General features: G+C 41.2%; 1 protein-coding gene across 2 annotated transcripts; it reads right to left on the reverse strand.

Moving 5' to 3' along the window:
• Nucleotides 1-4,939: 4,939 nt before the first annotated feature.
• On the reverse strand, nt 4,940-53,453 carry LOC149440944 (UAP56-interacting factor-like). 2 transcript variants are annotated; one of them, XM_089657978.1, is made up of 9 exons: nt 53,296-53,453; nt 28,535-28,666; nt 26,244-26,392; nt 17,800-17,897; nt 15,236-15,314; nt 12,487-12,539; nt 10,817-10,891; nt 8,177-8,297; nt 4,940-5,291 (listed from the first exon to the last, which is right to left on the reverse strand). In XM_089657978.1, exons 1-9 carry the CDS (start codon nt 53,372-53,374, stop codon nt 5,196-5,198), a joined length of 882 nt encoding a protein of 293 aa, XP_089514104.1. In that variant the 5' UTR covers nt 53,375-53,453; the 3' UTR covers nt 4,940-5,195. The 2 variants fall into 2 exon arrangements, with proteins under 2 accessions (XP_089514104.1, XP_089514103.1); XM_089657977.1 differs by having other exon boundaries at nt 15,236-15,317.
• Nucleotides 53,454-60,948: the final 7,495 nt, after the last annotated feature.

Below are 60,948 nucleotides of genomic sequence, written 5' to 3' on the forward strand. Positions count from 1 at the left end.
TTTACTTGGTGCCTAATCAACAGGTCTGGTTTATTTGTGTCAGACAGAATACTGTGTTTGTATTTACTTATTAGATTCTGACCTTGGCCTGTATGTTGGTTTGCACTTTTGTCTGCAACCTGCCTTGACCACCTAGCCTGTTTTACCATACTTTGGTCTGTCATCTGCTTTGACCTCTTGCCTGTCTAACAACACTTCTGCCTTTCAGTTTGGCACAATGCCTGGATGTCTGCTGTTACTCTTCCCATCTCGCTCTATCACTGATCCTATCTGTTGCCTCAGCAATGTAATTAGACTTCTGAACCTCAAGGCTATATTTGGTCCTTCAGTGCATGGAATGGCTGTTCCTTACGCTGTACCTGGACAGGTAAAAGTATTTGGAGGATATCTCATTTAATGTTAGGCTTGGGGGAACCAGCAAACCTTTAAGTCATCTTTCAAATAATAAGTGGAACTAGCTTTTGTAAAGAGAAAAAACAGATAGTGGCCAAAAGGCATGGTTTCTTTTCTAATAGGCATGGCTTCATAGGATGTTTTTTTTTTTTTTTGAGACACTGCCATCATAGAAATGCTATCCTGCTACAGATACAGATACAGATTACGCAGAATTAAGACCTTAAAATATTATGCAATGCATAATTGCACTGAAAGAACCCTGATCCTATCCCAACCAACCTATCCTATCCTGATCCTATCCCAACCCAACCTAGAAAAATAAGCCAATGGACCTCCTATGGACAGACACTAGATTTCCCTAATAATGACAGACTAATGTCCCTGGCCACAGGAGCCCTTGCCAAGTGATGGGCGAAGCAATGAGTGTGCATCTTACTCTGCAGAACTCTCCACCTCACTAAATGTAACAACCATAACTACTGTTCACATATTCTGTAGCCATTATTGCTGCAACTCCTATGTTGCTGACAGTTTGAGCTCATACTTGGCACATCAAACTGCCACATAATACTGGAGCTTGTATTCACTATAGCTTGTTATATAAGGATAACAGACTTCAGAGAGGTGGCCTATGAGAAAATAGCCACTGTCCAGTAAATAATTACTAATTTAGATAAACAGTGTATAAATATGCCACAGACAACACCATACTAGGCTTTAGTAAACTAGAACGAGGGGTGAAAAAAACAGACAGGCAGCAACTCTAATACTATTACATGCTTAAATCTATATCATAAAAATGTGAGTAAATGTATACTTCCATAAAAATGGACATGTGTGTAGATTAGAACAAGCTTTATGGTTGGTATATACATTTTTAATATTATGTGTCCCTTAACTACATTTCCTGTTTCAGTTTCTTATCAGACAAACCATGTCAAATAATGCTATAGACTGTACAGATCACTAACTAGAGCAATAGATGCAGAATCTCAAATTCTATAAAGCACTTAGGCTGACCGTGTAGGCAGCACTCCATCAACCCTGCAGGGTTCTCTTTGATTTATTTCAGCAGTATGAACTGGCAGCATAAAAGCTAAGAGCTGTTTATTTCTTGCGCTGAACTTTACGCAACGCTTGTGACCTGGCTGTGAGACTCATTTGGCTAATGCAAGCTTATAGCACACTTTAGAACTATGCAGTGTTCCCTGAGCAATGTATTACCATATCCTTTTACTGCCACCTTCTGGTAATCATTGTTATATAGTGGAAAACAAACATCCTCAGCATATTACACCAGTGTTTCTCAACCTTTTTTCAGTCAAGGCACCCTTTACAATTATGGATAATCTCAAGGCACCAGGGGCGGACTGACCATTTGGAAACTCGGGCGCTGCCCAAGGGACCAGGGTCAGTAGGGGGCCCCATGAGATGCCCCTGGTACCTTTTTCATTGGCTTTTTTGAGTTTGGGCAAGGACACAGGGGCCCCATGATCCCCTATTGCCTGGGGGCCCCATGAGTTGTCAGTCTGCACAATCAAGGCACCCTAATCCAAAATGTAAAAAACTATTCTACACACATCCAGTACACCCAACATCAGAGGTAATTTATTCTTCCAAAGCAAAAATACCTTTGCACACTGATACCGACTAGTATTCCAGTGTGTCTCATTTTCTCTCCCTGCTAATGTGGCTCTAGTGCTGATGGATAGGAGCAGGGAAGGGCCAAACAAGGATGATGTGCATGCGCCCGACATCCTCCCTATCATTGTTGATGTCATTGGTTGTTAAGATGCTGGCAGCTAGAAGGTCATAAAAGGTGCACAATGGAAACCTGTGGCTTTGTGTACTAAAAGGCAGGACTGATTCACCTTCTGGCTTGTACAATTTTGGGGCATTTTGCCAAGGCACCCCTGAAGAAGCCTTAAGGCACCCAAGGGTGCCTGGGCACCCTGGCTGAGAAAGTCTGTATTAGACATCATCTACAGTATGAAAAAACAAGCACATTTACAAAAGTCAGCTGAAAATAAATACAATATGTGTAGTGCATTAGTATTTTACACCCTATGTAGAATATTTTATGGGTTCTGGAATAAATATCTTACACTTGCTACATCAGAAATAATAGCTGGATCAGTGTCAGCATGGGATGCATAACATTTTCTCATAATTTAGATGTTTAGTCTTCCAGGCAATGGAGAGACATTGGTTGGCTGAAGTACCCACTGGCCAGCTGTGCGATCTACAAAGGAGTTTCATTCTGCTACCAACATATAGCTAGGTGTTCCTGCTAAGTTCTCTATATTGTAACATAACTGAAGCATCAACCAGTTAGAGAAAGCCCCATAGATAGTGGCAGTTGTATAGAGCAGGAAGAGGCCTTGGCACTGGGTTCCCCAGTTGATAAAATAAACTTTTGGTTGTGTAAACCTGCAGACAAAAAAACTAAAACATAAATCTGGATGGTTCTGACTGGACTACCCCTGACTGGAAAGGATTTCATCATAAGTTTCATATTCATTTTAAAGCTGAAATCTTACCAAAACACTATTTTGAGCCACTTGCTCTGTAAAAAGAACTGCCATAATCTTCTCCAATCACAGAACGCTTCGTGTTCACTCAAAAGAATACAAGGCGATTATGGACGAGCTACAAAGTGAGCGGCCCACTGTGATCTGTGTACTCCAGCCGGAACTATAAGTTTCGGCATTGAACATTCAGTGCTAATTGTGCTGTATGGGGGAACACAGCAGCAGCTGCACATTGCACACACTTCATTAGTGGTCATTTATTTTTACCATGTTCAGATTTAAATATATTACAAATTATAAGCATAAAACATTTTTCTGAACAAGAACATGACATCCTTTGTGTGGCCAAGATAGCTAGAACTTATTTAATATGTATATATATATATAATTTAAAGTGTATATGAAACACTTTTGTGCATAAAATATGAAATTTTATATATAATGACTTTAAATAAAGGAGATATATAAAATGTTGAAAAAACTCAATAGAATTTTGGATAGCTCCATTGCAATCATTTGAAACTTTTTTAGCCTCTGTCAAATTCTTACAAAGCCTGGTATTAAAGTGTCTCTGTGCTAGAGAAGCAATGTTTTTGACTTTGTCCTATAAAATATATTACTTTCCTTAGATCCTGTAGGTTCATGCAACATTTTCAAATTGTTATTGTGCATGCAGTGGAGGTAGTGGCAACTGTCTAGGGTGCCTAGGTTACATAGTATAGTGTGTTCCTTCACTTCAGGTTTTGCCTTTCAAATGACAAAAACAATTTTTTTTATGGGTAACAGCTTCAGTTTTGGTTTAATTTTCCTTGATCTAGAGTATGCGCTTCCTGCCATTATTGTGACTGATGTGCAGTGTGGAAAATGAGAATAAAAAGGAACCTGTTACCCATAGAAGCCTGAAGCAGACAAAGAACCTCCTGCACTTGAAAGTGGTGCTCAAATGCTACAGGCTCTTAATTCCTTGTTCCAATCTTGACTTGATGGAAATGCCTCGCTTTGCTGCCCTCTTAAGACTAGGGTAGTCTAGACAAACTGAGGATAATGCACTAGGCTGGTGTACCCTCTGTTTTATGGCTGCAGGTTACCCATATAAGCCTATAAGTTGCTTTAGGCATTTAAAAGGTAAAGTATGATTGGTTTCAATAGCATATAGTGCTTTAGTTTTGTTCTTCCGCCCTAATCTTAGCACAGGATGGAACCACATCTTATATCTTTATTGCCACTAAACTTCCACAGCCTAGACCACGGGTGTCAAACTGGCGGCCCTCCAACTGTTACCAAACTACAAGTCCCATGAGGCATAGCAAGATTGACAGTTACAAGCATGACTCCCAAAGTCAGAGGCATGATGGGACTTGTAGTTTTGCAACAGCTGGAGGGCCACCAGTTTGACACCCCTGGCTTAGATCCAAGTAAAGTGAAAACTCAACCATCTTCCAGAGCTAAAATGTTAAGAAAAGTTCATAGTTATCACCAGTTTCTTAGCTTTCTAACTTGGTCATGAAGGTCTATTCAATGATATTGTTAAAGATGGAAATGTCTCTTCTTTTTAATATTACTCCCAATAAAATTCTTGTTTTTTTATTGTCTTTTCAGATGGCATTCTCAGCATCAATTTAAGCATACTGCTTTAGCAGCAGAATTTAACTCAACTGGGATTTCTAGGGTTTGGGGTTTGTGTGGGACCAGAAATTGGGTAATACTGTCAGTTCCATACCACATTTCTTACTAAAGTGTAAAGTCCTGCTTCAAGATATGTCCAAGCTCTATTGTCTAGGACATAACATAATGTAATCAGGTGGCATTTGTGGAAAGAAACCATATAGACCAGACAAAAGCAAAATCAGTATTTTTGTGAAAACTTTAGCAGACAAATAGCATTGACTATACCCATATATGTGCATCCCCTTTAAGGGGCACAATAAACCGACAAGCTTTTCTTAGGATAACATAAAACAGCACACCAAAATCCAGGACTTGTAATCATGAATAATATCAGTCCAACACAGTAAGTTTAAAAGTATTTGTAATCGTAGTTTACTCAATATTCTACACAGTAAATACTTTATTGATACATGGCAAAATTAACTGAATCTTGATACACTGTCAGCACAAAAACAAATCTGAACATAACTAAGTTCTATAGCACAGGTCTACAATGCATTGCATTGAATGTGACTTGTCCAGTCCATCCGGAAGTACATGTCCTGGAGCAGAAGTTGAAGTTTAGCTGTGTTCCTCTCTTCTTGGGAAATAAAATTGATGTTAAGCAAGAGTGACTGTCCGAACTCCTCTTCTGGTGGGTGTAAACTGTCCTTTAATCTTGAGGGTGGAAAACCGTTCATTCAGTGTGACATTAGTCTGTAGAATACATAGGACTGGATTATTACTTTTCTTTGAAACACTGTTCATGCTCCCTAACATAACAATCCTTGACATGTATCATAAAAGTACAACAATTAGGTCAACTGTGATAATTGAATAACCACTGAACATGAATTAAAACACTATTAGTGTTACAGAATAAAATACAAGTTTACCTTTATATCATTTTCTACCTGTGACTAATGATGAGCCAAATATACATGGGTTTGGTTTGTGGTATGTACAGTGAACTCTATCAAAGTTCAGATGCCAAATTGGAAGTCCACTGCAATCAATGGGAGCTGAAGTAATGGTAATTTTCTAGGCTAATATTCAAGGGATTAATAAAAAAAAAAGGCGAAGGAAGCTAAGCAGCGGCCCAGGGGTTGGGTATCAAAGAAAAAAAAAAAAATACCATTTTATGGGGAGCAGCTCCTTTAAGATTGCTTGAAAGGTGACTTAAAGCTGTGTACTCACTTATTCACAAATAAATAAAAGCACACGTTTTTACAAGTTTGATATTTAATGATAAAAAAATCTAAAGAAAAAAAAAAACCACACCATATAAATCCATCATCGTTTGATCCAGTTACTGCACTTCACCAAATGACAGATTCCCCATCGCCAGCTGAAATGTAAACAAATGGGTGGGGGATGGTGGCTGATGTTTTTGACCAAATATTGTCATGTTCATATGTGGCAAGTGATGACATCCATTCCTGTTTTCATTCAGTTGTCAGCCAGGACAGCTAACAATAGAGAAAACATTGGTGCTGGAGAAGTAAAGGAATTAGCCTAAAGTCCAAATGTTTGGTTAAAAGTCCAACTGTATGTGGAGGGGAGGGAGTGGGGAACGGGCTGTAAAGAGTTCCAATAGGTAATGGACAACAGACAGCAGCATCAGTGGCAGCACCCTTAGAGTAAATCTGGACTCTGTAGACGAGGTAAGAGAAGAGAGGGGCGCTAGACTAGGTGCAGCATTAAACAGTAAGTTTTATTTCTAGGTAAAACAAAGGCAACTCACTAGAAGTGAAATAGGATCAGGCATGTCACCAAGGACGTCATCCTGTATGGGTCCCGGGAGCAAGAGAATAGGCTGGTTTTCCCTCCAACGGCTGGCCGCATTAAGCACTGAGCATCCAGGAGACTCAGTTTTCTGCTGCAACTCCTGCATTACACACTCCTGCCCACTCTCCCGGGACCCATACAGGTTGACGTCCGTGGTGACATGCCTGATCCTATTTAACTTATAGTGAGTTGCCATTGTTTTACCTTGCAATATAACTTACTGTTTAATGCTGCACTTAGTCTGGCGCCCCTCTTTCCTAGCCATGGCAGCTGACAACTGAATAGGAGGGGAAAATAATTCTGGTTGTTAGGACACTGATGGACTCATAAAAACATGGTATCCTACAAAATCTGTCATATTTAGTAGTGATACCATGTCTTTCTAGCATCACCCACACTTTCAATTCTATTCATAGTCATGTATTTGCACTGAAGTACATATGCAAACAGGGTCCTGATTGTAATGCCAGATAGACATGAGTTGAATATCAACCAGATCAACAGAAACCGACCAACATTTGACCTGTGTGTACAGCAGTCTGTCCAACAGAAGCCAGCCAAACATCCAGCTTCTACAGAACATGCATTCAAATAAAACATCTGTCGATTGGCATCCAATCAAGCCCCGTAGCCAATGGGCAGTGTGTTCTGGTGGGGGGCAGTCCCCCTATCAGAACATTATGGCTCAGTGGGCAGATCACTGTACTAACGTTGCATCATTAGTACAGAAACCTCCTCACAAGCTCCTCATGCATTTTCATAGTGTGCACCAGGCAGGTATTGTTTCGGAGAAACAATGTCAACACATTCTCCTGGTCCTAGAACAATGTATTACTGCAAAACATACAGTACAAAAAATACAGTATTCAGGTTAAGGCATACCTAAGCCCAAAAAATAAAAGTTTATTATATTTCAGTTTAGCAGACATTAGACGTAGTGGCTACATTAATTTACACTTTTCAAGATAATAACATTTTCAGCAAGCACAGAAAATACCTTTTGACCTAGCCAGAAATGCATTGTCATTATTACTTCCCATGAGCTGACTTGCACAAACAACCTTCTTTTTTGCATAAACTGATAGTCCCATCAATCCACTATGCAATGGAGATGAACAAATACAGAAAAGTACAGCCTGTGTGACAACTTTGGTTGGCCCCATTGATACAATTATTTATTTATTTATTTATTTCAGGTACTTATATAGCGCTGTCCATTTACACAGCGCTTTACATACATACTGTACATTCACATCAGTCCCTAACCCTCAAGGGTTGTACAATTTAAGGTCCCTAACTTACATTCATACATACACATAGTAGCGCCAATTTAGACAGGATCCAGTTAACCTACCAGCATGTCTTTGGAGGGTGGGAGGAAACCGGAGTACCCGGAGGAAACCCACGTAGTCACAGGGAGAACATGCAAACTCCAGGCAGGTGGTGTCGTGGCTGGGATTCAAACCAATGACCCTAGTACTGCCAGGTGGAAGTGATACAATGAAGAAAAAATATAGGCATGAAAGGACTGGAAATGTGTTATTTCCAGAATTATCAGGTAAAAATAAAGCAAAAAAGTCTAAAAATAAAAATAAAGAAAGAAAGAACTGATGCAACCACATTCAAAGACTGGCAAGCCACAATATATAACATTCTTTTTATTTTGGATTTGCATGTGTCGCTGCAGTGCTTCATAGTATGCTGCCCTTCTACTCACTTGCTGTTTGTTCATTATTACCACTACTACAACCACTGTTGCTATGTTAGGTATTATGTTACAGGATTGGGCAATTAATATAAAAAAAAGAACTCACGTGATTAGCCATAGCTCGGAAGTTGAATCTCAAAGGTACTCCTTTGGGAAGAGATCCCATTGGCCGAATTCCTGTAGTCCTAAATTTACCACCAGGTTGCTTCATTCCTGGTTTGACTGCTCTGTGACGTTGATTAAAATAGAGGAACATTAGATTTCTAGAAATTACATATAGTTTTATATTGTAAAGTGCTGAGCAAACTGTTGGCACTATATAAATCCTGTATAATAATAATAGTTTAGCCAGATTCACACAATAGAATCATAATATCATGCATCCCATTATCAGCACAGGAAGATGATTCAGTAATTCAAAATGGCAAACTAGCATTCAGTAAGAGGGTACAAATATCAAGTGCACAGTTATCCATAGCAAACCATTCAGATTTCAGCTGTAATTATTTTAGAGCAGTCACAACAATCAATGATTCTGTCAGTTTGCTTTGTGTTATGTCATGTTGCTCTTCATCATAATAAAGTGGAACTGAGATTCCATACTAGTTGCCCCCAACCCTCTCTTAGATCAGCACTCACCTTTTCCAGGTACCTGATCAATTTTGTGTATCTTTATTTACATGTGAATCCTAACCAGTTGGAGCACAGTGTTGTTTGTGCATCTGCTTTGTCTATAATCTCTGTTGGGCTACCCATAAATCTACTGATATATAGGCTGCCCATTACAGTCTCTAATGGGATGAGCACATGAACAGCACTACACAACCAAACATCGCAGTCCAGATGTAGGCAAAGCTTGAAAGCAACACAGGCTAACCATCTGGGAACAAGGTAAGGTAAAGACCTGAGATCTGTTGGTTTGCATTTATAGGTGTTAAGGAGAGCAGGGGGGTGCTTGGAACAAGTTAGTATGTCATTTTAGTTCCACTTTAAAATAAAACCAGATAATTAGAGATTGGCATTGTTTTTCTTTTATTGTCTTGATAAACTAAGAGTCTTTTGTATGCCTTGTTCATTTACTATAGTGAAACTCAAGTTAAAAAAAGACTATTTAATCTAATAAACACATCGTGTTTAGATATTTAAACTGTTTTGCACTAGAGCTTCCTTTTACATTTAGCAAAAATGGCATATATTGATCAAAATAGTCAAAATCCACCTACACTTTTTTAGTTTTAGTGGGAGTGGCATCTATCACATGGCCATTTGTAGGCATAAAATAAAGTTTGCAGCATTTTCCTGCCCATGGTGCTGCAGGTGGGGCATCCAACTGGCCATAGAAGTGAATGCCAGTACTCCCCTGTACTCATGTAAACTCTAATGCTTCTATGCATCAGTGTTTATTTGTGCATGCTCATACAATGTATTTTTCAAATGTGAATCTTCCATGTTCAGAAAATACATCATACGAGCATGCACAGGCAAATGCTGGGAATTTTAAACTAGTCATATTTTATGCCTGAAAACATCCGTGCATAGGGCCTAGGAGTTAAGTTTCAGGTCAGGTTTTTAATTCAATCTGTGACCACCCCCAACAGAGAGGTTTCCCCTCACCTCCTGTCCTTGTGGCACCCATACATGAAATGGAGGGAGTGGTTGCCACTGGGATAGGAAAGTGCAGAGAGCAATCTCTATTCCTTCTCTGTTCTTTCCCAGTTTTAAGACAAAATTTCTATTTGTGTGTCCTCTTTGGAGATACATTTCATGACCTGTAGCCTTGACAGAAATGAAGTGGAAAGCTCTCTAGTAGGAACACAGAAAGCAATAAAAAATAACTAAGAGAGGATTTAAACCTTCCTCATGCTATTCAAAGTACAATAACATGTTTTGACTGGAATTGGGCTTTAGTTGAAGGAATTCAGATTTTTTTTCTGACAGAGGAATAAATAAATGAGCATGCTGGTTTATTTCTATGCTGATACCCAGCATATCACCTTCAGAAATGTGCACAAGGTTCAAGCAACAAAGGACCAAACAACAGCATGGTTCTCCTTCCTTAAAATATCTGAAAAGTGCTGCAAGACAATAGCTTCTTTCACCACATCAGTGCCCCTAATTCAGGTTCAGACTCTGGGGTGGGTTATGTCAAGTGCTGAACCCTGTCCATGTCTATTTACTGTGACAAACACTTGCATTCACGCAATCGCATGCGTACACACGCACACACACGCACACACTGTATATATATAATCAGTGTTTCTTTATTAAATCTTATTACAAATAATGAGGAAATACCCACATTTAGCAATATTTACCTTTGGCTTGTGAACTCAGAATGCATGAGTTTCCTTGAGATTCACTACAATGTGGAGTTCAGAATTCTGGTAGATCAATACATAGTCTGTGATCTATTTATTTATAAAATTCAGTTATATGTGGTTCATAAACGCATCTAAGACCTCTTTTTCAGGTTACAGTGATGGCGATGAAGGATTTTATAAGGTGAAGGGACACTTTTATTTGCAGCCTCTTAAGGCACACAGCTCTCTTGTTTTGGTAATACTAACCCGTATGCCTGGTATACATGAAGGGACCAATATTTTTATTTCCATTTTAAAAAAAAAGTTAAAAAGCAACAAGTAGACTACCTGATATTTAAGGGTATCCACAATCCTCTCATTAGTCTGACTAATGTTACATCTGATACACATTTCTACTTACAATAATAATTATTCATCGTACTCACTGTGAGGTTCGATTTGCTTTAAGATTAGGGACAGAAACTGTTAGCGTTGTTCCAAAACTCTCATTGTTCTGCCACCTGTGAAAGAAAAATACATAAAAACAGTCCTCAAATTTAATTTGTTAAACTTGACAAATACATACATAAATTACAACCCCCACCATGCTTTTGTGAGTACTCAAAAAAGATAATTAGCATATTCCATTCAGCCCACTCTGCAGCTATGGTTCAGACAAACCAGCAAAGCAGTAGGATTAATAACCTCTTAAAGTAAAATATTATTACATTAAAACAAATAATCTATTTAAAAAAGTACCATGTGTATATTTATCCACTTATTAACGTATCACAAAAATACATATAAATAAATATATTATTTAAAATGATATCACTTCAAAATGAATAGCAATAGTAAATGAGTACATAAATCCCCAAAGAACTCAATGGTGTCCCAGAATGAGTTGAAACTGATACAAAGTGATACATTGTCCAAAAAAGAAACAAATGTAGCAAAGCCTCTTTTTTCACTCCTATGAACTGAGCTGCTTTCATCTTTCTGACATCTAAGTGCTATGGCCATATTTGTGAAAGCGTGGCAATATCTTTTGGTGCGTGCAGATTCACATGGGTTGAGGGCATCACATGGTGCTTCTTTTTGAATTTTAAGCATAGATATCTGGGCACACCTCATAGGACAGTAGAAAGTAGCTTTGCTACATTTGTTTCTCTTTTGTGTTTGGATACTGTATCACTTTGTATTATTTCAACTCATTCTGGGACACTGTTGAGTTCTTTGGGAATTTATGTACACATTTATTATTGCTGTTAATTTTGAAGTGATATAATTTTTCTTGTAAGTGAGTTTCCTTAAAGCAGAGATTAAGTGAATTTAAATGGTACTACACCATGTCGGGTCTCTATTCCCTTTCTCTCATATGATATGGAGAGTCATTACCAGAGATTGTAGATCTGGAGTGTTGGAGCCATTCTGGCAGAGTTACTGTGGAGAGTCAGTTACAGAGGCTATTGATTTGGAGTGTTGGTACGTTTCTGAGGAAAACTTGATGAAAATGAGTGAACATCCTTGTTTGGAGAAATATATGTTTATACTAAAAGCTATTTTTGCCAACCATGAGAGTGGGAGGCAAATAAAGTTGGTGAGTACACACGAAAAGGGGGAGCACAGCACTGTTTGGAAATTTATTTACAGTCACGTGGTGGTTTTATTTGAAATTCAACTCACATGGTGATTTCAAAAAGGACTTTATTGATGGACTTTTTGTTTATGATTATTTTTATATGATTTACAGAGCACTGCATATATATTTTGTTATTTCAAAATATTATTTATTTGTTACAATTTTTTGCTCACAGTAGAAAGTAGCGGCAATTTTTTATTATCATTATAATTCACATATTTATTATTTGGGGAGCAGTTTGTATTCAGAAAGGTAGAATATATATGTATTTGTATATATATTTTTTACCTGGAGATATACGGTGTGTTATATATATTTATTTATATGTATATTTTTTGTGACACATTAATAAAGGGATAATTATGCACGTAGCACTGTTCTGAACTAGATCATTTGTCCTGATGTATCTTTACATACATACATTACATACGGTAGATCCATACATGCTGTACATATAGAGATATAAACACAGACCTTCTGGTGTTCAGCTGCCTTTTACCACGATTCATCTTAAATTGTTGTGTTAGCTGGAAGCAGACAAGATAAAAAGGGTTATATTTCAGTAAGGTAACCAATGCTAGTTGTATCACTAATTCACTCTACTACTAATACTGTCCCCAGAAAGGTCTATGAATGACATAAAAAACATACATCATAAGATTGTATATCCACAAAAAAATAAGCATATTGTTTATCCTAAAACATATTTATCTGAAATACTTCACAGGAGTCTCTTTAGCTGTACAGAGTAGAGCATTGCTTACAGAGAAAAAAAAAGGATCCTGTGTAACAGTATTGACCAACACTGATAATCACTACATTTCATAGATCTCCTTCAAGTGTAGGTAAAGGGTTTTTTTTCTGCTATTAAAATGTTGGTCACATTGCAATATTTTCCTTTCTTGCATTCCCCTTTTTTAAGTTTTTATTTATTTCAGGTACTTGTATAGCACCGTCAATTTACGCAGCACTTTACATGTATATTGTACATTCACATCAGTCCCTAACCTTCAAGGGGTGTACAATCTAGGGTCCCTAACTTTCATTCATACATACACATACTAGGGCCAATTTAGACAGGAGCCAATAAACCTACCAGCATGTCTTGGAGCGTGGGAGGAAACTGGAGTACCCAGAGGAAACCCACACAAGCAAAGGGAGAACATGCAAACTCCACGCAGGTGGTGCTGTGTTTGGGATTCAAACCAGTGACCCTAGTACTGCCAGGTGGAAATGCTAACCTGGTTCTTGTTGCCCAGTGACACCTGAACTTTAACGGGAGCATGGTTGTCACCTTGGGGTGCACATCCCTGCTTCTAAACTACAAAGTGAGCATGGCTTACTTTCTCACATGATAGAAGATCTTCCGCTGTTGAAACTGAGAAAGGTGGGATAGCAGGAGTGTCCATCTAAAATGTCACACTCTCATTTAATTCCTGTGCCATAATGCTAAGGTGATATGATCACAGGAATATGTAGTCTGTGCTGTGAATTCATGTGAAGGATTTTGAACCTGCACCCAGGGCTCAACCTTGCGCAGAGAAAAACAGAAATGCATGCTATATTGTACACTGAGGTAAGGTTTTACATGTAAGTACTTGATATTTTAAAATTGATTACAGATTAATCTGTTAGGCAGTTCCACTATAGGGATAGTTTTATACTATAATCTTATTTTAAACAAGCATTTAGTTCTACTTTAAGTCTGGCTTCACACCTACATGTTGAGGGAGAGGCAGCACTAGAAGTCAATTATGTTTGCTGCAGGCACAAGAGATAAAAAAAAACATGCTGATAGGAGGAGAAAGCAATGTAATTATATATAGTAGGTGAACTGCTGCTGCTCCTTTACTGTTTAATCACATGCTGGAGGCAAGGAGGTGCCCAACTGTATTGCTCAACTGCAGCAGAAAAATGTCAGGTCACCAGGTTGGAGAGGATGTGCAAATCTTGGCTGGACGAACCAAAGTACTGTACAATTGAATCAAATACTTACTGGAGTTTTCCTTTTCCTGGTTTCTATCCATGGGGAGTTACTAGTGATTGAGCTTGGCCTCTATCTTCACCTACATGATCGTTAAAATATATAGAAGAGTGATATAGAGAAATGCCTAACTATATCAAGACTGAGTTTGGCTCCATATCATGCCATGGATAGACACCAAGGAGGCAAAATTACATTACTCGGTACACATTTTCTGATGCTCACATGGCAAAATACTAGTGATAAATAGCTAGATGACAGGGAGGGCAATGCTGAACAAATTAAATATTATTAGCATGAGACATGGAAGCCTCAGTTGATCTTTTACCAAAGTCACTTGTGGTGAGATCTTATCTATGTTGTAGTGTCTGAGGAAGGTGTGTTGGGATGACAAACTCACTGTTCTGCAGATAGTCTCTAAGGAGACCCTTGTGTGTGCTATCCTCCATGACAAGAAGGATCTTGTCGAATAAGCTCTCACTGGAGGCTCCCACCTAAATGTGTTGTAAGCCCTTTGGACAGTCTTGACAATCCAGGATGATAGAGGTCTTGAAGATGCTTTTTTCCTCTTGAATCTTCTCAATGGTAGAACAAACAGTCCGTCCAAAGTCTTGAACAAAGAAATTGCTTAACGGTATGCTTTAAGAGCTCCAGGCATGTTATGTTCATGAAGAATCAAACGTCCTCTGGAATCACCCACTCATTAGTCAGATAGAAGACCAAGACCACCTTGAGAATAAATTACTGAAATGGTCTGAGCACTACTTGGAGTTTGTAGATTTAGCACTCCCCTCATGAACTGCTCAATCAAATGGTCACTTGCCCAACTATTTCTGTGATTTCTGCATTACACGTTCTCTCTCTTACTCTTTAATAGATTTTAATTGGTGCCTCTAGGTGGGGATAGGGGCGAAGCTCTATCACTAGTATGTTGCCATGCAGGCGCTAGGAAATACATCTTTTGGCAGAAAAACTGCTTTGATATAAGTGCTGTAACTGTGTAGTTGTTTGCTTGTCATTCAGATATTTTGCATTTGGGATCATACATCAATTTCATCTTAGATTGTAAGCTCCAAGGAGCAGGGCTCTCCTATCCCTCTTGTATTGAACTGTATTGTTGCTGTATTGTCTCCTGTTATATTGTTATTGTAAAGTGCTGAGCAAACTGTTGACGCTATATAAATCCTGTATAATAATAATAATAATAATAATAAAAATAATAATATCAGTGCTACTTACTCTTCTGCTTTCATTAACTGCATTTCTTCTTTGTTGGCCTTGACCAGTTCTAAACTGTAGTGTTCTGTTTTGTAAGTTTCTGCTGTAATAAACATTATTATTATTACTCATTACACACAATTGGATATTATGGCAAGTTGTGCTAAATTAAAATGCACCACATTCTCACTATAACAGCCTTTACCATCAGATACACCAAAAGAACCAAAGCTTACCCACATACTGCGGTACCTGGATACTATGGCATGATTGTTTAAGTAATATTTATATATTATTTTGAACTTACAGTTTATAATAGGTGAAATGGGTTCTATCTAGATACAATTTGCGAAGCATAAAAAACCTGGTGCTTGGTTACTGGTCACTAAGGCACCCAGCACTGTCCATAGAGGGAGAGTCCTCAGCCCCGTGCATGCTTTATGACTAAAAAATCAAGTGCAGGAAATGGACACCAACATCAGAAATATTCCGCAGGTCAGTTGTGTACGTGAAGCAGCTTACATGCAAAAATGTACAAGGAAGTTGTCACAAAGCTACCATAGATATAAGTCTCAGAAACTTCCTATGTAATCAGCCATATTTTAAACAACTCTTTCTCTTTAAAGCTGCTGACTGTTATAAAGTGCAGGAATCTAGAGGGGCTTGTACATAGCTTTCAGTGCATCCTCTCTGTCTCAATGCCAGGCCACTCTCATCAGGCAAAGTTATTGCACTTACTGATGGCATCATAGCTTTCCAGTCTTTCCTGACTCCCACACATTCAACATAGCCATCGTTGTAATGGACCCATAGAAATGTATGGTGTGCCAAAGCAGCAGTGATCAGAATAACCAGTATTTGGTCACAGTGGGGGCACTATCAACAGCTGGTTTTCTTGTCGTAGGCAGTCAAAGTCCAGGGGTGTACTCCTGTAACTGCACACATGCTCACACAAGGGACGAGGTAGTAGGCCCAAATTGTATGTTCCACAGCTCAAGAAACCCATGCTCACGGGGCCTTAAAGTAAAAAGGTCACTTATATTCCCAACCCATATACTAGTGCTAGGGCAATTATATCACTTCAAAGTAAAAACAAGTAAAATAAGCTTTGGTGTCCCATAATATGCATGCAGCCAAGGAGACAGAAGGTGACAGGCAATGACTGCTTTCATAGGAGTGTTTATAGAGAGGTATAGCTTTGTGACAGGTTTCCTTTATGTTTGACTGAAGCATACCTTTAGGAGACTGTTCAAACCAGAATGCAGTGTGGGAAACACTTGGAAGTGCACTGCAAGAACACTGAAAGTGCAATTGCTCTAGATCTGAGCAGCACATTCAGGGAAAATAAAAAACAGCATTTTTGCTTGCACATGATTGAACGAAAGAAATCAGCAGAACTTCGCCTCATTTCAGAGCTTCTCTTCGGATCCAAAACAACTGCACTTGCAGGTGCACTTGTGGAGCACTTGCAGTGCACAGTATATTTACCTTTAGTAAATCAACCCCCCTGTGTATTAGTGTTAGAATATAACCATCTTCCAAAATTTGAATTTCGAAAAGAATAGAATAATACAGAATAGAATAACGTAGAACAGAAAGAAAAAAGAATAGAAAATAAAAAATAGAATAGAATATAGCCTTCTTTCATACAGCGTAGAATAGAATAGAATAGGAAAGAATAATGTAAAACAGAATAGAATAGAATAGAATAAAATAGAATAGATATTAAAGGAATATAATAAAAAATAGTAGATTAGAATAGAAAATAAAATAATAGAATACAAAATAATAGAACAGAAAAAAAATAGAATAGAATAAATCTATCCATCTTCCAAAACTCAAATTTCAAAAAGAATAGAATAGTGAAGAATAAGAGAGAAAAAAATAGAATAGAAAGAATATAATCGTCTCCCGAAATTCGAATTTTGAATAGAAAAGAGCCAGTTATTCTTCAAAATAAATTAAGATTGATTAGATATTTTCAATTCAAATTCAATCTGAATTTGATTCAAATACTTTGTTTCCATTGGAAAATGTTTAATCTGGTCGAAAACGAATGAATGAAATGAAACTAAACTAAACACAATTAATTTTGTTACGAATGAAACCAATATGTAACTTAACAAATCAATTCAAAACTAAGCAAACTTTTTCATTTTGCACGTCTACAGGAGACCAAAACATGAATAATACACAAAGAATTCCATAAAGCTCACACCGAAGATGTGTCATACACTGCTACCAATACCAAAAGGACATGTATGGCCTGCTAGGGATCGCCTTTATATCTGTGACTAGAAGGTGGTTCCTAACTAATTAGGTTGATTAAAGGCTATGATCCAATGAGGTGGTAAAAAAAATAATCAACCTAAATATGTATTTAGTTAATGGTGATATGCACTTGAAAGTTGCATGGGAGGTTTGCATTGTTTACTTGCCTGTGCAGTATGACAACTATGTGTAAATTGATATTTGTTGTTGATAGTTGTATGAATCCTTTTGAAGGTAAATGCATATACAAATATACATTTCAGCTGTGTTCTTAGCTGTGTGCTTCAAATTCCACTATCATTTTTTCCACTTACCTTCTGGTTATCATCTGTACCGGCACAGCTGATGATCTGTATTTGTTTGTGGTCCTCCTTGCCTTCTGTGATTGTGCTTGTCCCAAGTTCTGAGAACTCTGTCAACATTGTAAAGCAAACAGAGCAATTGTTGGGCATTAAACAAGTCACTTGGGGGCACAAAGATAATAGAGGTTCTGCAGCTGCCCTTTCTATTGTGAAACTACACTGCTTAAAAAAATTAAAGGAACACTTTTTAATCAGAGTATAGCATCAAGTCAATTAAACTCATGGGATATTGATCTGGTCAGTTAAGTAGCAGAGGGGGTTGTTAATCTGTTCTAGCTGCTTTGAAATGAAATTAACAACAGGTGCACTTGGTGGGCAACAATGAGACAACCTCCCAAAACAGGAATGGTTTTACAGGTTGAGGCTGTAGCAAACTTGCTCATCAGAGATGGACGCAGATTCCCCCTTTTTGTTAAAAGCATTCATTTATCCTTTATTCTCCTTTCCCCTCCCTTCCTGAGAGGCACAGTGACAGATGTGTGTGTGTTAAAAGTTGCTGGCAGGCTAGAGCAGCAGGGGGCCCAGAGCTACAAAGCCCCCCCAGAGAGACAGAGCCTGGCTGCCCAAGAACCTGTGTAATCTCTCACCTCATAACGGAGATAAGGCAGCTTTTCCCAGGAATTGAAAGAGATTGTAACCTCATAAAGCCTAGCAGCTAGGTAACAGAATTAAATGAACATTCCTCAAGTCAATTTGTCCGCTATGTGTCATATCATGGATTATGAAGATGTTGGTTCTAATTCAGAGTCCGCCCAACAATCCCTCCCTAAACAGAGTATTGGTCAGTTGCTCAGAGCCACCCCCCTGCTGGGGGACTTTAAAACACAGGCTAGCAGGCCTAAAAAGTTAAGTTGAAGACATCTCCCAATTGTAACATCTATATACCACCTGGGGAGACCCTTTGCTCTGAAACTTGGATCTGCTTACGGCTAAGTCTTAAATGACAAGTAACTTAACCATTTAATTCCTCTCTGATATCTCTTTGCTGTGCTATGGTTCTTTGTATGTATATTTATATATATATCTTAGTTACATCTTTTCCTGTAAATATTTTATTGCACCTGTTTGACTCTTTTAGTAATAAATCTTTCTTTCTGAAAGTGTTAAACTGTTTCTAAAGTGCTTAATTGCAATTTACGAATTCCTACCTCTAAAGAGACGCTACTGTGTTTGTTTAATCCTCTGCCCAATTGGCCTGTGGTGACTGTATTGGACAGACGACTTTTCAACCATTACAGTGTATATTTGATAAAGAGAGTTTCCCCTTTCTCTGTACAAAAAGGGGTGGTGGCAGTGAAGGGTTAGTTGCATAATTAACCCGACCCAGTAACAAGCGCATCCAGGCTGCCGGCACAGATTGAGACCCATTAGCTGGAAAATCGCTGTGCAGGGTGCAGTTGGGTGTGGCATTGTTACGCATGTCACATCATGGTCTGGATCGGCCAGTCCTTTGGTCATGAGTTTGGTGAGAAGGTCTAGGGTCTGACGACTCGATCGTGACATATTGGTGGTCGCGGTCGTGAGATTGTCACATGTTGGTGGCGGCGATCTTGCGATCGTGACAGAGGCCACTGACATTTTTTCCCTACTCATCTTTTCTGACTGTTTTTCACTAGTTTTGCATTTGAATAGGGTCAGTGTCACTACTGGTAGCATGAGGCGATACCTGGACCCTACAGAGGTTGCACAGGCAGTCCACCTCCTCCAGGATGACACATCAATACGTGCCATTGCCAGAAGGTTTGCTGTGTCTCCCAGCACAGTCTCAAGAGCATGGAGGAGATTCCAGGAGACTGGCAGTTACTCTAGGAAAGCTGGACAGGGCCATAGAAGGTCCTTGTCCCATCAGCAGAACTGGTATCTGTTCCTTTGTGCAAGGAGGAACAGGATAACCACTGCCACAGCCCTACAAAGTGACCTCCAGCAGGCCACTGGTGTGAATGTCTCTGACCAAACAATCAGAAACAGACTTCATGAGGGTGGCCTGAGGGTCCGAAATCCTCTAATGGGCCCTGTGCTCACTGTCTGGCACCATACAGCTTAATTGGCATTTGCAATTAAACACCAGAATTGGCAGGGCCGCCATTGGTGCCCTGCACTTATCACAGATGAAAACAGGTTCACCCTGAGCACATGTGACAGATGTGAAAGGGTCTGAAGAAGCCGTGGAGAACATTATACTGCCTGTAATATTGTTCAGCATGACTGTTCTGGTGGTGGGTCAGTGATGGTCTGGGGAGGCATATTGATGGAGGGACACACAGACCTCTACAGGCTAGACAATGGCACCTTGACTGCCATTAGGTATCGAGATGAAATCCTTGGACCCATTGCCGGACCCTACTCTAGTGCACTGATTCCTGGGTTCCTCCTGGTGAACTACAATACCTGGCCTCATGTATTAAGAATATGCAGGCAGTTCCTGGAGGATGAAGGAATTTATTTATTATTTGTAAATAATAACTTGATACCATTGAATGACCCCCATGCTTGCCTGACCTAAATCCAATAGAACACCTCTGGGATATCATGTTTCGGTCCATCTGATGCCGTCAGGTTGCACCTCAGACTGTCCATAAGCTCAGTGATGCCCTGGTCCAGATCTGGGAGGAAATACCCAAGGACACCATCAGTCATCTCATTAGGAGCATACACCGATGTTGTCAGGCATGCATACAAGCTACTGGGGGCCATACAAACTACTGAGTACCATTTTGAGTTGCTGTAATGAAATTTAAGCAAAATGGACTAGCCTACTGCATCATTTTTTCACTTTGAGTTTCGGGGTGTCTTTGAATTCAGTCCTCTGTAGGTTGACAATTTTCATTTTGATCAAACGATGGGGCATCCTTATGATCTTAACACATTACCCTGTCCATATCAGTATAGATATACAGTACAGCATGATATTTTTCCCCATTGGGATCTGATGTGTTTTCAAAGTGTTGCTTTATTTTTTTTAAGCAGTGTATATTTAGATTTAAGTTTAACTCCAGCTTTGCTATTACTTTAAATCATTTGTTTAGGTCAAGCTTGTACATAAGGCCTCAATCACAAGGACCCTTAGGAGTTCCTGTATTCTGAGACATAAAATCCCTGGTGCTTCCTTGGCACAAGTGAATGACTGTACTGTACCAGTCTCATGTAAATGCTGTTGGTTTCTGCATCTGCCTTAACCCATGCATGTGCATACAGCATTGCTTTGCATTTGGGAGAAGTGCCGTATGCACATGCATGGATAACTGTGGATGCAAAAGGCATCAGCGTTTACCTGAGCACCACCACACACATGACTGCTGAGGAGCATAGGCCTGAATCCCAGTTAATATTACCTTAACCTTGCCCCCATCTAAGAAAAACACACGTAGAACAATTTAGTTGGAAAAAAGGGCAAGGCCACAGCTTCATTTAAATTCAAACATGGACCAATTCAAATTAACCATTTTAACCAGTGCCAGTCACAGTTGTGCTATGAGCACATTTTAACATTAGGTTAAACAAGTCTAAAGGTGCCTGTCCTTATCATAAATTCCAGGCAGACATTAGACCAATTCCAACATTCCAATCAGAGACATTATAGCAACTTTATGGCTGGCAAGGTTCAAAATCCGCTGAAGAAGCTGTGACACACCAACAATAGGGCGGGCAGGAGGGCAACTCCTCCAAAATGAAGTTCTTCAAATGTCAAGATTTTACCTCAGAACAGCATTATAAATGAGTTCAGGCCCCCACCCTGTCACCTCAAGTCATCTGACCAATAGACTTCGGCCAATTTACACAGCACATGTAACCATGCCCAATTTCAAGCCATGCACCCATCAGCCAAGGCTCCCTTTCCCTATGAGGGTAAAGGAGACCTCATTAATTCACTTGTATTGGTGGCTGTGTGCAGCACGTGTGGCTCTCCAGGTGCCAATAAGGGGAGGCATCTTAAGTCTCAGCACAGATGCTAAGCATCCATGTATATGAGGCCTAAAATGACCATAAATTTGGGTTTATTTCCAAAAGAATAATATAAACAACAGTCAGTACCACTAAGCCTATGAAAAAATATTTTAAATGATTATTATAACATTCATATAGAGCCAACAGTTTGCGCAGTGATTTACAAAATAAGAGTAGACAGTACTGGTACATAACAGTTCAAGACAATAGGTTTAGGGGGCCTTGCTCAAGAAAGCTTAAAATCTAAAAATATATCTATATTTAAATTGTAGAGGGGAGGAAGATGCAAATAAATCACAGAGGAGACTGACTGTCTAATCTAGACCCAGCTTCTGTGTTAAAGTCCCTCGGTCCAGCGGTGTCCTCACCACAGCTGGTTTCACAGACATCTTCTCTCCCTGGCACCAGCATTTTTAGTGTGGACACCCAGCTGTGACAGCTTGTGGCTTCACAGCCGGGTGCCCACTGCGCATGCGCGAGAAGCGCTGCATTTTGTGAACAGCCCCATAGTCTTCTGGGACCTGTCATGTGTCCCAAAAGAATATGGGAGGGAGGACAACTTCCACTTCCGATCGCCTAGACAATCGCAGCAGAAGTGGGAGTGGGTACCTGTCAAATTCAGGTACCCATTAACCCCCCCCCACTCCCCAAGAGTACCAATCCTTAATGGGGAGCAGGGGAGAAAGCATTAAAGTGGAACTTCCCCTTTTGGGTGGAACTCCGCTTTAACACTAGTGACAGAATGCAGTATACAGTGAGGAACATAAGTATTTGAACACCCTGCGATTTTGCAAGCTCTCCCACTTAGAAATCATGGAGGGGTCTGAGATTCACATTGTAGGTGCATTCCCACTCTGAGAGACAGAATTTAAAAAAATTCAGGAAATCACATTGTATGATTTTTAAAGAATGTATTTGTCTTGCACTGCTGAACATAAGTATTTGAACACCTGAGAAAATCAGTGTTAATATTTGGTACAGAAGCCTTTGTTTGCAATTACAGAGATCAAACGTTTCCTGTAGTTCTTGACCAGGTTTGCACACACTGCAACAGGGATTTTGGCCCACTCCTCCACACAGATCTCTAGATCTGTCAGGTTTCGGGGGTGTCGCTGAGCAACACGGAGTTTCAGCTCCCTCCAAAAATGTTCTATTGAATTTATGTCTGGAGACTGGCTAGGCCACTCCAGAACCTTGATATGCTTCTTACGAAGCCACTCCTTGGTTATCCTGGCTGTGTGCTTCTGGTCGTTGTCATGTTAGAAGACCCAGCCACGACTCATCTTCAATGCTCTGACTGAGGGAAGGAGGTTGTTGCTCAAAATCTCACAATAAATGGCCCCATTCATCCTCTCCTTAATACAGTGCAGTCGTCCTGTCCCCCTCGCAGAAAAGCACCCCCAAAGCATGATGTTACCACCCCCATGCTTCACAGTAGGGATGGTCATCCTTTTTCCTCCAAACACGACGAGTGAAGTTTAGACCAAAAAGTTCTACTTTGTTCTCACCTGACCACATGACTTTCTCCCATGCCTCCTCTGGATCATCCAGATGGTCATTGGACATGTGATGACTTGAGCAGGGGAACCTTCTGTGCAATGCATGATTTGAAGCCATGACGGCGTAGTGTTCTACCGACAATGACCTTTGAAACTGTGGTCCCAGCTCTCTTCATGTCATTGACCAGCTCCTCCCTTGTAGTTCTGGGCTGATTCCTCACCTTTCTTATCATCAGTGATACCCCACGAGGTGATATCTTGCATGGAGCCCCAGTCTGAGGGAGACTGACAGTCGTCTTCAGCCTCTTCCATTTTCTAACAATTGCTCCAACAGTTGATCTATTTTCACCAAGCTGCTTGGCAATTGCCCCGTAGCCCTTTCCAGCCTTGTGGAGGTCCACAATTTTGTCTCTGGTGTCTTTTGTCAGCTATTTGGTCTTGCCCATGGTAGTAGTTGGCGCCTGACTGACTGTGGGGTGGACAGGTGTCTTTAAAGAGCTCAGACAGGTGCTACTAAGTTTTATTAATGAGTGGAGTAGAGGTGGACTTTTTAAAGGCACAGTAACAGGTCTTTGAGAGCCAGAATTCTTGCTGTTTCTTAGGTTTTCAAATACTTATGTTCAGCAGTGCAAGACAAATAAATTCTTTAAAAATCATACAATGTGATTTCCTGAAATTTTTTTTGAAATTCTGTCTCTCAGAGTGGGAATGCACCTACAATGTGAATTTCAGACCCCTCCATGATTTCTAAGTGAGGGAACGTGCAAAATCGCAGGGTGTTCAAATACTTTTGTTCCTCACTGTATATGCTATGATTCATTTTGCCCATAGTTTCACTTTCATTTAAAACGTGGTACTGCCATTAATCATGAGTAATATATATGGTTACCAAGAACTGCTGCTAAGCCTAGTACACACGATCAGAAAATAGTGCGAAAAATACTGTTTCAAAGCGATCGTACGATAATCTGATAATTAGTACACAGCTTTCGTCCGAAACTATTAGAAGGGACAAGCACGAAAATGTTTCTTGTACGATACCCCAGACCGTACAATTTTCATTTAATCAGTACAGTTTTCATTTGAAAATACAATACAAAAAACAATACATTACATAATTTTCTAATTTTTACTCTGTTGTACAAGCATTTTCCTAACTTAAGTAACCTCTTCACTTTCAATATGAGACTAGCATGCAAAAAACAAATGGACAATCATTCGGTCGATATTCTCATCATGTGTACTGGACTTTATTTTTCAACATGTTTACCTAGATACCCATAAAATGTGGTAAATGGTATCACAGGGTTGAATCAAAATGTGTACTCACAAAAAAGAAAAATTAAGTCACAAAGATACTTAAACAACAATTAACACAATAGTGTGAACTCACTGAGTCTGGAATGCAAATAATATTAAAGACAAACTAAACTACATTTTTTTTTAAATTCCAGTTTTATAAGGAATATTTAATGAAGTAAATCAGCTGCTTTAAAACCTTCTCTTTTGCCTTAAAGAGTATAAAGAGGATCTTCATCCTCCAATACACGATCACGCCTCTCCACCTCTCCTCCAGTCATCTCAGTCCTCGGCAGAATAGGGCATTTTTTTCTTAATGTACTGTTTTTTTAAATAAAATGTCCACCACTGCTCCCCGTGCACATCATTTGCCTAGGCCAGCCTTTTTCAACCAGGGGGCCTAGGCACCCTTGCGCGCCTTGAGGTTTCTTCAGGGATGCCTTAGCAAAACGTCTAGAAATTGCCCAAAATTTGTATACAAGCCAGTGGGTGGAACAGGCCTGCCTTTTAGTTACCCAAAGCCAGAAGTTTTCATTGTGCACCATTAAGACCTACTAGCCGCTGGCATCCTGACAACCAATGACATCATCAGCTGCTAAGGAGGTTGTCGTTTGCCTGCACAGCATCCTTGTTTGACCCTCCCCTGCCTTTCTCTGTCAGTGCTGGGTTCACATTAGCTGAGTGATTGAGAAAAACTGAGGGAGAAGAGAAACAGTAGAATACTAGTCGGTACCAGGGTGCAAAAGTGTATTTGCTTTGGAAGAATAAATCACCTCTAACATTGGGTGTCCTAAATGTGTGGATGTTGCTGCATTATATAAAACTATTAGATATTTATATCTATTTTTTATTTATATTTTTGAATGGGGTGCTTTGGGACTGCCCATAATTTTAAAGGGTGCCTTGAGACTGTCCATAATTTTAGAGGGTGAAAAAAGGTTGAGAAACACTGGCCTAGGTGAATGACATGCACTCTCCTCCCTTTTCCTTCTGGGATATGTGACGTGCATTCATTCATTCACCTAGGCCAGTGTTTCTCAACTTTTTTTCACCCTCTGAAATTATGGACAGGCATAGCCTTTCATTGAGAAAAGGAGGAGGGGGCGGACCTGAGAACACATCATTGGGAGGTGTATCAAATGAACTGGGAACAGCCGGCAGCCTATTGGTGATGTCACAGGAAAACATGACCAAGTGCTGCCAGAAGAGAAGAGGATCCCAGCTGGACAAAGCTAGATTCGCTGGGTAGGTGAGTATCAAAACTTAGCAGAAGTCACCCCCAGGTAAGTAGGGGTTTAAAAACAAGGGAGGGGGCTTGAAAATCCTCTTTAAATTCTCCTAAGAAGTAACAGTGCACTTTCATGGTTTACAAGGAGTCATCAGGGGCAGCACAGAGAAGACAGCTTAAAGTTGTGCCCCAATCCAAGATGGTTGCTACCAGAACAAGACACATACCAAAACGAGGGATAACAAATTTGACCTGTGCTAAAGATTTGCTATCGAGAGTGCCAGCAAATGTATATTAAGTTAACTTAGGTTAACTCCAACACCCTTTTTGTGTTAATTTTCATGAAAATTAATTTAAACCTTAAATTACTGAATATGAAACTCACTGATCTAGCTTTCCCAAAAACAAAAGAAGAACTAAATTACCGGTGTGTTTGTGTTTGGCCGGTGAAGTGGACTCACACCACTGAAGGTTACTGCGGCTCTTTGTCGTGTAACTGGTCCAAAGGATGCATTTCTTGTACTGACACGGGAAAATCTTTGTTGTTTAAAACCAGACTTTGGTCTGCCAGGCCCTAGGAAGTAAAGCACAGATTAAGCATTTATGGTTCTGTCAAAGTTAGAAATTAAAAGTCCATCAATATGCATACTGTAAGTTTTTTACAGATGGTCAGATTTTATTCTGAGAATGACAGACTGAATGATCAAAAGCAATGTCAAACTGGCCAAAACACTCAATTTCAGTGGGGGTTGAATAATTTTGGACACAACTGTAGCACTCATCAGGGATCAACTAATTGACTTGAGCAAAGCTGGAAGACTCAAGAAATCAAAGTATTTCTAAGCCACACATTTTGATTTTACCTGACTATATATGCAAATCTGTCTAAGCTGCAGACAACTGTGCAATCTGTAGATCCATGCAAAATCAAAAATTAACAATTTGTCAAAACTATTGCATTATTTTATTTAGAATACACATAATATGCAGTTATATTTAACTGCTCTGACATCCCCCAGGTGTTCTGTAGGGCGAAACACGTAAGGGCAGACATCATCATGCTTGCTCAGAAAAGCAGCGGTGGTCAGTTTTAATGCTTGAGTTTAATCCTTCTCTTGTGAGTAGTCTACTTTTTTAATAAATTGATCTGGAAACTGCTACACTATGTGGATTCTTCTTCTTTCTTTTCTGCATATAAGATCAGCTTCTAGTGTATGTAACCACTTATAAGCAGCTCAGGGGAAAGAGCCATCCATAAGAGAGGACATCATCACGCCAGCTCAGACAAGCAGCGATTGTCAGTTTTAATGTTTTAAGTTTAGTACTTCCCTTGTGAGTATTCTAATTTTTTATAACTTGATCTGGAAACTGCTACACTATGTGGATTCTTCTTCTTCTTTCTTCTTCTGCATATGAGATCAGCTTCTAGTGTATGTGGCCACTTATGAGCAGCTCAGGGTAAAGAGCCATCCATTTATCTGCGGACAGTATAAAGCCATATTAGACCCCCTGTGAATTGAGGTGTAATGTTCTTGGAAGCTTATTAATTTGGTGGTGGCCAGGAGTACTGGAATCGGTAAAGGTGGTAAAAGGAGTACAAATTTCACATTAAACTTTATCTTTTGGAATGTTTATCTATTGTGGCCTTTGTCTATACTTTACAGTGGAATTTCTGGAAAGATGTATTTCATTATTTCATGGATTTGTAACAGCGCAATGAATGTTTCATCAAAAATGACGGAGTAAATTATGTCATTTTTAATGAAACATGTTGGGTGAGGCTTAAAGCCATGATGTTACTACACGTGGCAAGGTTTTTGGGATGTGCCACTATTCAAGCCATTCGTTTGTGTTTTTAACCGATTTTAATAGATGCTGTTTTACACTATGGGAGATGTTATTTGCATTCCAATACATGTATGATGCTGATATATTGCTGATGAATATTGAGGGAGCAATTTGGAGGCGGTTGATTGTCCCATGTGCCATAGTTTGTAGGAACAGCCTGCTTAATACAAACATTGTTTATAACTTCTGTGGAGGTTGCATATGCTACTAAGCGTGGCGTGAGAGATTGGGATGTGAGCGATAACCCTATGTACCACAGTGCAGAGGAGCATCTTGCTTGACACAAAAAGCTGTTTGTGACTTCTCTTGTGGAGGTTGCACATGGTCTGGTAAGCCTCAGAGAGTTTTGTGTTTGTAGAGGTTAAACGTTGAGAGTGGAATTATCAAGATATCCTGCTTATACTGTTTTGAACTCATCCTTCAGAGGACTATAGCTTTGCATGGGGTTCACTTTTCAGAGCACCTTTTGTGCTGTTGAATATGGAGTTCATATTAATAGTGGTCACTGAGCTTGCTCTTTAGAGTGTTGGTTTCACCCTTCAGAGGGATATTAGTTATTGATTAACTATTGAGCTCGCTTTTCAGAGTGTCATTTCACCTTTCAGACGTTTTTGTTTTTCATATTTCCATTAGTTATTGTATTTGTATTCACAATGGTTATTGAGCTCACTCTTAAGAGTGTCACTTCACTTTTCAGAGGTGTGTGTGTGGGGGGGGGGGGGGGGGGTTCTTCACTCTAGTTTTGGTACTTAGAGCTGCACTTAATCAAATATTGAATTTTAGTGTATCCTAAACCTTGATGCCGGCTGCCTTGTTTCATTTTATTTTTTGCGCAACATATTACATTTTCCATATATTTAATACATACCTTGTTGATTTCTTGGTGGAGCTCTAAAAAATCTCTTGTTTCTAAAATTTCTTCTTGCCCTTACTTCCTGACCAGCCTGGTTTGAGGAGGGCTGAGCATCTGATTCTTCTTTTTGAAGCTTAATGATGTCATCTAGGTGACAAAACATACACAAGTTGTACAATTTTAAACCATACAGAAATTGTGAAACATTGAAATGGCACACTCAAAAAGGTTTATGTTTTTTTAAAGGTATATCCCTGAGAGCTGAGTCATGGGGAAATTAATTAGATTTTTCTGCATTCCACATAAGAGTTTTTAGTGTTTCCACTCACCTTTATGTGTTTCAGCTCTGGTGGGTACATTCATCTCCAGTGGGTACATTAAGCTCTGGTGGGTACATTCATCTCCGGTGGGTACATTCAACATATGACTGATTTCACATTTGTACATTATTATAATGCATGATTTACTGTGCATTACCCAAATGCAAATTATCACATGGACTATGGTGCAGTGTGTTACAGAAAAAATTATTTGGAATGTTGCCCTAATGCACCCTGATGAACCCTGCGTGAATAAATAAAACATTTTTTTTTACACATCTGGAGCTGTCTGGATTTGCACACAAGCAGCTTATGTTAGTGCATAGAGATGCAGCAGCTGTATACACCTGCACATCTAAGTTTGACAGATGTGCAGGGGCAAGATCATGGCCTTGAGGGCACATTGTCTGCTTTCAGGGCTGTGCAACTGTCCATGTGTACCTGTCAAACTGGGATGTGCAGGTTTGTCCGTACAGCCACTACGTCTCCATTCCAAAACATAGGCTGCCTGCACACAGCTCCAGGTGGCTCCAGATCTGTTAATAGATGCCTCATTATTACCCACTTCTAGCCAATTCTGACATTTGTCTCCTTCATGTAAAAAATTATTTTTTTGCTGGAAAACTACCCCCAAACTTTATATATATATATATATATATATATATATATATATATATATATATATATGATTTAAAAAAGAGACCCTAAAGAATAAAATGGCTGGTGTTGCATAGTTTTATGTCACACAACATTTGCACAGTGGTTTTTCAAACACTTTTTTTCTTTTTTTGGAAAAAATACACTTTGATGAATTTTAATGCATAAAAACACAATAAAATACCCAATATTTTGGTAAAATACAAAAGAGGATGTTACGCCAATTAAATGGATACCAAACGTGTCATGCTTTAAAACTGTGTATGTCCATGGAACAGCACCAAACTACGGTACCTTAAAATCTCCATAGGTGTCTCTTTAAAAGCCTTCACAAATTACCAGTTTAGAGCTACACAGGAGGTCTGGTGCTAGAATTATTGCTCTCACTCTGACATTTGCGGTGACACCTCCCATGTGTGGTGCGATTGCTGTTTACATATGCATGTAAGACCAACACATGCATACGCCTTTGCATGTGAGCATGATATTTTACTATTTATTTTGTCTTTTTTTGTTTTTACACTTTCCCTTTACATTTTTAATCACTTTTATTGCTATCACAAGGAATGTAAACATCCCTTGTGACAGCATGGGCCATGACATGGCTCTCCTCTGGCCTCCAAAGCATCAGATCACACCAAGATTGGTGTGATCTGATGCTTGTTCAAGCTGGCAATGGCTTGTTTACATCAGACCGAAACTGGAAGTGATAAAATCCTTGTTGCTTCCATTTTATGATTTCACACAGTGGGTGGAACGACATCTGTTCCTCCCACTGTGTCTCAGGAACAGGATGGCACTGGTGGCATCCTTACTGGGCTCCCTGATCGCATGTGAAAGCCTGGTAAAGGCTGCAGCAGAGGGAGGGGGGGCAGTGTGTAAAAGTAATCCAGTGACTTTTTAGCCGCTTGGATTACTTTTACAAGATGCATAATTGCTGGGGCTAACAAAGTGACATCTCTCTGCTGCTGCAGCAATGACCAAGATATTACCTTTTCAATCCAAGGAAATTCAGGTGCGTCCTATGCACGGGAAGTGGTTAATGCTCTAGGGGCCTCAATACTTGTGTGAATGGGGCCTAACATTTTCCATTAAAGACAAAACTGGCCAGCACAGTGTCTAAATGGTTATCACTTCTGCCTGGCAGTACTAGAGTCATTGGTTTGAATCCCAACCATGCTACCACCTGCCTGGAGTTTGCATGTTCTCCCTGTGCCTGTGTGGGTTTCCTCCCACACTCCAAAAACATGTTGGTAGGTTAATTGGCTCCTGTCCAAATTGGCCCTAGTATGTGTATGTAAGAATGTAAGTTAGGGACCTTATATTGCACAGGGACTTATATTGTTAGGGACTGATGTGAATGTACAATATATATATAAGTAAAGCACTGCATAAATTGAAAGCGCTATATAAGTACCTGAAATTAATAAATAAACCCACATATGTTAGATTTCTACTTGAAAAGCATTTTTATGCGGTACAATTCATGTGTTTTTGTCTAAGAAAACAGAGTAGTGTAAATAAGCCCTAAATGAAAATGTTTATGTGTTATTGGAGTATACAAATAAAGACCACCATACGATATACTGTATTCCAGTTTATTAAATGGCATTCTATAGCAAATACTCTTTATTTTATTTACTGAACACCATATTTATTGTATTCAGAAGTGCAGACAAATTATATGAATTTTGGTTGATGCTGTCATATTTGCAAAAATAACAGACACAACAAAAATTAATAATATACTAAATTTGTAGAAAATCGTGACTCTTCAAATGCACATCAATGTAGACAGGGGGAAGAATCTCAGTGAAGTGCTCTGTCATTTTTAATAATATGGTGGGCGAGGCAGCTCTTTAAGGCCCAGACTGCATAATGAATATGTGTCCTTGTTACCTCCTCCATCAAGTAGACAGAAGAGTAATTACTGTGCACATTGACAGGATTCTTCTGAGAATGGCCAGCCAGTGCAAGCTGAGGAAGATTCTCCTGCTAGCAACTGCTGCTGTCAGGCAAGGCCTGTGTCATCGGAGTGAGTGGGAGAACACAGCTGCCAATGGCGGTGGCCGGCTGCGTTGTATGCGATATGGTCCACAGCCGATTGAAATTACTTAATGTGGCAAGAGAAAGCTAATGTGATGAGTAAACAACTCCGGAAAGCTTTTTTTTCCATGTTAAAGGTCAACGCCATGTAAAATGTTTCTGTTGTGAGTTCACATTATTTGGTTGAATCACTTGCTGTTTAAATCTTTTAGGGCCAGTTCACACTACATGCGTTTAAGTTGCTTTTTTACTACATCCAAAATGCACAAAACGTAGGTTATATGGTTGTCAGGGTCACAGTTCACATCAGTGCTTGCAGTTCCAGTGTGTTCCAGTTGCAGAAAAAAAAGTAGAACATGCTGCATTTTTTTCTGCACAGAACTGTACTGGAACATGGTAAAACGCATCAAAAATGCACTGGAACGCACCGAAAATGCACTGCAAGGCATATGTCCCTATTTGAATTGAAGAAAAAGAGAGCGGAAATAATGAACTGGAATGCATAAAAAAAACACAGTGGAATGCATAAAAAATGCATCAAAAATGCACCGAAATGTTTGTGGCATGTGCTGAAATAGTACCAATAGTTGTGGTACACCAGAGAAAACTGAAGAGTTAAAATCAGTACAAAATATGGAGCTTACAGCGGCGCAAATAAAAAAAACGCCCATGTCAGTCGTGTCACTGGAAGGCAAAAAATGCCCCTGTGTTGGTGGTGTCACTGGAAGGAAAAATGTCACTGTGCCAGTGGTGTCGCTGGAAGGAAAAATGCCCATGTGTCAGTGGTGTCACTTGAAGGAAAAAATGCCTATGTCAGTGAGGTCACTAGAAGGATAAAATGTCCCTGTGTCAGTGGTGTAACTGGAAGGAAAAAATGCTCTTATGTTGGTGGTGTCACTGGAAGGATAACATGTCCCTGTGTCAGTGATGTAGCTAAAAGGAACAATGGTACTGCATTAGTGTCAGTGGGAAAAAACTGCCCCTGAATCACAGGTGTCAGTCTGAGGGGGACTATCAGTGGAATAAAGAAGAGAAGGGGAGGTGGGCTCTGGGGGGTGCACAGAACTAAAGGGATCTGGAAGGCTCTGACAAAGGAAGGGGGGCAAAAAGATTGCTGCCCCTCTGAAGAATGATCCATGGCATGGTTTGATAGGTGGTGAGAAGGGGATATTGTCACCTCCTTGCTGCCTGTTTTACCCCACTGACCAAATCACTGCAGGCAGTTGCAGCATGGCCCCTTTCCATATAATTTTTGCAACAAAGCAAAGCAAAGCATCAGGACATTTTATGTGTACAGCCCTGAGAAGCTGCATTTTTCTGTTCAGCTGACAGGTTGGGGGCATTAAAAACATGGCTTACACTTGTGTTTGGGGGAGGGGGTGCAGTAAAAAGAGGAGGTTGAACTGTGTTTTTTTCTGCCTTCCCACTGCCCCCTTGAGCTGCAAAGGCAGCTGTATGGGGGTATACACATGTGCTGCAAAAAAATTATCCCCGTTGACATCTGACAGGCAGTGCCACTTGCTGAATATTATTATTATTATTACTACGAGTTTATATAGCGCCAAAGGGTTTGCTCAGCGCTGTACAATAGGGGGGGACAATACATGGCACAGTACAACAAAGACAGACAGCGTACGAGGGGTAAGAGGGCCCTACTCTTACGAGCTTACAATCTAGGAGAATATAATGGGATTGAGCTGAAACAGCTTACCATGCATGCAGTTTTGGCACAGTGGCACTGATTTTAGGGGGATAATACAGGCAGTGAGGAGGTGACATGATGCGTCCTCACCGCCTGTCAAATGCTCTCTGACAAAAAAAATGAAAAGACCTTTTAAAGTGTAAACTAGCCTTAAGGCTTAGTAATAATAATAAGCAAACTTAAAATAAGTGAATACCCAAAAATATCCAACAATATAAAGTCCCATACACCTAAAGTCCAAAGTAAAGTTCAAGTATCCAAAATCTTTACAAGTGATCTCTCAATTAGTCTTTATCCCCGGATCAGATTGGTGATATACTCCAGAAAATCTTCAAATACCTCAAAAGAAAAAACTCAACATAGTATATTACCCCAAATATAAAAAATATATTGTGCCACACGTGTCACATGCAAAATACAAAACTAAAAGTGTCACAGCAATCGTGAGATCTCAAGGGTATTAATTGAGTTAGTAACTCCACTGCACACAATATAAGAAGTGCATAATTACCCCAATCATAGATAAAATCAGCATAGAATCCATACTATAGATGAAAGTGTCTCCACACATAGATCCATTATCTTCTCCAGCCTTTGCCCACAGACCTCATAAACAGACCAGGGATCAGTATATGTATTAAAAATTTAACAATTTTATTGTAGAAACTTACATTCAAGTTAGATGAGCGCAGCTTCCATGTACTGGGAACGTCCAAAAAGAACCCACTCCTTAGCGGTGACTACTTTACAGCCCCTTATTAATACAACAGAGAGAGCCAGGCAACCATGGGAGTCTCCAGGGTTGGAACAGCCGCGTGTTCCAGAATCCAAAATGGCCGCCCCGGCACTTCCGGAAAAACGTCAGTACGTCACAACGTCACGTGCCCCGGACGCGTTTCGTCACATCTGGACTTTTTCAACATGTGACGAAACGCGTCCGGGGCACGTGACGTTGTGACGTATTGACGTTTTTCCGGAAGTGCCGGGGCGGCCATTTTGGATTCTGGAACACGCGGCTGTTCAAACCCTGGAGACTCCCATGTTGCCTGGCTCTCTCTGTTGTATTAATAAGGGGCTGTAAAGTAGTCACCGCTAAGGAGTGGGTTCTTTTTGGACGTTCCCAGTACATGGAAGCTGCGCTCATCTAACTTGAATGTAAGTTGCTACAATAAAATTGTTAAATTTTTAATACATATACTGATCCCTGATCTGTTTATGAAGTCTATGGGCAAAGGCTGGAGAAGATAATGGATCTATGTGTGGAGACACTTTCATCTATAGTATGGATTCTATGCTGATTTTATCTATGATTGGGGTAATTATGCACTTCTTATATTGTGTGCAGTGGAGTTACTAACTCAATTAATACCCTTGAGATCTCACGATTGCTGTGACACTTTTAGTTTTGTATTTTGCATGTGACACGTGTGGCACAATATATTTTTTATATTTGGGGTAATATACTATGTTGAGTTTTTTCTTTTGAGGTATTTGAAGATTTTCTGGAGTATATCACCAATCTGATCCGGGGATAAAGACTAATTGAGAGATCACTTGTAAAGATTTTGGATACTTGAACTTTACTTTGGACTTTAGGTGTATGGGACTTTATATTGTTGGATATTTTTGGGTATTCACTTATTTTAAGTTTGCTTATTATTATTACTATGTTTGTACTTCAGGGGAAGGAATGTTAAGCAATCTATTGGGATTTTGGTAGAGGAAGTAAGTGCTATTTATTTTGTATTTAGCCTTAAGGCTTCATTCACACCTTTGCAGATGTCACAGAGCAGGCTTGTTTTTGCACAGCTGGTATAGGGCAGCCCATTCTTTTCAATGAGCTGCCCTACACATGAAAAATGCACAAAAGAACCTTTTTAAAAATTGTGCTGAACATAAAGAATTTATAAAAAATAAAAATTGTACTGCACCAAAATGCATGGTACTTTGTCACCATGCATGTTGGCTTGGGTGGATGAGTGCAAAGGTGTGTGAACGTGCCAATAGCTATTAATGGCATCACTGCACGCCTGCAAAAGGGCTGTATGTTGCAGGAATGCACACAATTATACGCACATTCCTGCAATGGACAAATGTCAACCTTGGGAAAGGAGGTGAAGGGGGTCTGAGGAGGAGGGGGGAGGTCTGGGGAGTCTGAGGAGGGAAAAGAAGCTCTGAGGTTATTCCCCCTTGTACTCACAGATCACAAATGCCACCTGCAATGATTGCAGCTTCTTCTTCCCCTCTCTGGTCAGTGCCACTCTGAGGTTAATGCGAGCACTCAGTCTCAGAGCTGGCTCTCTGTCTCAGAGCCGGCTCTCTTCTACCCCTGCAGGCTGGTAAATGTGACATATTCACTGGACCCTTCCCCCACTCTCCATCTTGAAGGATCCTATTATGTGCTTGCAGCTGGCAGTAGGGAGGAGAAGAGGGAAGCTGGCAGCACTGTAGAGGTGGGGACACACAGGAAGGCTTTGGCAGCAGGAGGAAATGTACGGTGTATAGGGAGGGAGATGGGTGTGGGCAGAGGGGCAATTACTGGAACCAATCCCCTGTATGGCTCTCTCTACAGCAGCTGAAAGACAATGGGGGGAGAGGAGAAGAAGCCAGCTTTAAGGTGCTTTAGAGAGAGCCACACAGGGGATCGGTTCCAGTATTCCCCCCCACCTTGCCGATCACCTTCTCTGCCCACGTCCAATTCACCCAACTGCCTTGGCCCCCCTGCTGGCCTGGGCCTCATAAAGGAGGACTGGTGGTACCCCTTTATCCACGGCCCTGGCACCAGTGCATGAGATCCTGGAGTTTTGGTGTGGGCAGAAGACACAGGCGCACCATCCAGCCCCACTTTTGGCAGATGGCTTGTATTATCAGCATTTATTCCTGGGTACATATGACCCTATGTGTCAGTACCACTCAATGTACCACCCACCCACAGAGCTTTACAGGTTGACTGCAGTAGGACTGTATGCGTATCTGTTCCTTCCGCCCACACCAAAACATTGGGCATCTCATGCACAAGGGCTAAATCCTCAATATGCAAAAGGATTAAACGTATGTCTCTCCACCACTTATCTGATCACCTGAAGCAAAGAGAAGAAGAAGCTCTACATGAACAAAGCAACAGGTAATTCAACTGCTGTTCTTCCCAGCTGTACATTCATTCTCCTTTGTTACCCCGCTGCCCTGCTCAGCTGCTGGGAGTAAAAAGAAATACCTGGTACTTGTGAGTCACTTCCTTCCTCCCAAATGACTGCACTGGGGCTTGATAATTGATTACGCAGGAACCCAGTGCTGTCAAATGGGGATGAGAAGAGAGTTATTTCGTGTAATACACTTCTGATGGCCCAATAAATATAAGTATATGCTGCTGTATGCTGTCATTAACGGGCAAAGAACAAATTTGGAAAGGATACGTTCACCTTTGGGAACTTGTTACATGTTCCACCCGTTTTTATGGGTTTAACAGCCGCCACAGCTGCCACCACCCCCATCTCCTCCCTCTGACAGATAGTACAGGGAAACTTCTCCCCTTACTATCTGTCAGATTTGAAAACATCATGGCCATTCGTGGCTCCACCCACACAACCGCATCATTCATGGAGTTCCGTGAATGAATGAACTGCAAGTTCCGACAGCCTTAGCGACTGTGAGCTTGTAATTTTCAATGAACTACCATGGTGCTGTCGAGCCCCATGGTAGGTCATTGAAGCTTCCTGTCAGAATATCTGCTTGCTTCTACATTCTGTATGGCAAGCAGATATTCTGACAGGTCTGCAGGAGACCTTCATGGCATCAGCGATCTACTGATCTCTGGTGCAATGCTTTCCAGGCTCCTGTAGACAAAAATAATAAATGCACATTTTTTGTACCTGCAAAAATCTGCATTTATTATTTTTGTCTAAAAGGTGAACTTATCCTTTAAGGACTTCAGTTCACTCCGTTATGACTTCAGGATCCTCTAACGAGACACAAATGGAGGTACCACCAAGGCCAGTCTGAGACAGAGGAAGAAAAGGCACCTGTCTTTGGCACCATAGGATTTGAGAAGAGATGAGAGCTCTCAAGGGAATAATTTTCATTAGAGTTCCTAAAAAAAAGAAAGAAGCCAGCATAGGACTAAACTATTCACCAAGTATGCTAAATTGAAATATCTGTCATGGGTAGAGTAGGCCTTTAGGTATCCATGAATATTGAATTCAAATGAACCCCTGGTGCATGTGTAAAACTGTCTGTTTCTGTGGACACACTTGATGCCATCTATGTATGATAGCCTATTGTGTACTTCCATATCCACAGCTTTTAGGACACTGGGGTGTTCTGATTGTCCAGCTTGAGATATCTGCCTGTCATCAAACAAGTCATCAGAGCAGAGGGACCTGCCAAAATCTCAAAGGACTGCAAAGACATATAGGTCATCCCACAGTTCTACTTTTTAGAGCATTGTGGATGCCAGAGGGCCAAATAACAGATTCTTCACCTTTACATACTCAGTCATTGACATCAGTATAGCCTTGAATGGCTTCAGATAATCTTCATAACAGCACAACATACCTTGAAGGCTCCAGTACATGTCCTTTTTCACTGCAGAAAAAGCTACAGTCAAATTTTATATGAAAAAATGGCCTGGTCCTATCCTCAAGGGTGAGAGCTAGTACAAAATACAAAACAATTGTCTAATGTTTCCTTAGGACAAAGAGAATAATAAACTAAATGCATTAAGTCTATTTTCAAACTAATGTTAAAGCAAAAGGAGAAGAGGTCAAGACTCACTAGAAAGAATGTCCACATACTGGGGGATACATGTAATTTTTACCTTTGTCCTTGACAATTGCTGTCCTTATTCTTGGTTAATGTATTACTATTTATTGTGTCTATGCCCAGCTCTCTGTTCTTAGAAATTGAAATAGCCCCTCAAGGGTGAATATAGTCCAAGTAATAGAACAAGCTACTTAGAAGTTGATTTGTGAAAGAATGAGACAGAATGTCATTGTATGTGTCTGAGCAAGAGGTAATGCAAAGTGACACCCCAAACAATGCTCTGCAAAGCCTGGAGTTCAATGCAGAATGCAGCCAGTGTGTGTAATTGTATATGCATCAGGATGCATAAATGTGGACAGAACATAGTAAATATATTTTTTACATAATATAACAGTATATAAAAATATATAAAATAGACTTATTAGGCTACATTCACAATGGCATTCCTATGTTTAGCTGGGAAGCATAAAAAAAACCCTTTTATGCCTCTCAGATCACTTTTTACACACACATTTAGCCACATTAACAGTTTCTAATAAGATCCTTGACACACCGAATTTTATATTCTCAAAATGCAGCTAAACACATTGCACCTAAAGGCAGGTAAATGCTTGGTTTAACCCTTTGGCTGCCATCAGTGCAAGGCTTATGTCAGCAGTAGCAGGGGGGTTACATTTCACTGGCCTACTGTCAGCTTTCAGATGGAAGTGATGTTGTGATGCTGCTGTACAGCTCCCAGATGGATTTCACAGACCCCTGAAATGCACTACCCCCTTTGTCATGCTTCCCAAGCTTGTGGTCAGCATGGTGTGTGTCCCCACTAATTTCTCTTACAGGTGTCAAACTGGTGGCCCTCCCCTTGTTAGGGAACTACAAGTCCCATGAGGCAAGGCTGACAGTTACACGCATGACTCCCACAGGCAGAGGAATGTACTTGTATTTCCGCAACAGCTGGAGGGCCGTCAGTTTGACACCCCTAAATGGACCTAGCTCAGAAGAATCCAGAATTGACCTGTATTACGTTACGTCTAGTTTTTGATCAGGCCACTGTGGCTGAAGAAGTAGAGAAGAGAGCACAATCTGTGCTTCATTATCTTCAGTAGAGGGCAGACATTAGAGGTATATGAGACACCTTGTGTCCCAATCAAGAGAACCTGTCACAGCAAAATGCTATCACATAGGGGGCTTGTCAGCCCCCCTATGTATAGCAATGAAGTTAAGTGAAAAAAAGTAAAACAAAAATGAATACAATAATTTTAAACCACCCTCTCCACCAAAAACTGACATTTGAACACAAACATAAAATCACTGCAAAGTCTCCTCAATATGTCATTGTCCTTCCTCTGTGGATGACTGTGTTTATTTCTGTCATGCTGGTCAGCTTTATTGCAGCTCCATGTACAAAATGATACCCAAGATTTGAAACAGCTCTTTTTTCATTGCATTTTAGAAACTTGACACGTAGAAAGCTCAGTGATATACAGCATCTAGCTGGAAATAGCATATCAAAGCCTTTAATCTCTTTGAAGATGAATACATGCATGCTCTAGTTATGGCAGAATATTAAACAGCAACACAATGTATACAAAATTTCCTGATTCAGGTTTCAAGTTGTTTCAGTGAAACAATTTCTTTGATCAGAAGTAAATGCTACATTATGATCACTTATGGCGACTTGCATGTAAAATATATGAATACTTTTTAAACATTTCTGGTTCGAGAGTTGAAGTTTATGTGTTAATCAAACCGTGCACTGCACCAGTGTGTACCAAAATATTAATAGACCAAAACTTGCAGACATACAATGAGATATTGACATAGTAAAATATGTGGAAAACAAAATGTGCTATGGTATAGCAAAAACAAAAAAGAATAAATAAATAAAAACTATCATTAAAAAAATCACAAAATCATAAATGAATATGGGCAGCACAGTGGCTTAATGGTTAGCACTTCCACCTGGCAGTGCTAGAGTTGTTTGTTAAGATCTCAACCAGGGCACCACCTGCTTGGAGTTTGCATGTTCTCCCTGTGCCTGCATGGGTTTCTTCCAGGTACTCTGGTTTCCTCCCACACTCCAAAGACATGCTGGCAGGCTAAATGGATACTGTTCAAATTGGCCCTATTATGTATGTGTATATATGAATGTAAGTTAGGGACCTTAGATTGTAAATCCCTTGAGGGTTAGCAACTTATGTGAATGCACAATATATATGTAAAATCACTGCATAAATTGACGGCACTATATAAGCACCTGAAATAAATAAAGAATCCCAATGTGACAATTTTCTGATTAAAGAATCCTCCATGGGATTCATATACCAAAGCGTTCCATGCCCTTTCTTTAATCAGAAGGTCATGTACATCTGGTAAGCGTGCATGGTGTTATTCAGTGGAGGTCTTTTCTCATTTTCCCAGGACATCTTTTCCTGAAAGGAGGCCCTTTCTGAGCAGAACAGCCCCGGATGTCAATGATCGCAGCTCTCTTTTTCACTAATAAATCATTAAAATGCAGTATATCTACAGCCAAAACTTTTTTTCTGCTTTGGATAGAATGGCTAAGGGAGAGAAGAAACAGTTTTACTTACCAGATCCTCCATTCCCCCAACAGGCAACAGTTCCCACCAATGTGGCGGTCCCTCTGCATTCTCACATCCAGAGCAGGGCTATGAACTGTGCTCCAGTCTTGATGATGTCAGGACTCTAGACTGCTAAAGTGCAGGGTGTAGAAGCTGTTGGGACCAGTATAGCTACACTACATCTCCTTATCTTGGTCCCTAGACATAAGTGAGCAATTAACCCTTGCAGTGTGGGCACAGCTTCACTGCAAAGGATAATTTAGGGGGGGGGGGGGAATGCTTTAACTTCACAATGCTTATGAATACAGAGATGAATAAAGATATGTTTTATTGTGCTCTTACTGCTTGTTTAAAATATGTAAATAATTCAGTGTGTATGTTATGGGCACAGGCAGGGGCAGACTGACAACTCATGAGGCCCCCAGGCAATAGGGGATCATGGGGCCCCTGTGTCCTTGCCCAAACTCAAAAAAGCCTATGAAAAAGGTACCAGGGGCATCTCATGGGGCCCCCTACTTACCCTGGGCCCTTGGGCAGTGCCCGAGTTTCCAAATGGTCAGTCCGCCCCTGGGGACAGGTTCACTTGTATTTAATTTTTACTTTTTTTTGTTTATCAGCTTATGTAGTACCTAAATGTGACTTTATTTAAGTGTCTTGTTATTCCCTCTTTAACAGCACTGAGTCTGAGAAAAGGAGGTAGCAATGGAGGTCAGTCAGGTTCCTCTGAATGTGTATATACTAATAAAGGGAAGGTTTGTTGCTGCTCCTTTACTGTCGAATTAGCAAGCCCCATGAGGACAGGGAGGTATAAGCAGTGCATCCACTAACTCTAACCGAGAATATTGAGTCATGGTGTGCTGTGTAGCAGATCTCTGCAGATCTCAGGATTTGATGGATAGAAATGAAAATCATTTGGCAATCATTTAGCTCTGTTTGATGGATTTTATACCAGACCCTTTGAGTGTGGTATGGATTTTAAGAGGAAACCCATGGTAAAAAACACAAAAAAAAAGTCATGGGGTCCCCCCCAAAATCCATACCAAACACTTAGGTTTGGTATAGATTTTAAGGGGAGACTCAAGCCAATTTTTTTTTTTAATGGGGTGGAGAGGGGGCTTCCTTCCCCAAAGCACCTTATAGATTTTATTTTTGTGTGTGTGTGTGGGCGGGGGGGGGGAGCACCACGCTATTTTGTTTATAATTCTGGCATGGGGTTCCCCTCAAAAATCCATACCAGAAATGATGAACCTGATATGGATTGGGTGGGATCCCTGTGCTGTTGAGGAACCACCCTCTCCTTAACAACCAGAGCTATTCCCTATAAAATTAAATGACTGCCGAAAATACAAAACAAATTTCAAAAACAAATAGGTCCATTACTGAATGCATCCAAAATCAAATTCTTCAATTAACAAATTAATCTGTAAAAAAAACAAAATGTTCCAAAGCCTATTGAATAGGTACTCTCTTCAAAAATAAAATCTTAATAGAGATTTCTATCCAAAACCAAATACAATGTTTCTGGCATTAGGTACACTTTAAGTGCCCACAAGTGTTTCACTGTCTTGATAAGGCAGTCATTTAGGGTTCTTTCATGCAGGCTGTAATGCTTTCCACCCTCTGAGAAGGGGTGCATGGTTGATTGCTTTCCAGAGGGTGGTACAGCTGTGACTGGCAGGCATTTAAACACAGCTACCAACTCCTGATGCCTGTTTTTCCCACTTTTTTAAGCTGTCAAATAGCAATTTTACATTGTGGGACCACCTGCAACTACGAGCCAAGTGTTTGGCTCATGGTTGCAGTGCTCAATGGGCAAGTTTGCCATCTGTCAAACTTTGCAGTCTATGTTAAGTTAAGCTAAGTTAAAATATCCACAGCCACAACGCATTGCTGTACTGCATGTGTACAGCCCTGTCAGGCTCTAATGTTAGAATGCTGGTGGGTGGCTGGGGAGGGGGGGGCATAAGACAGGTTAGAACATTTCTTTTTTATGAGGTTAGAGCACATATGATATTACATTTTAAATATGATTTTTTTAAGCACGAAAATGGGGATGAAAGCCGACATTCAAGGGGCATTACAACTTGTTCTCATAATTTGGATCAAATGGAAATGAATCTAAAGAATTTTGAACAATAGAGATGTGCACATGGATGAGCAAAATAGAAGTTTTCATTTCACCACAATTTGAGGGAAAAATCAGGATATTCCTGTGAATATTCACAATTTTTGTGCAATACACTTTAAAATGACCTGAGAGTTACAGAAGCTCATTTCATCTATTCCAGACCTGTTCTTGTGCCCAAAATGGTCTATTATTATTATTATTATTTTGTACAGAATGAAAATAAATAGCAATTTGTACATTTTAAAAAATGGATATCAACAGCACACATAAACAAAAACAAAAAAGGGATAAACACAAATACAAGCAGCAATAAATTAAAGAAACTACCATACTGTATATATAGCTTAAGAAGATGGGGTTTTTTAACTAGCAAATTTCACTTAAGCAGTCAATGAACAAGATTGAAAGCACCTATTTAGCAAAATTTTTGTAGCAAATACAGTAAATTATAAATTTTTCTATCAAATCGGTTTCACAAAAAATAAGTAACACTTCATCCCTTCATGCAACATTATTGAATGTACATGTTTTTAAAAAAATACCTGAAAATTCTGCTCTAATCTCCCCCAAAAGGTATATAAAATTAATGTATATGTCAGCAATAGAACACTAGAAATACATCAGCTGAGTTGGTAGGAGTAACAAAGATGGTTTGGTTTCTAAACTTGGGGAGGTCCAGTGTCTGTACTCCATCCATTAACCTAAACTGTACTACAAATATGACAGATGGAGTTTGACTGAATGTACAAACACTTAGCCATGCGTGGATTATGTATCATGACCTGGCATGCACACACTGAAGAATGTCGGACCTATTTATAAAGATGTTGTGAATGCCTTGTGGATGAGATGTGGAAGATAAATCGTACAGTATACTATAACCTATCATAAGAGAACTGTGGAGGCTGCAATTCATGACTTCTGTTTGTAAATGCTTGTTTCCTGGCTGCCTCTGCCTTTGATTCTTGTTGGAAGTTTGACTATGAACCAGTTGGTGACACAAAGCCCCTGAATCATCAAGACATCTCAACAACTAGCAATTTCATGTACTTGTTATTCAGTTTTTTAACTTTTTTCATTTACTGTATAAAGACCAGGAAATTCAGAAAGCAGTCAATTCCTGTTCTGGTCAATGATTCAGAGACGCAGTCTTGTCTTCGACATGATCTAAGCCTGCAGGTTGAATGAAACAGATCTAACAGATGCCTCCATCCACGATAAAAAAGCATTGATGGAAGAAACTCCCAGTGTGGGCTATTGCTGTGTCAGTTGTCAAAATATAAGAACGTCATCTGCAATTATTTAGATGCAGGTGCTGTTTGACTGATATTTTTTTTACCTGGCTTCTTCGAGTCAACTGAAAAATCAACTTTTGTCGATCTGGATGGTGCCAACAGGGCCCCCTACTCACCAATTTTCAACCAATTCTGCAGGAATAGACTGAACGTCAATACATGTATGGCCAGCGTAACCACTTCAACCCCATAGGTCATACACGTTCATCCCTGAGTTGGGGTGGTTATACTAGGATGATGGCTGCAGCTGTGGCCATCATCCCGGTAACAACATTTTCAGCTGGTGATGAGCTTTACTTTAGTGGTGATCTGAGCAGCTCTACAGCCTCTCAATTGGTACTTCCAATCTTGGTTTGATCAGATCTAATAGACCCCAGATCTCTCATTAAAGAAGACCTGTCATAGCCCATGCTATCACAAGGGACGCTGTTCATCCCCTGTAATAGCAATAAAGTTGATGCAAAAAAAATTAAAGCCAAGACTTTTTTTACCTTAATGCAGTCCATGGGAAAAAATATTTTATAGATTTTTCTCCTTCCCCCTTCCCTGTGTGAAGAGGAAGAGAGGGGAAAAGAGATCCAGTGTTGTGCATGGCTGCATCTCTTTTTCTCTGTCAGCAGCAGGAGCCACTGTACGGCCCCTCCTCCCCTCCTGTTCATCCAAAATGCTTGTATGTGACATCATCTGGAATGTAATGTTCCCTGCTCCCATGTAATGTGCCCTTCTCTCATGTAATGTGCCCTGCTCCCACATAATGTGCCCTGCTCCTACGTAATATGCCCTGCTCCCACGTAATGTTCCTTGCTCCCCCACAATGTGCCTTGCTCCCACACAATGTGCCTTGCTCCCCCACAATGTGCCTTGCTCCCACACAAAATGTGCTCTGCTCTCATGTAATGTGCCCTATTCCCATGTAATGTGCCCTGCTTGCTCTCATGTAATGCACCCTGGTCCCACATAATGAGCCCAGCTCCCATGTAATGTGCCCTGCTCCCACATAATGTGTCCTGCTCCTATGTAATATGCCCTTGTCCCACATATTGTGCCTTGGTCCCTCCTCCCCATGCAATGTACCCTGCTTCCCCCATGTACTGTGCCTTCCTGCCCCCCATGTACACTGTTTATCCCAAGTTGGATTCTATTATTTATTGCTATTTCTAAAAATAATTGTTTTGCAGTGCAAACAATTGGCAACCTCCCCAATCTATAACTGGTCTTTGCAGCAAGGAGTACATGGAAGGGTGACACATGTCAAAAAACAACAAACAAAAATTTCCAACTCACTTGCCAGCCAGCCTGCATATATAATAATGGATAGATTAAGGCCAGGTATACCTGCAGGAAGCCCACCCCTCCTTAAAGGTATAAGAATGCACTGGACACCCAGCAATAGTACAATGGCAGCAAAGGTATCCAGTGCATCCCCTCACCCCCTTGTTATATCAACAGCTCGCTGATCACATAGAAAGCACTCTGTGACCCCTGTGTGCCTTGGACACAGTTAATCAAAGATCAGGATAATGGGCCAATCACATCAGCCCTTTACCATGATATCAGCTGCATCTAATCACAGCTGTCACAGGGTAGACAGACTAAATTCCTTTTCTGGTTATCTGTTCTCCTTTCCTCACACAGAGACCATGTGTAAGGGCAAGAGAGCCGGATTTGTGCTGGGCACATTGAGTACAATATTATATGCTGATATACAGTGCTCTGATCATCAGTACAGCCTAACCAGTTTCCTGATTATCACTGCAGCCTCATCAGTGTTCTGATTATCAGTGCAGCCCCATCAGTGCCCATCAGAGCCTACCAGTGCCACCTCAACAGTGCCTCCTCATCAGTGCCCATTAGTGCAGCTTTTCAATGCCCATCAGTGCTGCCTCAGCAGTGCAGCCTCATCAGTGCCCATAAGTGCAGCCTCATCAGCGCACATCAGTGAAGAAGAAAAAATACTTATTTGCAAAATGAAGAAAATATTTTTTTACTTCAAAATGTCTGGTCTTTTTCATTTATTTACCAAAGAATTAAAAAAAGTGGTCTTTAACCACCTGCCAACCGCAGATAACCGACGGCTACATTGCGGCCAGCCAGTTCTGGGCGGGCGTCATATGACGTCCTCCCAGAACGCGCTCTCCTGCGCGCCCCTGGGGGCATGCACCTGCCGATCTCCGTGATTGCTGTGTCCTACGGACACAGCTGATCACGTGATGTGGTAAAAGGCCAATCACAGCAGCCTTTTACCACGTGATCAGCCGTGTCCAATGACACGCTGATCACCAGGAAATGCAATTGCCTGTTCTCTGCTGCACTTTCCTCATGCTGTCAGAGCGTGATGAAAGTACTGCCGAGAACCGGCAGTTGTCAGAGCAGAAATCGGCACCGATCATCAGGGCACTGATGATCAGTGCCCTGATGATCGGTGCCCAGCAGTGCCACCCACCAGTTCCGCCCACCTGTGCCCAGCAGTGCTCCCACCTGTGCCCAGCAGTGCACCCACCTGTATCATCCAGCCTTGCCACACACCTGTGCTCAGAAGTGCCACCTACCTGTGCCCAGCAGTGCAACCCACCTGTGCCCACCCACATGTGCCCACCAGTGCCACCCACCTGTGCCCACCAGTACCACCCACCAGTGCCCAGCAGTGCAGCCCTGCAGTGCTGCCAGTCAGTGCCACCAGTCAGTGTCCAGCGGTTGTTCCAGTCAGTGCCCAGCAGTTGTGCCAGTCAATGCCTACCAGTGCCGCCAGTCAGTGCCCAGCAGTGATGCCAGTCAGTGCCACCTATCAGTGCTGTCTATCAGTGCCACCTATCAGTGCTGCCTATCCGTGACACCTCATTAGTGCTGCCTATCAGTGCCGTCTATCCGTGTCACCTCATTAGTGCTGCCTATTAGTGCCCATCAGTGCTGCCTATCAGTGCCCATCAGTGCCGCCTATTAGCCGCCATCAGTGCTGCCTCATCAATGCACATCAGTGAAGGAGAAAAATTACCTGTTAGAAAAATTTTATAATAGAAACAAAGAAACTTTTTGTTTTCAAACTTTTTGCAATTTTTTGTTTATAGAGCAAAAAGTAAAGTGCCCATTGGCAATTAAAAACCACCAAAAGAAAGCTCTATTTGTGGGAAAAAAATGATAAAAAATTCATATAAGTACAATGTTGCATGACCGCGCAATTGTCATTCAACGTGCGACAGCGCTGAAAGCTGAAAATTGGCCTGGTAAAGAAGGGGGTATAAGTACCCAGTAGGCAAGTGGTTAAACACCACCAAAACAAAGCTCTATCTGTTTAAAAAAAATGATAAACATTTCATTTGGGTACAGTGTTACAGGACTGAGTAATTGTCATTCAAAGTGTGTTCAAAGGGAAGGAAGTAAAAGTGTCTGGTAATGAAGTGGTGAATGTGGTTGTTTGCATTGTCCCACATTCAGGTATCCCAACAGTAAGTGACATTGACAGTTTTTTTTACAATTTAGACTGGGGGGGAGGGGGTCTTGAGGTTTCCCAATAATAAGTAACATTTACATTTTTTTTTTCATTTTAGACTGGGTTGATAAAAAAGGTTGATAAATGCTATATCAGCATGATGAGTAAGTTGTAGAACATTTTACATAGAAGAATAGACAAAAAAGATTAACTAATGGGGATGATGGAGGTGCACTGATGAAAACTGTACTGTCTCCTTACAGTAGATGTCTGTGGAAAAAATGTCCTTTCATATTGGTGCCTAAAGGAGAAAAGCCCCTTTATACTGGTGGACAGTGGAGAAGTTAACCTTTGCTTTGGATTTCACATTGGAGGGGAGGTCAGCTATGCTGAGAACAGACGCGGATTGACCATTTGGAAACTCGGGCACTGCTCGAGGGCCCGGGGTCAGTGGGGGGCCCCATGAGATGCCCCTGGTACCTTTTTCATAGGATTTTTTGAGTTTGGGCAAGGACACAGTGGCCCCATGATCCCCTATTGCCCAGGGGCCCCATGAGCTGTCAGTCCACCCCTTGCTGAGAAATCAGTGTCTCTCCTTTCAGAGCCCCTGACTATAGGAAAGCTATAGTCCCTGAGCTCCATAAAACTGTCAGCTATAAATTAAAGAGATAAGTCCACAAGGTGGCATACACCTCATTGGACTTAAATCATAGTATGACAGCAGTGGCTGAATTCCTGGAGTTCAGCTTTAATGAATATTGAGAAGACATTCTGACTTTAGCACTGTTGTAGTGTCTCCTGGGTAGTTTTAGTGGTTTCAATAATAATTTTTACTTTTACCTGAGTTTGCACTTAAGTGTTGAAATCAGTCTATGGGCCTCAGGGTCTCAACATTACAGTCACATGGAAAACATTTGAAGCCCTGAACAGTCATCCGTCTAAAATATGTTTCCATGTGTTGTCTCATATCTTGCTAAAAATACTCCTTCACAGTCAAACTAGCCGATGCCAAAAAGAGAACTTCATACTACATCCTTAATATTTGTTTAGTCACTGGCTGCACTCAGTAGAAGCCCTGGAAATAGAAAGGCAAAGCAAACTGCGACATGTCAGCTACTGTGGAACTGTAAGCCCCAGAGGTTTGTTCAGAGATTCCCAGATCCTGTTCATTGTCACTGCAGGCTTTCAAGCTCAATTCTGTCTGAGAAGCCAAGGTGCCACTTGCCTGTCCAACTATAATAACTGTCACAAAAAAAACACCAAGTCCTTTACAAATGGCATGCAATAAGAAGTTTTCATAGAATTATTTCATAATTGTGCAATGCTAAAAACCAATAAAAAGAAGAGTCCCTGTCGCAAGGCCATTCATTTTAATAACAATTTTTGATTTTTTATTTGTGCACATTTATGTGCACAGAAGTCTTGTCAGATGGGCGATTAAAGCATGTGCATGGATGTGTGTGCCTGTCCACCAGGGACATTAGTGCAAACTGGGCTATTTAAAACTAAGTATTCCATAGACCAGGGTTGGGCAACTGTGGCCCTCCAGCTGTTGGTGAACTACAAGTCCCATCATGCTTCTGCCTTTGGGAGTCATGTTTGTAACTGTCAGTTTTGCAATGCCTCATGGGACTTGTAGTTCTACAACAGATGGAGGGCCACAGTTGCCCACCTCTGATATTCCATTGCTGAATTATCTTTCAGCTGTATTCCTCTGACCCATGATCTCTGAACTTGAACTTATGCTGTATCTTTATCACTGAAAGGGCATGTGACCAAGATTCTGCTCACCAACCTTGCTGACTGCATGTTACTAACCTCTGCCTGTTTCCGACTTAAAGCGTAACTAAGCCACAAATACTTACCTTAGCTCCAACAATCCAATTATTTTTTTATTATTATACAGGATTTATATAGTGGCAACGGTTTGCTCAGCGCTTTACATTATAGTGGGGGACAATACAGTAACAATACAGTTCAATACAAGAGGGAGTTGAGGGCCCTGCTCCTTGGAGCTTACAATCTAGGAGGGAGGGGTGAGTGGTACAATAGGTAAAACTGTGGGGTGATTGTAAAGCCTTTGGCGGCTGTAGAATCTTCTCCCTGGTTCTTCCAGGACACCAGTCTTCAGCCATTTTGATGGGCCGTCATGGGATGCATGGGAGTGCAGTCATCCCAGCACACTGGCAATATACTGGTATATAAACTGAGCTGCACATTTGCATCTCAGTGTATATTCCGCAGAGGATTGTGACTATGAAGGTGAGTATACTTTATTGCAAATAAAAAGCCTGCCTTTTTACAATTTTTAATTTCTTATATTTAATTACTTTGATTCTGCTTATGATTTGGAGCTCCACTGCTTGTCTGTTCATGATCCTGACCTATGCCCAACTCCACCTGTATCCAAACCAGATGCATTCTTGGTGTATTACCAGCTGTACCCTGCAAATCTGATATCAACGCTCTTGAGTTCCAGTCACCATTTCCTACACCTAGGCATTTGTGTCCTTCTATCAGCCTTGCAGGTCCTGTCTTTGATTCCAGAATTGGTCAGATGGGAACTGTTCAAAAATCCACCTCACTATCTCTGACTCTTGACTCTGGGGTTGATTTGCTAAAGGCACATTGAGTACTTTGCAAGAGTGGTTGCTCCTGCTTGGTGAATGAGAAGAAGCTCTGCTGACCTCCATCATCCAATCATTTGCAAGCAAATTTGTTTTTTTTTATATTTTTTTTAAATTTTCCTTGATTGTGCTCGGGTATTCTCTGCAAAGTGAAGCTTCGCTTCATTTACTAAGCTCTGAAGCAACTGCACTTTCCTTTAGTAAATCAACCACAGTGTCTCTTTAAAATTGAATACCAGGTAGATAAATAAAAAAGCAATATTTTAATGCAGCTGTGTTTTCCTTTAATTTTCACAAATATTTACAAATATTTATCATAAATGTCTGAATTTTTTGGATATCCGCTTCTGTCATCCCCTACATAACAGACTCAGGCAGGAAGATGGACAACTGTACACTGCTTGGATGCACTCAGTATGTAAACAGAGACTTTCAGCTCAGAACTTTGACATGTGCCACTAAAATGTGCGGATCTCTCTAATGTCAGAAAGAGGTACAGAAGGGTTTGTGCCAGAGCTAGAAATGGCTGTTTCATACTGTTCAAGCTGTGTTCACGGGTTGAGGTATGCAGTAGAGGATTTTTAGAAATGAAAGGTTATGTGTACATCTTTTGGTGCCTACCTTTACAGCCCATGTCCAAGCAAAGCTTCCCCCTTACTAGCTTCTCAACTGATGACCAGTAAAAAAAAAAAAACTAAAATGTATTGGTCACCTAACTCTGCCATTCGTGCTGTTGCTGGTGGCATTTCAAAGAGTGAAAACTGCTGATCCAGTGTTGCAGTCTGTGCCTGTGCTGACTGGTTGCCTGCACATGACATCATTACACCGCCGCAGGTTTCTGGATTCCCCTCTACTGGACTGCCAACAGCTAGTGTCCATGGTAGACAGTGATATGGACACTTGAAGATGAATTCTCCTTCTTCAACTCAGGATTCAGGATGTTATATGGCTGGGGGGTAAGGCTAGCATTTTTGGGCTATTAGATTCATTTGTTTTTAAACTTCTGAACTGATTAGTTGAGAGAATGTGTTATGCCCAGAGCTTAGCTTAACCTATGTGTTATTTTTAAACTAGAATGGTGCATTTTTTGCTCTATTGACTTCAATAGGAACATACAAAATACGTGCAAAAATGCAGTGTGCATTTTTTTCAATATCTCCTGATAGGTGCTTCATGCGTAAAATGTGCTAAAACACACAAAAAAGCTGTAGCATAGCCTACTTACATTATGCTCAAGTGTGAATGGGTGCTTAAGTTTACCTTTTCTGACTTTTGCCAAAAATATCCCCAAGCATTACAGCTTCCTCAGTACGTAATTATGTAGTGCTATGTTTTTTTAAAAACTGTGCTTACTTTTTTCAGCTGCTCATTTCATTGCCTTATCCTCTCCATCCTGAAGATGGGAGGATGTACTGAGTGTTGGATGTACTGAGTGTTGGATGCACAGTCTCCAAAATTGAAGAACACTGAGCTGCGAGCAAAGAGCAGACTGCGCATGCATGGGTAGGGAATGAAGCTGAGTAATCATCTGTGAGCTTCCGGGGCAGCACCTTGAATACTCCATATATCCTGCCATCTGCAGGACAGAGAGGGGAGGAATGAAATGCACTGAAAAAAGTAAGCATTCTTTTGCACTACATAGAAATGCACTGAGTACCCTGTAATGCTTGGGGCTGTTTTTGGCAAACAATGGTATAGGTGACTTAACCTTTTAGATGTTAGCAAGAGAACTGCAACAGGTGGTATTGCTGAAGACAAAAAGCTGTCCCGGCTATTACCCATAATATGCTGACCCCCAATAGGTCATGACCTAAGTGCTGGCCCAGGTAGGTATTCCAGTCTTTCCCTGGAGTGTGGTTCCACTGCACTTCTGCTACTGAAAGAAACCTGAAATAAAAGAAAAATGCAGCATGCCCTTCCTGACATATTTATGGAAATACAAAACAGTTCATTGTTATGCTGAGAGACAGTTTTCCATATTTTTACAGCAGCTAAACTGAAACTAGTATGCAGAACATGTCCAAGGAAAGTCATACGTCTTCAAAGTCAAGATCTAGTCAGACTGTTGTGACACATTACCACGACCCAATAGCGTGTGACATTTTGCATGTTAAGCATTGTGTGAAGGCAACCTATTCATTTTCAATGAGCTAATGACATACCACAACAAAATTTAATGGACATGAACAATTTTTATATATGTAGTGCCCCATGTAGTGCCCCATGATGCACAGATGGTTCATTTCTATGTGTTGTAATGTGCTGGTTTATTGCGTGTAATGTGTCACCAGAACACATATGTGTCACTACACCCTCAAACCTGTCTTTGGGAACAAGTGTTGAAGCTAGAGTATGAGTGCCAGACAACCAATATTTCAAGAAAGCACAGACTACAAAACAGCCAGGAGGTCCATTAAGTCTGCCCACCTTTTCTTAACCAGTTCCCGACCGTGCTATAAGCAAAAAATGGCTACAGTGTGGTTGGATAGCTCTTGGAGGGCTTCCATGGACTTCCTCCCAGAACCACGCCCCCCCCCCCTTCCCCCGTGCGCCCCCTGGGACACAATTTGTGATCGCTGATATGGATCAAGGTGAAGAGGCCAATCAATCAGAGCAGCCTATTTACTATGTGATCAACATACCATGATAGGTAGTTCTCACCTATGTGCCTACGTTAGACGAAGCTGCCCAGCGTAGCGCAACGCATCTGGTGTGAGCCAACTTCTAATGCCCCATCCACACATGAGCCCTTCGTAGCTGTAGACTCCAAAATGCTCAACGAGCCAAATCCCATGGTCCCTGTTCACATTTGAGCGTTCAGTCTTCTGTACCTCAACATCTGAATCTCAAAACAGTACATGAGTTACTTTTGAAGCAAAATGGGTGTTTCTGGTCCCATGGACTTTAATGGGAGCACATGAAAAAAACGTGAGAAATGCATGTTACGCTCCCTTTTCAGGCGCTCTCATAATAAAGGTCTATAAAACCAAAAATGAGCAATTCTGCCCCATAGAAGCTCCTGTATGGTACTTCATGATTAAAAAATGTGAGCAAAAAGTATAAAACATAAATTCTTGGGAATCGCCTACATGCAAGTGTGAATGAGCCCCCGCAGCTGAGAATAGACTGACTTTAAGGATACAAGTCTCCAGAGTGTGACAATGACACTCCAGACTTGCCACTCATCAGATTCTGTATACAATGAAATCAGAGTTCATAGAATCCCCGATCTCCTACCCAGGGACATGTCAATCTTGGTGCTGTCCTGGAGCTCTCCTTCCCCTGGCTGTCCCGGCTCCTCTCCCATGTCCTCCATGGCTGGCGGTGCTCCGGCTGATCACACAGGCGGTGAGGAGCTGATCCTGTCCTCTCCGGCCGGCGCATGCTTCGGATCGCTGCCAGGGGCACAGGACGCCAAATAGGGGCATAGAAGAGCCGAGCTCACCTTCCGCCTGACGGTGCGGGGCGTGTGTACAATTGTACTTCATTCAACGTCCCTGGAGAGATCGGAGAACACACTGGCCACCTATAGGGGTCGCATCTCAGCAGCCACTGACAGCTAAAGGGAAAGTAATGTCAACTGTCTGGCAGCACACATATTAAAGGAGAATTCCAACCTTTGAAAAAAAAGTAATCAATGCACTCAGATTCTAAATGAAAAATTGTGTGTTTATTATTTTTTTTGCATTTGAGCCTCCTGAGCATTGCAGCGAAAATCAGTGGATCAGAAGTGAAATGCTCTGTCTCTTGCAGAGTATTACTCTGGCTCAGGTACATACACAGGTACAGACACATAACAGCCTTTCTAAACTGAAAGTTCCACATCTCTCTCTGCAAGCTTCTTCAGTCTGAAAAAAAAATGATAAGGGCCCATTTACACAGGCAGACCAATCTGGTCCGCGGGGGCGGGCTGACAACTCATGGGGCCCCGGGCAATAGGGGATCATGGGGCCCCTGTGTCCTTGCCCAAACTCAAAAAAGCCTATGAAAAGGGTACCAGGGGCATCTCATGGGGCCCCCTACTGACCCCGGGCCCTCGGGCACTGCCCTAGTTTCCAAATGGTCAGTCCGCCCCTACTGGTCCGCCTGCATATTTTTCAGGCAGACCTGATCAGGCCACCCATTGTTCTCTATGGGGAGCCGGACGTAAATGGACATGCACCCATTTACACCCACCTGCATCCAATCCGAACTGCTGAAAACAGATGGATGGGGATCTGTTCACCATCCGACTAGCGGATCGGATGACAGTCGGATGTAAACTGACAGGTGGTCTGTTTACATCCAACTGCCCCATAGAGAACAGTGGACTGTGTCCTTGTCCGCTCTGCACAAGCAGAATGAAAATGGACCTGTGATTCGCCTTCTCAGAGGGGATCAGCAAACAGATTCCTCGATGAGCAGGCGGATCCACTTGGCGTAGTCCATCCCATGTGAAAGGGCCCTAAGTCAGTACCTACAAATACTGTAGCTGCTGGATTTTAATGAAGCAACACTTACCTGTCCAGGAATCCAGGGCTGTCCTCACCGGGTCAGTTCTTCTCTGGTCTTCAAGTCCCCAGTGACGCCATGTTTACTTTTGGAAGCCGGCTGTGACTCCTTGCGGCTTCACAGCCGGCTCCCCGTTGCATATACTCATTCTGTTTCCCCAAAAAAGATTATGCAACTGTAAGGCACTACTAAACAAAGAGCCAAGTATAATTATATATATTAAAAGATTGACAAGTTTATTTATCCAAAAGACTTAAAAGAATTAAACATGTATGTTGACAATAGTGATTGCAAGGAATACCAGTCAGGCATCCAACGCGTTTTGTAGTGGTGCGGGCAGGGGACGGGGGGGGGGGGGGGTGATGGGTGGCCCAGATGGTATCATCTCCCAGCATGTGGTTTATATGCAACTCTTGGTCTGCTGAAAGTTTTTCTGATTTTTCTATCTATACGGATTAGTATGAATCTCTCTTCAGATGGTATAATTGTTAATGTGAGAATATTTGACAATATACTCTTTGTAAATGTTATTACACATATCGTTTTTGTATTGTAGAATATAGCTTACAGTCATCAGGTATATCCCTGAAGAAGAGAATCTGTATCTTGAAACGTGCTGGATGTCTGACAGTTATTCCTTGCAACCACTGTTGTCAACATATATGTTCTAATTCTTTTAAGTCTTTTGGCTAAATAAACGTTCATATTTATTTGAAATAGGAATGATAGCAATTCAAATATTTTTACCACCTCAACATACATACAACATTGCATATCCTCAAGTCGTGCTGTTCTTTGTGAATGTACCTGCAGCCTCCTGGGACTTGTGATGTGTTCCAAGAGGTTGCGGGCAGGGAGGGGTGTAAACCTCCACTGTGATCGCCTAGGCGATTCCAGCAAAAAAGGGAGTGTGTACCTGTAAAAACTAGGTATCCATTTAAAAAAAAAACTTCCAAAAGAGGGGGGAGGAGATAAAGCAGGACTTACCTTTATTTAGAAGAAGTTCCACTTTAAGTTACAGAGCTGGGGGAAGCATCCATTGACTATGAGATCGCTGATATCACCACCCATGTGTTCCAATGAGAACTATGAGTCACTCTGCTGCGATGGCAGATGGGACTTGTAGTTTTTTTCAATTGCTGTTTCTGATTTTAACGCAGAACTTCAGTCTGCCTTCCATGTGGCTCTGCCCCCCATTATGCACCACCATTATGGCGCATGCGCAGATGTCTCCACAGGCTCTACCTAGCCTTTGGGTCCTGGCATAGTCTGTTAGCATATCTGCGCATGTTCAAAGACATGGAAGGATTCAAACTTCCCACTAGCAATCTTTGTGTGCACATTGAGATAACAGGAAGTGTACATAGGAAAGCTCTGAATTTCTAACATGATCAATTTGTTGAATGGATATAACAAAATGCTTTCAATGGTATATTTAACAGATGAAAAGGTAATTACTAAGAGAAGTTCATTGTTAGCAGACATGTGCACGCCAGAAACTTTATTTTCAGGATTTGTCTTGTATCTTCAGAATTAATTTTGTATATTCGTTGGTCTGGGAGAATTCGATAAATTTTGCAGTTTTCCCGAGAGATTGCTATATATTTTATATCGATCTATATCGATCCATCGAATCAGATGGATTTGAATTGGAAGAATTCAATATTTTAGAACACTAGTCCAACCTGCCAAGAGCCCATCTTGCTGGCTCCCAATCAGAATCCTTCATCAAGAGCTGTTGACAGCTCAGTCAGTGTGCTTGGAACTTGAGCACCGATGCAAAACACTAGTAAAAGAGGACTAATTATGCACAGAAGTGAGTTTAAAAAAATGTTTAAAATTCTTATGTGGAAAAGTATTATTGATAAACTAGTTGAGTAACTAAACTACAGAGGCAATTCACCACTGTCATTTCATTACCAGAGTTTAGTTCTATGTGAAAGACAAAGTCTCATTTCAATTTTTAATAATGTGTTCTGTTTCCCCGGAGACGTGTAGTATTTTTGTCCCATCTTCCTATGTGTTGTCTAATGGCTTGCTGTGAGGTCAGACAGGACATCCCTCTTCAGCCAACCGACTACGCAGCTAGCAAGGAGACAGCTGCATTTTCCCCATCTTCAAGCACTCTCCTGAGAAAAACATCTCACAAGGAATGCTAGGGGGGAAGGTTTGTAAGGTAAAATATTTGAGTCAAGCAGGAAAGTGCTTGGAGATATGCCATCAGTCAAAGGTGTCTTCTTGCTAGCTGTGTTGTCGGTTGGCTGAGGAAGGAGAAGCGGTGGTCTGTCCAACCTCACAGCTAAACTTAGACCTCACATAGAAAGATTAGCCAAAGTACTATCAGGGCTGGAGCTTCCACTAGGCAAACTAGGCAGCTGCCTAGGGTGCACTGCCACCTAGGGGCACCTGGGCGCAGTACAGGCCAGCACTCTGTGTAGGATGCTGCCACATCATGAATGATCCTTCAGTTGAGGGAGGGGCAGCAGAGAGGAGGAAGAAAGAACAAAGGAAGATGTTGGGTGTCTGGGGCCAGTGCAGCAGCTGATCTGCAGCTCCTTCCAGTGTTCCTCTCAGACTCAGGCCCTTACTGCAAACCAGCTGGCAGCTGCTGATCACTGTGGAGTTCCAGCCCTTCTCTTCCCATTCAACAGCAGACGGGGAGCTGCGTCTGCGGAGGAAGGTAATGTCTGACTCTGATGTCTTGTGTCTGTGTGAGTGTGACCCGGCCAGCCAACCATCACATGTGCAATATGTCAGTGAGTGATGACATCATCACGATCTCACAGCCTGCTCTTGTAGTGCCTGCTGGGCCTGCTGATCTGTGTCAGTGTTGGTGGTGGTGTGTTGTGTCGTATCTGTCACTGTGTGGGATCGCTCAGTTCAGGTGTTCTCTGTGTGGGTGTGTTGACTGGGCTGCCTGCTGTCACAGAGTTTTATCTCCCCCCATTGCCTGGGGAATTCCAGCCTGGGATCTGTCAGAGTGTGGATCCATCATCCTCCACTCACTGCAACTGTCACCCTGCCACTGCCAGCCACAGAAACAGTCTGTCCATGACACTGATTTTGTCTTTAATATTGGTGCTGGTGGCATCTTATGGCACTTATTTTTTCAAATTTAAAGAAATGTAGACATTTCATGTTTTGTTGATTTAATATTTTCTGCTGTTTTTTTTACATTTCTTTTGGGAGGGGAGCACAAGTAGCTTGTCTTGCCATCTTGTCTAGGGTGCAAAATAGTCTAGCACTGGCCCTGAGTACTACATGTACCTTGTCACCTGGGAAACAGAACATATTAAAAGAAATGAAAGTGAAATTTAAAGTCCTAATCAAATAAAGTGTGGTTTTTGTTACAGAGGTGGTAAGTAATTTTGTTTCTTAAAGAGATTGTAAAGGAATATATATATTTTTTTAAATAACAAACATGTTATACCTACCTGCTCTGTGCAATGATATTGCATAAAGCCTCCTGAACCTCCTCTTCTAGGGTCTCCCACTGCCACTCTCGGCTTCTCCTCCTCTCGGTACGCCACCATAAGAAACCGCTTCCTATAGTGGCACACCTGTGGGCTTGCTCCTGAGTCGGGCAGTGTGCATCTATTGACATGACACACACAACGCTGCTCTGCTCTGTCTCTTGCTTCCTTCTCACAGCATTTGCCTAACAGCAGCAGCAGCCAATAGCTTCCACTGTTGTCTCTGATCCTGTCTGAGGGAAAAGAGAGAGAGCACTGGATCAATCCAGGACTCAGGTAAATAACTGGAGGGGGCTTTTATGCATGAAGGTAAAAAATCTTCAGAATGCAGCTCTAGTCCTCCTTCAATACTTACCTGAGCCCAATCTCAATCCAGGGCTGTGTTCGAGAGTAGTGGCTCTCCCGGGTCTCTCCCTCCTCATTGCCTCAGACACAGCAGGGGGAGTCATTGGCATTGCTGCTGTCAATCAAATGCTGTGAGGAGGAAGCAGGGGGTAGGGCTGAGCAGCACTGTGTGTCAATAGATGCACACTGAGGAAGTTGGGGGGCTGGGCTGGATCACACTTTCTGTGTCTTATGGACAAAGAGAGCAGGGCTTGGGATATAGCACACACTAGTGACCCCAAAGCAAGCAGCTTGTAATGGGGGTGCCCAGCAGGGGGGAGGGGCAAAGCGTGCAGGAAGAAGACCAGAGGAGAGGAGGATCAGGGATGGTCAGTACAAAACTATTACACAGAGCAGGTAAGTTTGACATGTTTGCTATTTTAAAAAATTCCTGTACAAAAAAAGTCTTCTGGCTTTAGAACCACTTTAATCCCATACATCATCTGCAACAAAATGAAAGGTGGATCTCTATTCTATTCACTTGCTTGAAGAGATTAAATGAACCCTTTTCAAAGCTACTCTATTTTGGGTGATATTCTCTCTTAACCAGTTACGGTGGTAAATGAAATTCACTTTGAGTTCAGACCTTTAGATCATTATTTACAGCAAGGGTGTCCAACCTGCACCAATGGGCCACATGCAGCCCAAGACAGCTATAAATGTGGCCCAATACAAAATCGTAAACTTATTTAAAAATTTCGATTTTTGGGGAAATTTTTTGTAAAAATGCATTTACATTTAGCGCACACATGCGGAAGAAGACAAATTTGACAGTATCTCTTTACTGGATTTTCATACGTTTTATCTTCCCATAGAAAAATCTCCACTCTTCACATCTTCACAATCACGCCTTATTCATACCATCAGTCTTCAGCAGCACTTATATTTGTGAGCAACTATTTTTCAAGGATGAAGCACATGAAGGGCAAAACTAGAACCAAAATATCTGATGAGCACCTTGAGAATTAATTGAGAATTGCTACTACATCCATCAAACCAGATATTGATGTGTTTGTTTATCAAAAAGTGTAAAATATCACACTCGTTTTATTTTGCCCTCTTTTACTTTTATAATAAAAATATTTTTTAAAAATGAAATTATATTGCTCAGATAGGTACATTATTTATATAAGTGCTTGTTAATTTGTGATCTGCCCGACTTTTTCTGCCCATCAGCTATCCTTATTGTTAATGTACTCTGTGTGTGACTCAAGGCAATTCTTCCAATATGGCCCAGGAAAGTCAAAAGGTTGGACACCCCTGATTTACAGTATTTAGACGCAAAAGATTTAGGAGCTCCTGACTCAGCTTTCTTTCAGTCAGTCTAGAGAGAAGGAAGCAAAACTGCTGATTTTCAACTCTGATTAATCCGCAATGGCTGCATAAATCTAAAATGTCTACACTCTTTTAGTCTGTTCTCTAACAATTTGATCTTGATGTAAATAAGCGATATGGTAGTTCTAAATAAATCTGTAATTCCAATCTGCATGAAGGGCCCAGCACCCATCTGCATTACCTAAAGATACCACTAGAGAGAGCAGTTTTCGATAGCATGAAACAACTTCTAAGCTTGATCTCTGCACTCTGCAATTGTTACCACTCATCTAAACCGAAAGGTGTTTGTGTTTTGGAGTTTTATTTATGTATTTATTGATTTTTTAAGAATATCAAGTAATCCTTTAGAGCTCAAAGAAATATTCTTGCAATTTAACCCCTTGCCCTCCAGAGGATTTACCCCCCTTCCTGACCAGGCCATTTTTTTGCGACACGGTGCTGCGTTATTTTAACTGACAATTGCGCGGTCATGCAACGCTGCACCCAAATGAAATGTACATCCTTTTTTCCCACAAATAGAGCTCTCTTTCTGTGGCGTTTGATCACCTGTGCGTTTTAAATTTTTTTGCGCAATAAGCAAAAAAAAGGACGACAATTTTGGAAAAACAAATATATTTTTGACTTTTTGCTATTAAACATGTCCAGTAAAAAAATTTAAAAAATCAAATTTCATCATAAATTAACTAGTTGCCGACCGCAGATAGCCGAATGACGGCTAAACTGCGGCCGGCCAGTTCTGAGTGGACGTCATATGACGTCCTCCCAGAACGCGCTCTCCTGCGCGCCCCAGGGGGCGCGCACCCGGCGATCTCTGTGATCGCTGTGTCCTAAGGACACAGCTGATCACGTGATGTGGTAAAAGGCCAATCATACCGGCCTTTTACCACGTGATCAGCTGTGTCCAATGACACGCTGATCACAGGGAAATGCAAGTGCTGGTTCTCGGCTGCACTTTCCTCACACTGTCAGATCGTGAGGTAAGTACTGCCGAGAACCGGCAGTTGTCAGAGCGGGGATCGGCACCGATCATCAGGGCACTGATGATCAGTGCCCTGATGATCGGTGCCCAGCAATGCCACCCGCAAGTTCCGCCCACCTGTGCCCAGCAGTGCGCCCACTAGCTCTGCCCACCTGTGCCCAGCAGCTCACCCACCTGTGCCCAGCAGTGCACCCACCTGTGCCCAGCAGTGCACCCACCTGTGCCACT

The sequence above is a fragment of the Staurois parvus genome, unplaced genomic scaffold (assembly GCF_062004578.1).
Source record: "Staurois parvus isolate SC_StPar_1 unplaced genomic scaffold, SC_StPar_1.0 ptg001045l, whole genome shotgun sequence".
NCBI lineage: Eukaryota > Metazoa > Chordata > Amphibia > Anura > Ranidae > Staurois > Staurois parvus.

Excerpts from the sequence above, each read along its gene's own strand:
- LOC149440944 (XM_089657977.1), bottom strand. The coding sequence starts at position 53,374 with ATGGAGGACATGGGAGAGGAGCCGGGACAGCCAGGGGAAGGAGAGCTC. Across the intron at positions 12,540-15,235 it reads CAGTTAATGAAAGCAGAAGA|CTAACACAACAATTTAAGAT; the intron begins GTAAGTAGCACT and ends GTCTGCTTCCAG. Across the intron at positions 10,892-12,486 it reads AGGCAGCTGAACACCAGAAG|GTGGCAGAACAATGAGAGTT; the intron begins GTCTGTGTTTAT and ends TTTCTTTCACAG.